This window comes from Lactuca sativa, chromosome 3 (assembly GCF_002870075.4).
Source record: "Lactuca sativa cultivar Salinas chromosome 3, Lsat_Salinas_v11, whole genome shotgun sequence".
NCBI classification, from domain to species: domain Eukaryota; kingdom Viridiplantae; phylum Streptophyta; class Magnoliopsida; order Asterales; family Asteraceae; genus Lactuca; species Lactuca sativa.
Window position 1 is genome coordinate 232,692,292 of NC_056625.2, and position 72,089 is coordinate 232,764,380.

General features: G+C 38.1%; 3 protein-coding genes across 3 annotated transcripts; all 3 read right to left on the bottom strand.

The window, feature by feature from the left end:
* Positions 1–28,818: 28,818 nt before the first annotated feature.
* Positions 28,819–34,047, bottom strand: LOC111908950 (ATP-dependent 6-phosphofructokinase 6). The gene is made up of 13 exons (XM_023904735.3): positions 33,643–34,047; positions 32,938–32,984; positions 32,800–32,839; positions 32,585–32,647; positions 32,357–32,494; positions 31,877–32,035; positions 31,532–31,585; positions 31,318–31,386; positions 30,767–30,896; positions 30,406–30,674; positions 29,592–29,640; positions 29,351–29,505; positions 28,819–29,264 (listed from the first exon to the last, which is right to left on the bottom strand). The coding sequence occupies exons 1-13, from the start codon at positions 33,742–33,744 to the stop codon at positions 29,097–29,099; spliced, it is 1,443 nt and encodes a 480-aa protein (XP_023760503.1). The 5' UTR covers positions 33,745–34,047; the 3' UTR covers positions 28,819–29,096.
* Positions 34,048–56,130: 22,083 nt separating this feature from the next.
* LOC111908942 (berberine bridge enzyme-like 10) lies at positions 56,131–56,836 on the bottom strand. Its single transcript, XM_023904729.1, has 2 exons — positions 56,559–56,836; positions 56,131–56,482 (listed from the first exon to the last, which is right to left on the bottom strand). Exons 1-2 carry the CDS (start codon positions 56,834–56,836, stop codon positions 56,131–56,133), a joined length of 630 nt encoding a protein of 209 aa, XP_023760497.1.
* A 6,751-nt stretch (positions 56,837–63,587) lies between these two features.
* Positions 63,588–65,521, bottom strand: LOC111908949 (berberine bridge enzyme-like 8). Its single transcript, XM_023904734.2, has one exon. It carries the CDS (start codon positions 65,498–65,500, stop codon positions 63,878–63,880), a length of 1,623 nt encoding a protein of 540 aa, XP_023760502.1. The 5' UTR covers positions 65,501–65,521; the 3' UTR covers positions 63,588–63,877.
* Between the last annotated feature and the right edge of the window lie 6,568 nt (positions 65,522–72,089).

Here is a 72,089-nt window from a genome sequence, read left to right on the forward strand (position 1 = left end):
TTGATGGCGACCGAAGCTTTTACGACTTGAGCAATGGGGGCTCAGCAGATAGAGTCTTTCCAATCTTGGTCCGCAGAGTGGCCCGGAATGAGATTCAAGGCAGGACAGCCCTACATCAAATTACAGAAGTAGTCGCCTATGCTAGAATGCATACCCTCTACACCATTCATCTAGAAGATGCACACGAAAGATCAGAGAGAAACCATGAAACCCTGCTGCAAGCACTGGCTGAATCACGAGCCGAAGTCATAGAGCTCCGAGTACGCCAGTTGGTGTGCGAAAGACACCTACTTGACATGGAATGTCAATTGGCTGAACTAAGAGTTCACCAGAGGGATGACCGTCGCCAGTAGTAGACGCTTTACTTTATTTCTTTATTAAAAAGAATCGTATTTTTCTGTCTATGCCTGATGTGGCATTTTCTATGAAATTATCTTGTACCTTAAGTACTTTAGTTAGGTATTTATGCTGTCAGGAACTATCTTCTGTGGATATGATGTGAGACCTTTACAAGGTCATTTTTCCCCGAATCTTTACGTCGTGAATATCAAAGATATTGACAGCCGGCTAACTTCTGTGTCATTCTTCATTCAAGTACTTTTATCTTACTTTCATTAGAGTCTATCTGAAACATGCTTTAGTCAAGTCATTGGACTATAGTGATTCATCTCCGGAGACATTTCCAAGTCTCTTTCAGTGGTTGGACCTTGTTATTCACCAACCCACGATACCTCGGCTTGCACAGCAAACATTTTGAGATCATTCTACGAACTTACCACTACTCATTACTAGGACTGCATCATAGGGATGTAGGTCAAACTTTCGAGAACATCGTCGTACTCTTTACATGAACAATCTAAGTACATCAGGGTCAACCAGAATTGCTCACAAAAATCCTTATCTTTCGTGTTACAGGATCATGTCGTCATCAGGAAACGATCAGCCGAGCAACGAAACCCCCATCCTCCATATCGACACAGCTACCTTTCAAACAACATTTACAGCTGCCGTAGTGGCTACCGTAACCGCGGTTCTTGCGCATCGTAGCGCTAACAGCACAGTCAATGCTACTGATGGGAATGAAGTTTCCAATAATGGTATCCATCCAGGAAGTCGCCAAACAGTAACAGTCACAGGCTCGCAAAGCCAAAAAGCAGAGAACAAGAAACGAAAGCGTCAAGCCCGGAAGGAACGCAAGAGATCCCAAAAGCTGGCTATACAACAGCAGCAAGTGGAAACCCCTGCCGTTCCCATACCGAGCAGGCCATACGAGGGAAAACTCCCGAAGTGTGATAGGTGTAGTTTCCATCATCATGGGGCTTGCCATGAGATGCAGTGTTGCAATTGCCTAAACATAGGGCACCTTGCTCGTAACTGTGGAGCACCGGCGCGACCCATCACTCAAGTCCCTTTCATGGGGACTAACCCTGCACACAAGATTAGTTATAGCACCGAACGATTTAAGAAGCAATTTTCAAAGTGGAGTAACGAGGAAGGCACTCGTGTCCACATAACATTGGCTAAACACCGCAATCCCGTGTCCAAGGCTAGTACTAGCCAGTCATGCCACCAATGCGGTGAGATACGACACTTCAAGAAAGATTGCCCAATAACAAAGAACTCGGGTGCTGATGGGAAGATTCTCAGGATCACAGCTGCAGGAGAGCCTACTCCGGAACCACGTTAATGTAATTAAGGTGTTTCGTTGTAACAGACTTATAAACTATCTAGAACTAGTGCAACTAGAGTCTTACCTTTTGCGAGATCCTTTATGTATAGGGAGTCTCGTGCTGCGTATACTTGTCTTTTGTAGTATATCTTATTCGCAGCAATAGTCTTGTGGTAAATCTAAAGTACTGTAACTCTGTTCATGGTTGCACGGTTGTGTTTTGTCTGTAAACGTTTTATGTTCAAATCTAATGTCTTTAAGATTCAATATGATTCCGACATTATCATACGACTCGATTCAATTTGATCCACACCAAAAACAGCTTCATGCGTACATCTCTTTCTTCTAGATCACTTTTCCAACAAAACCATCATATCAGAACGCCGAAGTACTCATGCCAGGAATACCTCTTAGTTATCTTCTTTCCGAAGAAATCCCCGAAGTACCCCGCGTGCAGTGCGTCAAGTTTAATCCAAGGATTCATGCGATTGATCTATCATGGAGGAATGGTATACATAAGAGTGATATATAATTAAGCTTCTACAGGTTTAGAATTGATGATTCCACTTTAACTTCTCTTTCCCCGATGGGATGTGAGCTTAAAGAAGAATTAGTTATTCGACTACCTTTTCAACCTTAATTATATGCGACTCGTATACCCGAAATTGTGATTTTGAAATCATGTATGAATTCTAATATGAACTTCAGGACGGAGAACTGCTTAAGCCTACGAGTAATCACATTGTCATGAGAACAAACTTAGAACCCAGTACGACTCCTGTAAACAGATCGCCCTATAGTTTAAACACCTACTGAGATACCAGAACAGTGCAAACAACTTAGCGAGCTACACAGAAATAGAATTAGAAGACTAGGTTTCTCACCCTAGAGAACCCCAGTCTTATTCTCCCAGAGATGGATGGATTGCACCGTATGTGCCTCGGATTTCAAGGACTCCGTCAAGATTTTCATCAGAAATCATTATCTCTGACCGTGCATAGGTGAAATGGTTGAGCAAACGCAAGGAAAGAAACTACTTCCAGGAATGGATCTGAAATCCGAATATCACCAGTTCGAGTGTTAGGGAAGGATGTCCGGAAGACTATCTTCTGAACTCGATGCGGACACTTCGAGTCCGTAGTGATACCCTTCGGATAGGACCAATACGCCCATGGTTTTTCATGAGCTAAATGAATAGGGTTACGTCTTTCTTACTTGGATCAATTCGTCATTTCTCCATGTAATGACTTACTTATCCACCCTCGTAGTAAGAAGAAAACCCATGAAAACATTTCCTACAGGGGAACTTTAGCGAAGTTCTCTAGACACGAGTTTTGAAATTGAAGAGTCAAATTTCTATGACACACTGTTAGTAAAGTGAGAAATTTTGAGCACTCTTTCAATTTGTCAAAGCCGTTGAGCATTTATCGACACCGGAGACGCCGACAGTCTTTTGCCAAATTCTAGGTCTTACCGACCTACCGTCTTAGTTCATTCAGAACTCCTCGCAAGCTACAGAAACTCGTATGACTTTGACCCAGAAGGGGGGTGGCCTTTGACTGGGAAGTAAGCAGAAAAAGAAACCTTTGAAATTCCAAGTGAGTGACCAAGTTCTTTAGGATAAATCACTCTGGGAATGGCTTGATATGCTTCGGAAAGCGTGGAAAACTAAATCCAATATACTTAGGACCTCCGAGATTCTCATCAGAATCGGTCCTGTGCCTCGCACAAACTAGACCTACTCTGCGAACTCAGTAACGTACATTCTACCCTTCGCATCTCAATCGTGAAACCATACCTTTCCGTTAGGACTCTTGTAAGTCCATTCATCGAGATCCTCACCTTCATATTAGAACCGTAGTGACCCTCGACCGAGAGGTCAAGCGGACAAAGCAACGCCGTCGCCCGATAGTGAAGGTTCGTTGGGATTCCAACCGAGAACCCGATTTCACTTAAGTGCGCTAGAACCAATCGATTAGGAAGTTTCCTTCTCACTACTCGACCATTCGTGCATACTTCCTTGCCTAAATTCTAATTTCGGGACGAAATTCCCTTCAACAGGGGGATGATGTGACAACCCGAAATTTCCATTCTAATCAAACCATTTCAATCCAATAGAAGTAGAGCAGTTACAGTGAAAATTCAGACTTCAAGTATAAGTTTGGCAGTTTTCAGGGTTTTACACCTAAGGAGATATTAGGAGAGTGGATGCACTAGGATTTTGAGCAACACTGTAATCCCATTACTCTAGGTCATTAGAATCCATTCCGAGAATAGAAATATTTTCTGCCAAAAATCTCAGGACTATAAATACCATCTTCATGTGGAATGCTTGTTCCACGGGATTTAGGAAGACCATAGTTGTCGAACTTTGACATCTACAAAACGGGAGAAAACAAATTCAAGTTAGTTGATTGATTGAGTCCTTAGTAAATCACCCAAATGAAATACTAAGGCTAGGACCCAACACAATATTCTACAACTCGGGAGATGGATGCCGTAACCCAAATTGCAGAACATTTGAAGGTAAGTGAATGACGATTCACTAATTTCCACCATGAAAAACAAAAAAGAAATTTAAGTTTTAAATCTACGAAAACTCCTAGATCCTTTGAGATTCATTGAACATTTCAATGGCATGTTTAAATCTCGATATGCCCCTCTTGTTTGTGACTGGGATGCCGAGGATCACAAAGCGGGTGTGAATAACCATGCAAACTTACATGGTGCCCTCACATGTTACAGTCACCTATTCGATGTGCCGGTAAACCACACACGCTCCACCGAACTATGACAAACATTGATTCACCCTTTGCTACCTTTGCTTAGAACCATTTAGTGTGCCAGTTAACCAAACACGCTCCACTAACGTCTTCGCAAGAGCACAAAGTGTAATTTCATGGAATTACATCAATTCACTTTTGCCTAAGTAACTAAGATTGGGAATTTTATGAAAACATTTAGTTACTTTTATACTTCGTCATACTTATAATGGAAGGTTTCGTCCTATCCTACCCGTTCGGCTAACGACCCTCCACTAGTCAAGAGTGCGGTGGGTAAGAGTGGATACCCATTCAATCGCCATTTTATAGGCAATTTCCTTAAACACCCCTTATAGACCAGCTTCGTGAATGAGGCCTACTAACGGTAAGACTGACTTTTACTCATACATATATATAATGTTAGACTTTTAATGCTATATATAGTATTGGGTGTATTTTACACTTTTAAAATATTAAGTGGTCAAATTTAACAATTATACTTTTAATTCAATTAAATTGTAAACCAAAACTTTTGATGGATTTATTAATCCTCTTTTAATTATACATCTTAATTAATTAATAAAACCATAAGGGTGTGATTTGAACTTTTCAAAACAATACTAGGGTTTTAGAATTTAACATTCCTAATTAAAATTTTAATCAACTTTTAAATTCCAAAACTTGAGGGCAAGTTTTGAAACATTTCAAAACATTAGGGTTTAGAATTTAAATATACATCAAAATTAAACAATTAATCAAAATTTAAATTCCAAAACTTGAGGGCAAGTTTTGAAACCTTTTTCAAAACATTAGGGTTTTAACTATTTAAATTTCTAAACAACAAAACTTTTGGGTTCAAATCTAAACTATAAAACCTAAAGGGGAAAATATGAAACTTTTCATAACAACAAGGATCAAATAACAAATAATCTGAATTAACATTTAATCGCATAATTATCCATATTTGATTTATTTAATGATTTCTTGCCAAACAATTTACCAATTTAATCAAAATAATTAATCAATTATCACATAAGGAAACAATTATCTTATTAATTGATAAATATCTTCAATTAGATCAAGAATATATTCAAATATATCATAAAATCGGATTAATGTTGATCTAATATGATAAGGAAACTATCCTTAAGCAAAAACAACAAGAAATCCCGGTTTTCCCTCCTTCTGACGAGTCGACTCGCCGAGTCAGACATGGACTCGTCGAGTCACCTTGGACTCGGCGAGTTCATCTATGGACTCGGCGAGTCCAGCCTCCAGAACCACAAAAATCGAATTTTTCAATCATATGATGCATCATTACAAGAGAAACCAGTCTAGGCTCTGATACCACTGATGGGTTTTGGTCCTAAGAACATCCTATGTGCTCATACAAACCCTAATGCTTGGATCTAGGTTTCTCTATTGTACATGCAAGTTATCCAAGACTATAAACCCTAATTCTAACATACAAGTAATCATATTAACATAAGAATAGGTTTAAGATGTTACCTTGATTGTTATGTAGCAATAACAATCCCAAATCTCCTTGTATTGACTTTGGAAGGCTTAGAGTCACAAGTGTCATTCCTCTAATGGTTCACAAACACCATAAGCAAGAGGATGAAGAGGAGAGAGGATGGAGGCTGCCCTAAACGTGTTCTAACCCTAGAAGAAGTCATGTCCACGTTTTTGGGTCATAAGGGGTCTATTTATAGTGAGGCTATTAGGATTATCTAACAAGGAAACCCTAATTTGGATGCCTAAGCCCTAAGAAACCCATGGACTCCTTTAATTAAGGCCTTGGATGATTTCCCCATGGGTTTCCCATAGAATTCGTCCACTCCTTAATTTAAGACAATCCATAGCCCATATTGCAATTATCTTATAATTACAATTCCAGTCCCTTAAGTTTAATTAATCTCTTTTAGTCACAAAACTAATTATCAATTAATTCTTGACTAATATTAATTAAACAATATGATTTCTCCTTTAATATATTATTCTCATAATATATTAATAAATCATATTTAATCATTTCTCTCCATAATTCATCCTATCAAGTTGCTTTGGTGAAGGCAACCCAAAAGGACCATGCACCATCGGGTCAAGTACATACCAAAATAGTTACGGACTTAGACACTAATCCAACAAAAACCTATGTAAATTTTGTTAGAGCTTTCGGTCTTTCCGTTAGCCATTTCTACGACGAATGTTTCTTTTAGTGGTTGCGGGGATTGCTTAAGTAAGTGTTTAAAGATTTGGTTCATGAAGCTTCTTTCTGCACCACTATCGAATAAAACATAGGCATAAGAGTTGTTGAGAAGGAACGTACCCATGACTACTGCGGGATCTGCTACTGCTTCGTTGTGGCCAATAGCGAGTAGTCTTCCTGTTCCTCCCGCATTCCCAGCCTTCAGACAGTTTTTCTTGAAATGGCCCGCTTCACCACAGCCATAGCAGGTCTGACTTACTCCCAAACTGGGGACTTGAGAGATAGGTTTGGGTTGGGATCCGAAAAACCGGACAGTATGGCCCTTCCGGCCACAGTTGATGCATTGCAATTCACGGCAGGGGCCATTGTGATGGAATGGGCACTTGGGACACTTGGGCAGGTTCCCAACATAAGTTTTTGCTGGTGCAGGGGTAGCAGGAGTGGTGGCAGCATGGACAGCCACGATTTGTTGGTCTTTGGAGGGGGTTTGAGTTTTCTTGCTCTTCTTCCGATCCCAAAGCTTCCTCTTTTTGTCGTTTGATTTGGGTGGTGTGGTGGCAGTTGTGGTTGCTGTAGCTGGAGTGGAAGGAGTTTCATGATCAATCAACCTGTGGGCCAACTCCTTGGCGCTATCAAAGGTTGCAGGATGGGAGGATAAAACATTTCCTTGATACGGGGACACTAAACCCCAGATGTATCGCTCGATTTTCTTGCTCTCAGAAGGGATCATGTTAGGGCACATCGCTACCAGGTCGCAGAACCTGGCCGTATAAGCCACTATGTCTGTTCCCTTCATTTTGAGGTTCCAGAGTTCCTCTTCAAGCTTCTGTACTTCTCCTCTAGAGAAGTACTCCTTTCTTAGCAGTTCCTTCAGTGTGCCCCAGCCCATGGCATTAGCTGTTACTAGAGAGAGTGAACTGACATGGTCATTCCACCATGTTAGGGCCCTTTCAGTGAAGGTGGCAGCAACGAACTTGATTTTGCTTTCTTCAGGGCATGAGCACATTTCGAAAACAGCTTCGGCTCTTTCGATCCATTGCGTAGTGCATACCAATTACATGTATCCGAAGCAAGATAGTCCTTCGAATAAGCAACCCTAACTTCAGATCCCCAATCAAACAAAAACAGGAAATGAAGCAAAGGTCACATATTCTGAGTCTATAACACCCTAGTCACATGTAACCGTGTTGTATCCACTTAGCAACCATTGTCCTACCAGTAACGACCCTTTAGTTATCATATACATAGTTAGTAGAATGCAGAATAATCATATAGTATTCTTGTTCTAACGTTCTTGTGGTAGTGTTGGTAAGTTTTTAGACTTGTTGCAACACCACAATCACCCTTAGGCACATGTTAGTCACTCCTGGAAAAACATAGTTGATCAGGCTACATCTACCCAGATGCGACTATATGTCTCTAAGCTTAATTGTGCTGTTCAACAATCTTAATACTTTTATTCTGTTCTAGTATGATACTAACCCTTTTTGTAGTGGTGAATGTATATATATATATATATATATATATATATATATATATACTTGATGAAATATTTTAATATTTATAAGTATATATTCTTGTTCAGAGTGTTTTAGTCCCGACGTGTTTATAGTTCGTATATCTTTTATAGGTTGATATACTTGATTCACTATAAACAATGCTCTGATACCAATCTGTCACACCCCAAAACCGATAACGGCGAAATACGTTTTGGGGTGGAGGACGTCATGTACAGTATCATAACAATTGCATAATAGTAAAAACAAGCGACAACAACCATTGCATTTATATAGTAATTTTAATTACAAACGTTGACTGTAAAGTTTAATAGACACCAAAAGTGTAACAAAAATAAAAGATGGGTCTTGTATGTGCTCCATCTTCTCCAAAAGCTACACCTATACCTGTCTATCTTTGACCTGAGGATACAAGTTATTTTGAAAACGAGTATCAGCATAAAACTGGTGAGTTCATAAGAATTTAGTGTCATTGTTGTATAAGAGTATTTAAAATCTTATAGTATAAAAACTGAAATTTATGTTTATAAGTAGTAGAAATCCCTAGAAAATCCTATATTTTCCAGAAAGGTACATTGTAAGTTAAATCCTTTGAGTTGTGTGTAAGTATTATTATTGAAAACCTTCAGTTGTAAAAGTACGGTAATAAATCTCATATGAATAACATAGATAAAGAGAAGTTATGCCTGTTAACAGAAGTAGTGGTGCAGACTTCCATTAGTAATAGATATTTACTTACTTCGGGATGTTAGCTTAGACTTAAGTCTTAGTGTATTAATTTGGATAAAGGTGCGACCCCTCATGTAACCAGACTGAATGATAATAGAGAACCCGATGACCTTCCCAGTCATGCGTAGTGTAGTGATGTAGTGCCACCCCTGGGCCTAGTCGGCTCGGACTGTAGTTAACAGTCGGGATGTAATAGTATCCGCCCCGTATAGATCTATACATGTAGTGTTGCTTTCCTTCCGGAAAGCCCTGGTCACATGGTGTAAGCGCAGTAGAGTGTCTTATAGAGGGATAGTGTGTTATACTCTGGATTAGTGTATTCTCTTGTATTATAGTATAGTAGTCTTTTGTATAGTTCATAGAGTGTTCTCTTATATGTGTACTAACTTGTAATAATAGCAGTTATAGTGAGTATAGTAGTAGTAGAGGTAACGAGCAGTAGTCTTAACTATACCTATTATAGTTAACTAGAGTGTATGATTTCATGCCTTTGAATAGCAAAGGTAGCGGGTAAGATGAAGACTTTCATATCTATCACAAATATATATGATATATAACTAAGAAATCAACGACAGTCGGACGGACAACAGATACCCTAAGACCACATCAAACAAGAACAGGAAATAAGGCGAGCTATCGGTCCTAAGTCCTTCAAGTCTTACTTATATAAATATATTAGTGTAGAGATATATATATATATATATATATATATATATATTAAAATAAAAGGAAAGTAATTTAAACATAGTTTTGAAAATATTTTAACAACAATTTAAATCTTAAAAATGCATTTGATAGTCAACTAAAACAGTTTTATTGGTAAGCAGCTAAAAGTGTAGAAAATCCCTTTTTGATGACAATTGGTAAATCACATATGATTTAATAATAAAAACTTGTAGAATTTTACTTGCATCCCCCCCCCCTAAAACATGTAAAAACATTTAAAAAGGTTCATTAAGCGGTATGAACTCACCTGCAAGGAGTAGATCAGGTGGAAGTGTCGGATGAGCGTTTGGTGTCAAGTAGAGACTTATACACCCTTTATGACCCTAGTAACATATGAATACATATGTTTACAAGTAATTAGTGATTTAGACTCTAATTATACCCATATAGGCATCCTAATGTGATTAAAGGTCTTATGGGTGAGTGCTAGAAGGCTAATGGGTTGTAAGGAAAGAGTACAAGACCTCACCATGGAATTTACTCTTCTAAAACTCACGTTAAGTGACTTTACGGTTGAGATACCAAACCCCCCATGAGTTTACGGCCGTAAACTCATGGGAGGAGTGTAAGTGAATGATTTTAAGCCTCTTGTGGTTTTAGTAATGATTCTAAGGCAATATACAAGGCTATAGGGGTGTTTAAGGTTCCAAAAGTGTACTCCCTTGGAGTTTACGGTCCAAGGACCACTCCTTGGGAGTTTACGGCCGTAAACCCCATGGTTTACGGTAGTAAACTCTTGGACACCTCCACTCTATAACATCCGGATTCCCAGGTATTATTTTTATTCTTTTATTTTTGGGTGTTGTGAGGAGACTCGGCGAGTTGGAGTCTAACGAGCTACGGGACTGGAGGGTCCAACGAGCTACGGGACTGGAGGGTCCCGTTGAGACACATCGACCGGAGGGTCGTATTATAGCCTTCAGTGGCGTATGTGTTTTATGTGGTATTTTGGGGAAATCACTAAGCAATTATGCTTACAGTTGTTGTGTGATGTGTTTCAGGTACAAGTGATGAGCGCGGGAAAGCGCCAGCATGATCCGTATACACTTGTGGAGTTTATGTTTTGGATTCTGGGGAGATATTTTTGTGAAAAATACATTTGATGCAATATGTTTGGTGTTATTTTGTGAGTAAATGAATGTTTTGAAAATGAAAAATTGTTTTGAAATTTTATGTTGTTACACACTCTTTGCTTTCAATGTCCTTGGCTCATTCCTAACAAGTTCTAGTGAGGGTATAAGGCTCTTTAGGGGGATTAAACTCTCATTTGGAATGTTTTAGGGGAGTTTACGGTCTAAGCATATGCTTGGGCCGTAAGCTCTTGTTTACCCCTCAAATGACAAGATTTAGGTGTTCCAAGTCCGAATTAGCAAGTCCCTAAGCCATATCTTAAGCTTAAATGTGATTTGGAAGTGTTTTGGGCTTGATTTGCAAGCTTAGAGGGTGTTTATGGTCTAAGCATGTGCTTGGACCGTAAACCCTCTTTCAAGCCCTAAAAATTGTTGATTCAAATCTTTGCCGAGGCCTCGGCCTCTTTCCCAAAAAAAAATTGTTGATTCAAGGTTCAAACACTTCTAGGTTAAGTCCAAAACTAGTTTCTAAGCTTAAAGGGAAGAAATTTGGCACTTTTGACAACATTTTAGGGGTTTACGGCCTAAGGATGTTCTTAGGCTGTAAACTCCTCTTTTTCAGCCTTCATGAACAATTTTTGAGTTAAAACAACAATAAATGATGTCTAGAACAAGTTAGGGTAAGGGATCTTACGTTTTGGAGGCGGAAACTTGCGGTTTTGAGGCGAAATTGAACTTGAGGAGAGAGAGTAGAGAGAGAAAGTGGGTCTAGTGTGGTAAAAGGTTTCTAAAGAGTGTCCACCCTCCTTTATATAAGGCTTGGGTGTTGTACCCGGTATACGACTACCCGATATTTATGTTCAACGAGGTTTAAACTTTTTACCCGGTTAAATGGTCGTAATAAAAATAAACTTTTTCAGACTAAATGGAAATGTAATTTACTAGCTTTTATTTATTTTATTACGACGGTATTAACATAAAATACAAATAAATATGTGACAACCCGAAATTTCCATTCTAATCAAACCATTTCAATCCAATAGAAGTAGAGCAGTTACAGTGAAAATTCAGACTTCGAGTATAAGTTTGGCAGTTTTCAGGGTTTTACACCTAAGGAGATATTAGGAGAGTGGATGCACTAGGATTTTGTGCAACACTGTAATTCCATTACTCTAGGTCATTAGAATCCATTCCGAGAATAGAAATATTTTCTGCCAAAAATCTCAGGACTATAAATAGAATTCTGAACCAAATTGGTTCATTAGTTGAATTCCAATTAGAGAAAAGCCAAATTCTCTCTCACGGATCTTCGGGTTTTCATCCCAAATCGTGAGTACACTTCTCTAGTTGTGTTATAATGCTTGTTTTATGCTTATTAACATAGATTGTATGTCAAATACATGAGATCCGGGAGTTTACCGCCCAAGAACGTTCTTGGGGAGTAAACTCCAAAATCAAGCTTAAAGGCCATCTAGTCCCATTTCCTTGTTAGGCAACTAGTTAAGGATAATAGATAGGTACATTTGAGACAAGAAATCAACCAAGGAACACCCAAGTTAGGAGTTCACGGCCCAAGAAGAGCTTAGGCCGTAAACTCCCATGTAAGTTGCTCAAATGGTGCTTTTAAGACACCTAAGGCTTGGACTCTATTTTAGACAAATACCCTAATGTGTTTAGAACCTATAAAACATAAGAAAAGCACAAGTGTTGAAGAGTTTACGGCCAAGAGTGGTTCTTGGGCCGTAAACTCCTATTAAGGGGTCAAAGGACACCCTAAACCCTTCCTTAAGCCAAGAGACAATTTGGGCATGTACCTAAATGAGTTATGGACTAGTTAAAACACTTAGAACCCCATGAGTGAGGGAGTTTACGGCCCAAAAGGTTCTAGGGCCGTAAACTCCATAAAAATGGTGCCAAATGTGTCATAAACTCCTCTAAAGACAAGTACCAAAGCCTAGTTTAGTTCCTAGAAATGTTTGAGACTTGAAAACACCATAAAAACCCTCCCAAGGGAGTTTACGGCCGTAAACTCCAAGGGAATATGGTCTATGGGCCGTAAACTCCCCAAAGGAGTCAATATGGTACCCAAAAACTTGTTTAAGCCTTGAAACAATTCCCCACTAGAGTTGTGATAATTCTAAGCTCCATTTAGGCCTTGGTTGAGAGTTTACGGCCAGGAGCTTACTCCCCTGGGCCGTAAACTCCAATGATTAAGGTCATTAGACCTTAAACTTCCATTAGGGGCATTGCACTCCTTTGTTGCAACCCATTAGCCTCCTAGCACTTGACCAAAGGTGTTTTACTCGCGTTTAAATATTTATACTTGTATAATTAGTGATTTAATCTCTAATTATTTATATACATATGTCTTCATATGTAATTAGGATCATTGTGTGTGTCTAAGTCTTCACTTGACACCAAGCACTTGTCCGATCCTTCCGTACGATAACAGTCCGTTCAATTCCAGTCACTTACTACAGGTGAGTTCGTACCCCTTAACTAATGTTTTAAACTACTTTTAAATGTTTTAAAGGGGGGGGGGATACAAGTAGAATCATGCTAGTTATTATATCAATCACATGCGATTAATAAGTAGAATTACGCTAGTTATTATATCAATCACATGTGATTAATATACAACATTCAAAAGATTTGGCTACTCATTAGCCGTTTTACCAAACGGTTTCCTTCAAATGATTTTTATAAACATTTTATAAGTTTTAAACTACTTATTACACTGTACATCTTACTATGTACATTACCTTTCAAACTTATTTACAACTGTGTTTCAAACAAATGTTTCCTTTTACCCAAAACTGTTTTATCATACTTATGCCTTCAAATTGTTTTGTAGATTGACATCAAGTCGATCTTTTCTGAAAATAATATTTATGTTACAAATGTCTTACAAAATTTACTTATGCTTTTATATTATTATAAATTGCATGTCTCTATATGTATAGTTATATAAGAAATGTTTAAAAGACTTAGGAAGGCTATCCACCCTATTTCCTTTTCGCGCTTGAGATGTGGTCTGGTGGGATATCGGGTACTCATCCGAAAGTCGTTTAAATATTAGTTATATATCATGTATATATATAGTCATAAAAGGTCCTTCCAGTTCATCCTATGCCCTTGGGTAGCAAGGGTATACATCCATGTCTATACGTACCACTTAGATTACTAGTAAGCTACCGTATGGGTAGTTTAGGAGGATACTAGAACTATTACTAGAACACGATATCATACAATGAGTCAGTTCATTCATGAGTCAATACTTTCTAGAACATTATAGTACATTATTATACTTGCTAGGTAGAGAGCACGTACATTACAGATAGAACAGTTCGTTACATTACACTTACATTAATACACCAATAATTGTGATCCACTGTATGGAAGCATGCCTTAATTGTCATGCCCTGGGTTGTAGCCAGAGTCTCTTGAAGGGAGAGCGTGAGTTTGCGTATAGATCTATACTGGATTGACTATCCTACACCTTGCTACTAGCTACACCAGGACCGGCAGGTCTGTAGGTGCCAAACGTCATACCTTATTTTCGACTATACGTTGTCGTTGTTACCAGTCTATAGTATGGTGCAATTTATCACATAATGCCTTAATATAAATCCGGTTTAAGGTAGTTAGTACGGCTGTAGTTCTTATAGCACTACACCATAGTACTAGTTCATTTTCCCATTCCATTCACTTCGTGAACATTCACATGAGGCACGGTAATGTAGAGACTATATTTTTGTTAATGATAGTTATACTTGGGAAAATACATACTCTTACACGAGACACACATTCAGACACTAGATGCCTTGGTAGAAGGCTACATTCAGAACAGTTAGGTCTTGGTAGAAGACACCTTCATGTACTAGTAGGAATCATAGGGATTTCTAGGGTTTTTCAAACACTTACAGTTCATATACACTTTCAATACATATACTTACAAATTCTTACATACAAATTAAGACACTAAATACTTATGATCTCACCAGCTTCAAAGCTGATACTCGCTTTCAAAATTACTTGTATCCTCAGGTCATCATAGACAGGTACCGATGCAAGGAGAAAGGAAGATGGAGCTTGTTCAAGACTTATCTTTCATTTTGATTTATGCTTTAGCGTTTATCAAAATTTGACAGAACACATTTGTATAATAATTATATTATTAATGAAATGGATGATGTTGTTGCTTGTTTACTACTTTACATTGTTGTTGATATTATACATGACGTCCTCCGCCCCAGAACGTTTCCGCCGTTCTTGGTTTTGGGGTGTGACAAAATAAAACATTTATTTATTTGTCGACCCCAAATTTAACGTAACTTTTATAAAATAGAATATTCTATTAACGGAAACGGGTTATAACGATGGACTAAATTTTGGGTTGTCACAAAGAAGATGTCTTGAAGGTTCGAAGATCTAACACAATGATGATGGAGTTTGTGTAATAAATCAATGATCTGAGTAGGAGGATGTGAAATAATCATGGGAATGATGAAGATACCTACCAAATGGAGAAGGAAAGCCTTGGAAAATGCCTTGGAGATCTCGAAATTGGGAGAGAAGAGTTGAGAGAAAAGTGTTTGATCTATTGGTGGAAAATGAGAGAATGAATGAAAATGAGGAGAGAGGTTGATTTGTGATGGGTTTTGGTCATAAGAACATCCTATGTGCTCATACAAACCCTAATGCTTGGATCTAGGTTTCTCTATTGTACATGTAAGTCATCCAAGACTATAAACCCTAATTCTAGCATTCAAGTAATCATATTAACATGAGAATGGGTTTAAGATATTACCTTGATTGTTATGTAGCAATAACAATCCCAAATCTCCTTGTATTGACTTTAGAAAGCTTAGAGTCACAAATGTCACTCCTCTAATGGTTCACAAACACCAAGTGCAAGAGGATGAAGAGGAGAGAGAATGGAGGTTGCCCTAAAACGTGTGAAACCCTAGAAGGATGCTTAGCCACATTTTTGGGTCATAAGGGATCTATATATATATATATATATATATATATATATATATATATATATATATATATATATATATATATATATATATATATATATATATATATATATATATATATATATAGGAGGCTATTAGGGTTATATAACAAGGAAACCCTAAATTGGATGCTTAAGCCCTAAGCAACCCATAGATTCCTTTCCTTAAGGCCTTGGACGATTTCCTCATGGACTTTCCCATAGAATTCGTCCACTCCTTAATATAAGGCAATCAATGGCCCAAATTGCAATTATCTTATAATTACAATTCCATTCCCTTAAGTTTAATTAATCTCTTTTAGTCACAAAACTAATTATCAATTAATTATTGACTAATATTAATTAAACAATATGATTTCTCCTTTAATATATTATTCTTATAATTTATTAATAAATCACATTTAATCCTTTCTCTCCATAATTCATCCTATCAAGTTGTTTTGGTGAAGGCAACCCAAAAGGACTATGCATCATCGGGTCAAGTACATACCAAAATAGTTATGGACTTAGACACTAATCCAACAGTATCCCACTTGGATAAGTCTAATAACTATTCTGCGTATGACTTCAGATCCTGATCTGCAATCGTAGCTTTCCAAAGCCGTTGTCAACTCTGATCCTATCAGATACGCGTGTCCTTTAGATAAGGGATCATATATTCCTGCATTCTGGATATCGTATGAGACATGATTTCTAATCGTTCTCTTTGTACTATTTCTCGACTTCCGATTTATTTTGACTGACTAATTGAACAAATCAAATTAGCCCTAGCCCGGTCGAGCATTTACGTTTGTCATCACTAAATCATCGAGGGGCCCAAAGATATCGCTTTTATCCTACTTTGGATAAAAGGAACGGATAAACTTTGATTCAATGCTCGCTTGCAGTCACTCACCGAATCACACATAACAATATGTTTTATAACACCAAGTTACTGGTGCGTTTACATCTTATCAATGTGCAACCGATTTGCAAGATATAACTCACACATCTCGGTTTCAAGAATATAAGATGTTATCGTCTCACCAATCACTCGTGATACAATTCATGGAGTGATCCAAGTGAGCGTGGGTTTAATCCAATGCTCAAATCATATTCATAAGCACTCATGAACATTGCAGCAAACATTTGCTTATGTCTAATACTCCTTAGACAATCCACACACCAATTCACGACAGTCTTTATTCATACCTACTTCCAACATATGAACGACTGTGGCCCGTTCGAATAATTTGACTGTTCTAAACCAATTAAATTATTCAGGAAGTCAAAACATGCAAAGTGAAACATAAGAATAATACTAATCCCATATGGCCTCAAACCTTTGAGCATAAATAAAACACCTTTTATTTATCACCATATCGATTACTCATTATCTGTCGTTTCGGGTAATCAACTTCTTACTTGAATTATTACACTTGTCCCATGCTCCTAGCATGCACACAATGTTTACCTATGGTTCTTACTTTGTGAAATAGATCAAATTGAACACATTTCCAATCATTCTCATTTCACAACTCCTAATCCTTTTTCATAAGTGAAAGAATATCAAATTCTTGCTACTTATAGAATATGTTAGATTCTAACATTTTATGCAATAATCCTTTCGTAATGTCACTGCACCAAAGTCACAAAGACTATTGCCAATGATATTACAAAGTCCTCTATCGGAGATTGTTACAAGACAATTCCTTAGATATGATGTCTCTCACTCAAAGTACATTCCTTTGAACATCCTTTTGCATAAAAGTTTCTAATCTAGTCATAGATTTTTAATATTCAATTCCCAATATGGACACACTTCCATATTTTCCATATGACAACTTATTCTTAATAGAATCTTATCTATTCATAATAATGTCGATATGGTCCATCCAATATGGAAACATTTCCATATTTTCCATATGACCACTTATTCTTAATAGAATCTTTTCTATTCATAATAATGTCAATATGGTCCATTCAATACCACGCTTCCAACTACTCACAAGCAACCAATCCTCGTCGAACTTTGGATTGTCCTTTGATAGTTGTTTAATTATTTTAGTCAAAACCAATTCTAGTCCCTTTTCCCTCTAAATGCGCTAGACATTTGGAAAATTTTAGAATGGTCAAACATTAAAGCATTTGCAATCGATCCTATACCCGAAACGGATGGGACACGACACATAATGTTTTATTTACTATGTTCTCAAAATTCGAATTGTGAAGAGGAATGCCATAATCATAATCGAAATTTTAAGAACACACTATGTACCTTTGACTAAATTTATTAACATTCCACAACCTAAGCCTTTAGATTTGAAATGAAGCATAATATTCTCTCCCTTAATTATAGCAAAACAACTTTACAACCCTTACTACTTTGCAAGGTATAACTCTTGTTTTCTATAATTAATATTGCCAACTTGCAATACATGCCTTAATACTCATACAATCATAACATTTATGCTCCCACTATCATGATGATTATTATAAAACATAACACTTATGCTCCCACTAGCTTTGATATGTATTCATAAACATCTTAACTTTCAGAAAAACAATACCTATTGAATTTCTTAAGTCCATGTTTCTAATACTTAATGCTTTGATAATCTTTTATCAAGGCCTCTTAAACTTATACACCTTTGCCTTAGATAACTCATATGTGTGTCTAAACAATTAAGACTAATTGCCAAACCTCATAATTCAAATCATGGAAAGGGATACCGTAACCATGATTAAATTCGAGAATGCAATTTTACAATCACTATCTTCTTAAAATCTTTCTTAGTGAAAGCATTTCCTCACAATCATTTTCATGAAGGAGGAAATATTATGACACTTAGATTTAAACGGTGTATGTGTTCCTATCCATGTGAATTTGTCAAAACCAAAGTTTACGACAAATTCAAACTCATATGGATCGAACTTTCTTAATCTTGATTTCTTGCCTTATGGTAGCACAGCTGCCCACCACGTCTTCCAAGTAGTTAAGCAGCTCACCCTTTCCTATCAATGTACCTTTCATTGATTAAGGTGTCTTGCCTTTCATGCGTTCAAAATGAGAACTCATAGAACTCACATGCATAATTGACTCAATTGGAATAGCACAGAACCAAAATAATGTCAACACGATAGGTTGTAAATCTCAACTCGTGTGCTAGTGATGATCAATAAGGTTTATTTGATTTGTTCTTGAAACCTTTCAAGACAATTAAGACTCCCACTGACTCCTTGACATATAAGATTCTCTTGTCAATAATCATTTCTTGACAAACAAATATTCAAGAGTTAGTGTAGCTTTTATCAAAACACTTCATCAATTGGTCTTAGTTGGTCTTTGTCTTTTCCAAGACATCACAACCTTCCAAATTTGATGAATGTTATAAACCTTCTTAATACTTGTCACAATCTTAACTCTAAGACTTGTCTTGGAACGAAGTATGATTGACTTCTTGATTTAACCATTTCTTCAATTCTTGATTCCTCTTCTTAGACATACAATTGTACTAAGACTCTCTTAGAGGATCAACTGAGATATGGTCCTTAATCATTAAGACCTAGCATAAAGCATAAAAGGTACTCTCCCTTCTTCTTAGAATGGAGAAAGTTTTATCTTTCTGCCTACTTGATTCTTCTTATTTGTTCTGCTATTGATTTAAACCTTTTTTAATCAATTCATAATTATACTTATAAGTATAATCATATTTACTAAACCTTTAGCAAATCATGACGAATATTTTGTTACTCTTATGGTGGACTTTGATCAACACACAACTTTGTGTACTCGATCTCCTAGTCCTTCACTTGACACTTTGTCAATGAATTAGTCTAATTTCCAAATATGAAATTTCTCATTCATCATGCAACCAAGTTGCATGATTCCAAGTTTCTGTCCAATTGAAACTTGGGCGATGAGAAACTCTCCCTATTTGGTAAATTCTCGACATTTCCACAAACAACATAATTAAGAATCAAATCCATTATTGCTAATATTAGAAACATTCAAACATCAATTTTTCATACACGCCATTGCAAGGATAAATAAATAATATAAAATCAAAATTTATTTTATTGCGGAAAAATTTGTCCTTACAACGCAATTCATTGAAAAACTATGCTAATACATATTTCTTAGAAATCTAATTCTAACTCAAAGTATCAGCTCAAGAATCTAATCTTCAAGTAATGCGATCGAAATCCATTTCTTCATGGTTAGATTCTGCTCACTTCTTCCCTTAAGCTTCCTTTCTTTTCTTCGATCCTACAAAACATCAATTGTAATCTTATCACATTATGTATTAAGAATCTAGAATAGGAGCTTAAAAGAGTTAGTCAATGGATTTTACCTAAAGCAGAGCCATACGGTTTGACTCTCCCATCTCTTAGATCTCTTAGGTAAATAGGGCAACTTCGTCTCCAATGCCCCTTCTCTTGGCAATAAAAGCAAATTGACTCTTTTGGAACAGGACATGGAACTACTTCAGACATTGCCTTTCTCTTATGATCAGACTTTTCGATCATAACATGTCTTTCGTTGCCATTGTCTATATCCATAGAGGTCTTGAAAGCAGATTCACCAATCAACTTTGTTTTTCTATTGCGCCAAACCATTGTTGATTCAGCAACAATAAGCATATAGGTGAGATCTATAAGGGTCACGTCGCGATTCATCATATAGTACTCTCTTACGAACTCACTATAAGAGTTAGGAAGTGACTGAAGAACCCAATCAACAGCCATCTCCTCATAGACAACATATCCCAACATTCTTAACCTATCAATGTGTGACTTCATCCCTAGGACGTGTGCACACACCGACTTTCCTTCTTTATGTTTACTTGCCAAAAGGGCTTGAGTGAGCTTGAACTTTTCAAGCCTTCGAACTTGTGGGTTAGGGAGAATAATTGGAGGAGGTGGAGGAAGTGAAGCATGATCTCTTGTTCCTCGATCGAATCGTGGAATATCATCTTCATGTGGAAAGCTTGTTCCACGGGATTTGGGAAGACCATAGTTGTCGAACTTTGACATCTACAAAACGGGAGAAAACAAATTCAAGTTAGTTGATTGGTTGAGTCCTTAGTAAATCACCCAAATGAGATACTAAGGCTAGGACCCAACACAATACGCTACAACCTAGAAAAGGGATGTCGTAATCTAGTTGCAGAATATTTGAAGGTAAGTGAATGACGATTCACTAATTTCCACCACGAAAAACGAAAAAGAAATTTAAGTTTTAAATATATGAAAACTCCTAGATCCTTTAAGATTCATTGAACATTTCAATGGCATGTTTAAATCTCAATATGCCCCTCTAGTTTGTGACTGGGATGCCGAGGATCACAAAGCGGGTGTGAATTACCATATAAACTTACATGGTGCCCTCACATGTTACAGTCACCTATTCGATGTGCCGGTAAACCACACACGCTCCACCGAACTATGACAAACATTGAGTCACCCTTTGCTACCTTTGCTTAGAACCATTTAGTGTGCCGGTTAACCACACACGCTCCACTAATGTCTTCGCAAGGGCACAAGGTGTAATTTCATGGAATTGCATCAATTCACTTTTGCCTAAGTAGCTAAGATTGGGAATTTGTAAAACATTTACTTACTTTTGTATTTCATTATACTTATAATGGAAGGTTTCGTCATATCCTACCCGTTCGGCTAACGGCCCTCCACTAGTCAAGAGTGCGGTGGGTAAGAGTGGATATCCATTCAATCGCCATTTTATAGGCAATTTCCTTAAACACCCCTTATAGACCAGCTTCGTGAATGAGACCTACTAACGGTAAGACTGACTTTTACTCGTACACATATATATAATGTTAGACTTTTAATGTTATATATAGTACAGGGTGTATTTTACACTTTTAAAATACTATGTGGTCAAATTTAATAATTATACCTTTAATTCAATTAAATTGTAAACCTAAACTTTTATGGATTTATTAAACTTCTTTTAATTATACACCTTAATTAATTAATAAAACCATAAGGGTGTGATTTGAACTTTTCAAAACAATACTAGGGTTTTAGAATTTAACATTCCTAATTAAACCTTTAATCAACTTTTAAATTCCAAAACTTGAGGGCAAGTTTTGAAACATTTCAAAACATTAGGGTTTAGAATTTAAATATACATCAAATTAAACTATTAATTCAAAATTTTAAATTCCAAAACTTGAGGGCAAGTTTTGAAACCTTTTTCAAAACATTAGGGTTTTAACTATTTAAATTTCAAAACAACAAAACTTTTGGGTTCAAATTTAAACTATAAAACCTAAAGGGGAAAATATGAAACTTTTCAAAGCACAAGTATCAAATAACAAATAATCTAAATTAACATTTAATCACATAATTATTCATATTTGATTTATTTAATGATTTCTTGCAAAACAATTTACCAATTTAATCAAAATAATCAATCAATTATCACATAAGGAAACAAATATTTTATTAATTGATGAATATCTTCAATTAGATCAAGAATATAGTCATATATATCATAAAATCGGATTAATATTGATCTAATATGATAAGGCAACTATCCTCAAGCAAAAACAGCATGAAATCCCGGTTTTCCCTCCTTCTGACCAGCCGACTCGTCGAGTCAGGTATGGACTCGTCGAGTTAGCATGAACTCGGCGAGTTCATCTTAAAAACTCAGCGAGTTCAGCCCCCAGAAACACAAAAATCGAATTTTTTCAACATACAAAGCATCAATACAATAGAAACCAATCTAGGCTCTGATACCACTGATGGGTTTTGGTCATAAGAACATCCTATGTGCTCATACAAACCCTAATGCTTGGATCTAGGTTTGTCTATTGTACATGCAAGTTATCCAAGACTATAAACCCTAATTCTAGCATTCAAGTAGTCATATTAACATGAGAATGGGTTTAAGATATTACCTTGATTGTTATGTAGCAATAACAATCCCAAATCTCCTTGTATTGACTTTAGAAAGCTTAGAGTCACAAATGTTACTCCTCTAATGGTTCACAAACACCAAGAGCAAGAGGATGAAGAGGAGAGAGAATGGAGGCTGCCCTAAAACGTGTGAAACCCTAGAAGGATGCTTAGCCACGTTTTTGGGTCATAAGGGATCTATATATATAGGAGGCTATTAGGGTTATCTAACAAGGAAACCCTAAATTGGATGCTTAAGCCCTAAGCAACCCATAGATTCCTTTCCTTAAGGCCTTGGACGATTTCCTCATGGGCTTTCCCATAGAATTCGTCCACTCCTTAATATAAGGCAATCCATGGCCCAAATTGCAATTATCTTATAATTACAATTCCAGTCCCTTAAGTTTAATTAATCTCTTTTAGTCACAAAACTAATTACCAATTAATTATTGACTAATATTAATTAAATAATATGATTTCCCCTTTAATATATTATTCTTATAATATATTAATAAATCACATTTAATCCTTTGTCTCCATAATTCATCCTATCAAGTTGCTTTGGTGAAGGCAACCCAAAAGGACCATGCACCATCGGGTCAAGTACATACCAAAATAGTTATGGACTTAGACATTAATCCAACAATTTGTTCCAGCTCTTAGAATGTGGGAGGGGATGATGATTGATGGAAAGGTACAAGGAGGTGACTAGGGATGGTGGTGAGGAGTGAGGATTAGTCATGGAGTGGGTATGGTGGTTGCTTGTGTCATAATACAAAGAAAGTCAACACTCACCTTTGTACTTCACCCACTCTTCATGGATAAGGTGTTATCCCCAAAACGTGATTAATTAATAAATATGGGGACTTATATGTTAAAATAAAGTTTTGGGTTAAAATCCCACGTTAAAATGATGAAAAACGGGTTTAAAATGAAATCATGGTCGAAAACCGGGAAGAAATGCTCTTTCTGCGAGGCTTCTCGCAAGGGGGCCAAAGGTGGCTAGGTTTGGTCCTTAGAAGGCTGGGACCGAAGGCGCGGGTGAGTCAGGAAGCGAAATGGAGCGAAGCTGATCAGTTCGTTTCGTCCAAGGTTCGGGCCCGAGAGGAAGGGTTCGGTTCGGTCTGCTGAACTTCGGTCCGAGATAGGGTAGTTCGCTTCTAACACCTTCGCTTCTGACAAGTTCGCTTCTGACAAGTTCGCTTCTGACACCTTCGCTTCTAACAAGTTCGGTTCCTAAGAGGGTTCGGCTCCTTAAGAGGGGTTTCGGGTCCTTAAGTCTATTTTATCCGTTTTTATCCCATTTCAAGCGGTTTTTGACCTGGTTAAGGGTCGGGATGGCCCGAAAGACTACAAAAAGTTTAAGGAACTTTTGAGAGAGATTTGGGAGAGATTTCACATACTTGGGGAGATTTCTCATACTTAGAGAGATTTGGGAGAGATTTCACATACTTGGAGAGATTTCTCATACTTAGAGAGATTTAGGAGAGATTTCACATACGTGGAGAGATTTGGGAGAGATTTCACATACTTGGAGAGATTTCTCATACTTAGAGAGATTTGGGAGAGATTTCACATACGTGGAGATATTTCACATACTTGGAGAGATTTCTCATACTTAGAGAGATTTGGGAGAGATTTCACATACGTGGAGAGATTTGGGAGAGATTCTAGATAAAGAAAGATAGAGTGAAAACGATTGAGAGAGGTTTCGTGTGTGACATTTGTGAGTGTTTGGCTCCACAATGCAAGGTCTGTAAGCCCCGTTAAGCCATGTTCAAGGACCTTACACACTCCCAATGAGTATGCAACATTGTTTTATCGGTTTGGTTCGTTACTTACCACAGTTTTAGGTTAAGGGAATCTAGATGTACGGACTTTTCAATTGATGATTTCCCATTAGCATAGCGAGTTGTATAGCAATTACCTAACGTAATCCCTAGTACACGAAGGTTAATTGAGTCGATCGGTTTGACTTGTTGACTTTAGTTGACTTTGACTTAACTGGAATTTGATGGTTGTTACATTAGTTATGAAGTAACTAGCTAGTTATGGATAAAGTAAAATTCAATCAACTCTTGTCTCTTTACACACGATGGCTTGGGATTTCTTTTGCATTGTTTATTACTTCATCCATGCTTGTAAGAAAGGGCTTTTACTTTCACTTTATTGTCTTGACTTTTATACATGATTTGATGTATAAAAGAAAGAATAACTAGCATGAAAGGATTGAGTTTTTCGATCACCTTTTTCTCTTTCTTGGGTAGAAAATTTGTGGGTCCCTCTCTTATATCTCATCCTTTGTCTTGCAATTTGGTGCTAGATTAAAGGCTCTTAGTTGCTTCTCCTTTGAAGGGATATTTGGTATATACTTCTAAGGCTTAAGAACAACTAAAATACAAGTGCATACTAGCATCTTGAAGTGATTTTATTCTTGCTTGGTGGATACATTATAGATAATTTCTATCTTGAAGTTTCATGCCATACTTCATCAACTTTCTATCTCCCATGAGAATCAAAGTCTTCAAATGTTGTATACTTTTCTTTATATGGTTATTTTATCTTTCTAAGTCTTGCAAAAGATCTTTTGAGATGAGAATAAAACTAGTTTTATTTTGTTCAAAATTAAAATCTTCTGTTGCTATTTTTGTGTTTATGAAACCATTTTTGAATAAAAACCCAACATCTATCCTCATTGTGCCAATCAAGGGAGAAACAAAGCTAAAAGGAATCTCTACGAGAGGCGCCTTTATGACTCTTTAGATGTTTCAGGTATACTATTCATGTTAATAATTTTGGAACTTTAAAAGAATTTGGAACTAATGGATACATATGATATGAATACAAGTTTGTAGAAAATGTTATAGACTAAGGCACAAAAAAGAGATGTTTCAAACCAATCAACCAAGTGGCGGCTACTAAACTTATCCTAACATATCTTTTGAGAAGCTATGATAAATTTGTATTAAACTAGAACACAAAAATATGGATAAGTTGCTCTCGGAGCTCCATCAAATGTTGATTACCGTTGATGTAAGTCACATCGACCGAACCATATTATATTAATGTGTCGTTTTATTGCTTTTTTCTTGCGTAACAACCTCACGTGCTCTTTCAAAAAAAAAAAATTAAAAATTAAAAAAAAAAAAAAAAAAAAAAAAAAAAAAAAAAAAAAACTCTCATGTGTTGGTTCTACTGGTCTGAGTATTTATATATGAAATTTATTCTAAAACTTGTAATGAGTAGGGATATGAAAAGATGGGCCACCTTGACGATGAAATATATGAGAGCCGGTAACATGGCAAGAGTTACAACAATAGTAGTATCATAGGGATATGGTTACAAGTAAACAGGACTTCGTATTCAATTCCTACTATGTCTTGTAATATATTCTTTTGGTCCTTTAATTAATAATGATTTTGATTATGTAAGTACTAATGGTATATATGATTTCTATTTACCGAAATACAATTTCTATATGAATGTGATTTCCCATAATAATATTTTTCATCTTAGACTTTCAATATACGGGAGTGAATTACTTGTATACACTATAAATAAATTTAATTAAACCTACCCTATTGTTTTGTCAACTGGGCCATCATAAAGATAAACATTTAAATACTCAAAAAGCTATTAGAGCTAATACACTATTATGTGTCATGCATACCGATGGTTGTGGAATCTTCCGAAACGACCTTTGCCTTAAGTTGTTGAGAATAACAACCAAATTTGAAATATAAATATTATGGAAATCTTGGCTCATTTCATCTTTGTTCAAAATTCATAATAAAATAAAAGTCATGCCCTCTTAAACATGACTAATACATAAAAAGTAAAAGTTCAACTATTCCTAAATAAGATATGTAATAAATCCAAAATAATTATCACATTTCTACTTCGGTCTTCGTCACCAACTCATACTTCTTATTGCAGATGAGACACATCAAAATGATATGTCATGCTAGAAAACCTAATAAGCGAATATAAGGTTAGGAGTTTCGAATAATATTTAAATAAATAAAATCTTAAAACTTTTACTCGTAAAAAAGGTCAATAAGTATATTCTTCAAAACATAAAAAAAAAAAAAAGTGGTGTAATCATAAAAGGTTAAAATGACTTAAATGATAAATATATTTTTCGTTTTGTACATATTCAGTCATTGATTTTTTTAATTTTTTATTATTTGTTTATATATATATATATATATATTTTTCACATTTGTCTATTAACTCAAAAATTATGTTCATCGATAAAACAAACACATATAAACGATTTCTGGGTTTGAGTTTGGGTATGTGTGTTCTTCATCGGAGATCTAAAAATAGAAATTACGACTTTTTTGGTTTGTGTTTTTGTTCTTTATCAAATTTGGGTTTGAGTTCTTTGGTATGTGTGTTCTTCATTAGAAAATAATGAACCCAAACAACTTAAGGATTTATGTTCTTGACTTTATCATATTTGTTTTAGATTTCTGGGTTGGAGACTTGGAGCATCGTGAGTGTGTGTATTTTTTGAACAGACTAAGATGAAGAATTGAAGTATGTGTGTAGGGCTGTTAATCGAGTCAATCAGATCGGGTTAAACGGGTCGGGTTAATTGGGTTTTTCCTTTAAAAAATTCAACCCTAAACCCGACCCTATTAACGTTCGGGTTAGTCGGGTTTCGGGTTAACCAAGTTTGCTTAGTCGGGTTTAAATAGAAATAAAATAATATTTGTTTATTTTAGCAAATAACTTATAAATATAAGGACCTAAAATATAAAGTTTTAAAAAGTAAACTCTTTGTACATATAATGGATTTAAAAACTAAAAAACGTGGGTTCATAAACTTGCTGTAATTTACATATACAGAATTTTTGTTACCTTTTGAACTCTTGTAACTTATATATAAAGAATTTTTATAAGCTTTTTTGAACTCTTGTTAACATAGCATTTATCAAATATGTCATTTTTGGTATTTTAGTAATTTGTAATTAGTTAGTTACTTAGTTTATAAATTGACATGGTAAAAACCTAAATATTAAATAGTTGTTGAAACATTCAATAATAAAATTTACGTCACATCAACAATTTAAAATATTAGCAAACATATATACATATAATAATTTTCTTATTTCAAAGAACATGTGTTCGTACTTTATAGGTGGGGATACAATATGTAAATAAATTATAGTATGCCCCTTATTCGGGTTAATCGGGTTAACCCGCAATCCGATTTTTTTAAAAAATCAACCCTAAACCCGACCCTAAATGCAATTCGGGTATGTCGGGTTAACCCGAATGACCCGATTTAGAATTTTGACCCTATTAAACCCGACCCTAAATACCTTATTTGGGTTCGGGTCTAGTCGGGTTAATCGGGTTCAAGTTTTTTTGACACCCCTATATGTGTGTATGTCGAAACTGTCCAGAAACGTTATAAACTGAATAGACACACATCAACTGGTCATAAAAATTGATTGTGTAAGATAACAAGTTTAATAACAAATACGGAGAAAAAAACAATGGCTAAATATATACAAAACAAAGAAAATCTTATATTTTTAAGTCATTTTTCCTCGTAAAAATGAATCAAAATGAAATGCAAATGTTAGTAAGATTTTCTTTTTATTTACTGTGAACACTAACAACAAATATAAAAAAAATGTACTTCCTCCTTGGTAATTGACCCTACGCATGTGCTATCAAGTATCAAATACAAAAATCTGGCTAAAAGCAACACCTAATTAATCACACTTCCGAAAGATATTTGATGAACTAGATCTCAAATTTCTTATCTCACAAATAAGCTCTAATTGTCTTATTAAAAAACAAAAAAACAAGGTAGCGCCTAAATTCATTTGCAAAAGAAGAGCAATCCTAAACAAAACCAAAATCTAACGTGTTCCCTTAACTATGGATAATTCCATATATAAATAGTTTTTTTTTTTTTTTTTTTTTTTTTTTTTTGCAATTAATAATATGAAAAATAAATGGTTTTGATTTTGGTGTTGATTTCCAAAATTAAAAATCATAAATATCATCATTCCACCTTAATTGACTTGCTTCAATATAAGCAAAGTTCTTCCATGTCGTCTATATCTTCAACAAAATTGATTTTTGGCTCCAAATGCTAAAATTGCTTTGAAACGAGACCAAAACACAAAAATACTCATCTTGAAAGACATTACCAAAAGAACCAAAATGAGAACTTTGGGCAAATTTCAACCAAAACAGGGCAAATCGCCAATTATTTTTAATACCGAAGTGGAAGAGTTGCATGAATTAACAGTTGCCCCTTGAAATAGAGAAAAATTCAGTGACAAGAACAAATAATACCTCAACTAATTACCAATACTCAACTCAAAGTGAAGATTCCTGAGTTTTGAAAATATTTGGGGAATTACATCCACAAAAAGCAAAGCATGTTTGTAGTGTTGTTATTTTTGTGCATAATAATGATATTACTTAAAATCCTCTCCCTCTTTTGTTTCTTGATTTTAGATGTCATTTGGCTTGCTATTTTCTCCTTCAATGGTCTGTGCTTCTACCTGTTTCTGGACTTCAACCTCCTTTGGCCTGAGAAAGCTGGGTTGATTGGTGGATGACAGAAGCCTGGCCCACATTCTATCCGTTATCACAACATTATTCTGCTTCTCAGTGATACGCTACACCACAATATTAAACAAAACAGAAGAGATTAATAGTGAAATTTTCTTTAAAGTAAACAAATGTTTGTTTAAGTTTAACTTACATTGAATGGAATATAAGTCTGTCTACCATTAACAAGCCCGCTCACAAAGCCAGTGTAACCGGCCATGACTCCGTGAACACAACTTTGAGCAAGGAGAGTGCAGTACACGTTGTCAGATGCATTACTTGGAACCGCTCGGATCATGTAAGTAGGATCTGTCCCATAATGACCAAAATACCCCTCTTGTTTATAACTTATATAATAAACAACTTTGAGCAAGGAGAGTGAAGATATTAATTACCTATGTATTTAAGAGTAATGGGCATGGACGTCTGTCGAGCAAAGTGTTTCTGCAAACGAGCAAACATAATATTAATATATTAAGTATTATTTTTTTATATATCTAACAAAATATCAGACTTTGTAGTTAAATAAATAGGTCATGGGGTTAATGATTAACCTATATGCAAAAGCTTTTCTTTTCTTTATTTGCTTTTATCAAAGTGTATTTTAGAGTAAATTACATGAATGGTCCCTATGGTTTAGGGTAATTTACGTGTTTAGTCCCCAACTTATTTTTTTAACTCGGAAGGTCCCTACTGTTTGTTTTTGTTACGCGTTTGGTCCCTGTCTTAGCTAAAAAGACTATTTTGCCCTTGATTTTTTAATTTATGTAGATAAACACACCCCCCTCACCATACCTCACCTACCCCACCATTTTTTTTTCTATTTAAATAATAGTATTTTTAGGTAAGACAGGGACCAAGCGCGTAACAAAAACAAACAGTAGGGACCAAGCGCGTAATAAAAGCAAACAGTAGGGACCTTCCGAGTTAAAAAAATAAGTTAGGGACCAAACATGCAAATTACCCCAAACCTTAGGGACCATTCGTGTAATTTACTCATTTAGGATACTTTACAAGATGGCAACATTTTAGTATAACGAATTATCATGGTTAGAGAAAAGGGTTAAATGAAAGAAACAACAATATACTTTCATTGATTTAATTATCATAGCATCTTACAAAAGCAATAATGTAACTTAGGTAAGATTTTTTCTGCTGTTAAGGAAACAACAAAGCAAAGCATGGCATGAGATGAGAAAATAGCAATACCTTGATTTTATCAGAAATCCATAATCCAACATCTTGAAGAAGTTTATTTCCGGAAGCATCTTGAGCAGTTGCAGAATTTAAGGTTTCAGCTGCAAGAAGTTCTTGACCAGCACCTTCTGCAACAACAATGACCATGTGACCATTGTCCTTGAGACGTTTCTCAACATATTCTAGAAGCCCTCCTTCTCCCTCAAGAAAAAATGGTGATTCAGGAATCAAACACAGATCAACATCTCTACTTGCTAAAGTTGCATACATTGCAATGAACCCTACAAAACCAACAACAATCACATACATAGTTGGTAGGGACATTATCGGAAATTTCAAACTAGAAATTTACAATCATATTTTTTTAGCATACCACTGTAGCGTCCCATGAGTTTGACTACTCCTATGCCATTTTCAGCACTTTCTGCCTCAACATGTGCAGCATTAATGGCACGTTGAGCCTCTTCAACAGCAGTATCAAATCCAAATGATTTATCAATCACCTGTTAATGTTATTGTTATTACAACAAAGGAAATCAAAACTATATCCAGACATGATATTTTTCAAAACAAGTGCACCAGATTACGTGAGTTGTTAAGTGTTTGTCTAACTAACTTAGGCTGTATTATGTTTTTTTTTCCTTCCATAAAATGTTGTTTGGATAAACAATGTTTGAAAAAATTTGAGAAACACAGGCTCTAAACCCCCAAGGAAAACGAAATATGTAATTTGAGGGTATTTTGGTAATTTTACATTCGCTTAGCACTAGCTTTTAACAGTTTTAGTCAGAAGGACCCTCCGTGTTCATTTGAATCGTGAAAAGGTGTAGAAAATTTCTCAAAAGGACCTGCAGTGGTCGTTTTTGCAAACCACAAGGACCAAATACGTAATTTGTGTATAAGTTATAAGAATGGAAATAATACCGGGATATCATTATCGATTGTCTTTGGAATCCCAGCCACTACAGCTTTAAGCCCGCGTTTCCTTATTTCCTGCACAAATAGAATGCGATTACAAACACAATAATAACTTATCTTATCTTTCTAGTTATATTAATTAAACTACAAATCATTCTCTTAAGTTTTTATTAAATCTGAAATTCTCTTGTTTATTCTTTCCATGTTACCATGTAATTACCTGGTAAATAACTGCTGCTCCCTTTTGAGTTCCATCACCTCCAATTATATAAACCTGAAACATAAAAAAAAACCAATCACTTATTCATTACAATAAACTCCTGTTTCTAATCAAACAGCCAAAAACTAATTAGATGCTACAGTTTTATATATATCCATATGGAATAACTGAAACTGTTTCATGGAGGGCATTCATGTCTTTTGCACAAACAAGATATTGAGAGTGAGTTGACATCTTTTGAGGTGGGACAATATATACAATTTGACTGTGTAATTTGAATGCATGTCAAACGTAGTACACACAGTGTAACATAAGGGTATTTATGTCATATTTAATTTTACACACCTGATTGATACCACGATCCTGAATACTGTCAACTATCTTTGGTTTATCGTGGCCCCCACGAGAGGTGCCAATAATTGTGCCACCTCGTTTATGGATGTCATCCACAACCTTTGGTGTTAAAGTAATCGTATTCTTTGAGTAGAAACCTCTGTATCCTCCCTACAAAAAACAAATAAGAGGTGAGATATTGATGATGATGATGATGATGATGCATGGAATTGGAAGTTAGATGATAACTACACCTTGGTGTTTTTGGTTTTCACTTTTCACAACAATACTCAAAGTAATTACAATGAATCACAACATAGAATAATGATAAATGTTTTAGTCATCTGTCATGTATAATTATATCAAAATAACTTTTTATTGCAGATAAATCAAAGTACTATTTCTTGCATTTAACCTTTTTTTTTCTGAAAATATATTTCGAACATCATTAATCCAGATGGGAAAAAAAAAGAGAGAGAAACAGGGCCTTACATCTATCCCAAGAACTTTGGTGACACCATACATGTGATACAATGCACAGACAATTTCCCTAATCACTGTATTTAGCCCAGGGCACAAACCACCACAGGTTACAATAGCAGCATGCACCTCATCTGGTGTGAAATAAACCTGCACAAATGAAGATTGAAGGGTATGGGTATCCCTTAGAAAAAAAAAATGTTAGGTTCCAAAGAGATTCTATAAAAGTTACTATTGTACCCTTTGGCGAGGTCCAGCACGCCTAAAATGTATCCCTCGTGGGCCATCCTTGTGGACAACAACCTACAACAACAAAGTTGTCACATTTACAATTGGATTACTTTTAGTGGGAAAAGAATTGCAATTTTTGTCCCATTGACATCAGTCTGAATCCCAGTCTAATGCATGTCAAACATAGTATAAGGCCATTATGTTGTGTAACAAATGGGGCCTACCTTTTGGGGCACAGTATCATCCGCATCAACAAAGTATTGTCTGAGACAGAAAATTTGGGGATTAACATCACAAATAGGTTTAAACAGATTATAAACATGTGATTCCTTGAAGAAATGAGTATGCAAAAGGTAACTTACTTCACAACCGAATATGCAGGATTGGATCGCAATGGATTGGGATAGGTCTGTAACAGGTAGTTTACATGAAATTAGAATATGTTCATTGAATATTGTTCACTAGAACATTGAAGAGAGAAATATGTTCACATAAAGCATAGTTAAAGTATGCTTATTCATCTATAGGCTTATAAACACCTCTTTTATTGCTTTTAAAGACATCCTTCTCATGGATCACTTTGAAAATTGGTCAAACACCTATTTGTAATACCTTTAGGTTGCGTTATCAAGCTTTCTAGGCCTATTTCGGATGATGATGATGAGAAAGGGCATTTATGTCTTATGCATAAACATGAGATCAGAGCAAGTTATGTCCATCCAAATGCAAAGCAAAGGAAGAACAAGCTGTCACGTCATTACACAAAAGGTCCAAATATTTCAACATTTATAGGAAGATCGAAGACTTATAGTTTGACATCCAAAATCTTGGTGCATCATGCGCTAAACAACAATTTCATCACAAAGATTCACATTATTATGCAACAGATCTAAAAACCCCATTAAGATACTTCTAGGGCATACTTCTACAGATAGAAAAAAAAAACAACTCAAAAGTCAAAGTAAGAACAGCAATTTTTTTTTCTTATAAACAATCAAGTACACATCGAATCATATAAACATAGATCACAGGTAGATAAGCAGAGAGAGTAGTTGAAGGCAACTTACAGGGAGATTAGGGATGTAATCACTCAAGTGAGGCACATCTTCAAGCACATAACCTGCATCCCCGGTTTCAACTTTCATCTGAACACTGATATTATTATCCATAGATACCCTTCTTAGAAACACTAATCAGCAGATATGTTTACTTAATTCGATCTACTTGTATGGAGTTTTTATGTATCAAAGGCGAATGGCGTGATTGATGCTGTCATATATGTATGAGAAAAGTTTGACGACACGGGCTTTAAAAAGTGCAACAGTGGAAGTTTCAAAATCGTGGAGATCTCACAAATGAGATGGGTCGATTGATTATTAAAGATTGAAAATTGATAGGATACTCTTCTAGATTCCTGAAACAGGTGGCGTAAGTTTGCAGAACCAAACTAGTGAAATACGAACCCCACGCTTTTATTTTTGCCGGTTTTTAGCAGTCATAGGTTTTAAAAACCAGAAATGGTTTTATTCTTTTCCTTTCTCGGTTCCTTGCGAAGTCAAACCTCACTCAACTCCTCTCAAAGATCAAGGTAGTCTTATAAAAATTGAATTAAATCGAGACATTCTACCGACTTATTAGTATCATTCAAATTGTTGAAATTGTTTGAATATTATCATTGCGAAGATGTTACGAGGTAATATGTAAATAATTTTAATTAGTTAGATGATATATAATACACAAAAAACAATGATTACATATGAAAAAAATCTAGGGGTGACAATTGATGACACAGCACGACAAAATACACGACGGAAAATGAAATTTGGACGAAATTGAAATTTGAATTAGTGTTCGTATCATGTGTGAAAAAACATGACACGGTGTCGTGTCGTAATCGTGTTCAAAATTCAACATGAAATTAACACAATTTAACATTTGTTTTTCGTGTTATTTATGATTAACTATTAATTAAATAAACTAATTTTATTTTATGTTATCTTTGTCGTGTTTTTCGTTTTTTAATCAATTCGTTTCCATGTTAGTTAAAAAAACACAATATGATGTCGTGTTATGTCAGACAAAAACATAATACGATTGTTCCATTTGCCACCTCTAACAAATCTGAAGTTCTTTTGAGAACCACTATTTTTGTAAGATTTTTTTCTAACCAAGTTTTCAAAATCAATGTCACCACTGTTATATCGTCTAAGTTTATCTCACCTATAAGAACCTTATTTGGTTCGTTTTTGTTAAATAATAATAATAATAATAATAATAATAATAATAATAAAACTTATTTCATGTTTATTAAGAAAATGGATTTTTTCCAAAATTAATTTAACATTTCAAGTATTTAAAAAAAAAAAAAAAATTCAATATTATTATCATGCGACATACTTAAATGATGGCCTTAGGGGTATGGTGTTGATCCCAATTATAAGGTGTAAATGGTTAACCCTCAAAATTGGACTGCTATCAACCCAACTTCTAGAAAAAACTTATTTCATGTTTATTAAGAAAATGGATTTTTCCAAAAATAATTTACCATTTCAAATATATTAAGAATTGTTAGAAAAATAAAATAAAAAGACATTTTTCATTATTATTATCATGCGACGTACTTAAATGAAGGGCACTGATATATCCACGAATTTTTTTTATGCTTCCACAGATTTTGAAGGAAATTGACAATTACGCCCCTCCTTAAATTAAAACATACGCACACAGTATGCTTTCATTTATCACCTGAGATATGATAGTAACAAAACCAGTAAACCCACTTCAAAAATCAGACGAGAAAATTAGTCGATGTGTCCAACTCAGAGTCATGATAGCGGGTTCTCCTCATGTCCTCATCTCCCGCATACTGGGGCACCAGCAATGCCCTCTCCCGGAACTTGGCGGTGATCTCCGTCACAGTCTCTGTAGTCTGTCTCATGTCTAAAAACTCTCTGGCTAGCTGGTGAAGCTCGACAGCCGGCGCAAACTCTGCCCTGAACCTGGTCACAAAGTCCGACCAGGTCATAGCCTCAACAGCCGAGGCTCCCAATGAGTCACCGTCGGACTCCCACCAATCTCTAGCTCGGTCTCGTAAACATCCTGCTGCATATCTCACCTTCGACCCCTCGAGGCAGAAGCTGGTCAGCTGTGCGGACTCAATGTCCGCAATCCATCGTCTGGCAGCAATGGGGTCCTTCGCCCCATGGAAATCCAGCGCACCACTTCCCCTGAAGTCCTTAAAGGACAGTGTGCGAGATCCTGACTGGCCAGATGCCATGTCACTCCTGAACGCCCTGAGGCGGTCCTCCATCGGCTCAACTATCCCTTCCTTGATCGACCCGAAAATGATGGGGGTCGACTCAAGGATGCCTCTGGTGATCTCTGACGCGATGAACTCACGTAGCCTCTCATCTACTGGCTCGGAACCTGATCCCGAACCCGATCCCTCTCCAGAATTGCCACCAGCTGGCCTCTGGCGTAGTACCACCATTCTGCAATACACATAGGCAACCATTAGTGATATTGATACCTCTAAAGGGATCACGTCTATTTCAAGTTCCCTGGTCTTGTCTCAACCTTCCTTAGTTCGGATACAGATCCTCTGCTTTCAGTAGTACGGGCCCATACTACCTTCCGCATCTATCCGTACCTTCTTCAAGGACTGCCTCGACTCCACCAGATCCCTTTCTCTACTGCTAATCACTACTATACTCGTCCTATGTTTGCCCTAGGGAATCTCTGACTCCACCCTGCCCGGTCCTCAGCTGCTGAAGGCCTCCTTGTAATTTCAATTAGCCATTACCTGAATACCATCACGTGCGATGAGGCTCAAATAATCCTTCGAGCAACAGACTCGTCCCTACAACGGTTAGACTCAAACGAGAGCTGCGCAATAGGGCCAAATCCAGCACTCTAAGTTTATCCAACCTTGTTCACATGTAATGTGACGTATTCACCTAATGTCTAACTCTCCTCACTCAGAGTCCCACAGAGCACATATCAAGTAGCATTCGGATGCAGGAGAACTACTCAAGCAAGTCTGTCCTCATAATGAGAAGCTGAACTAGCATACAATGCTAAGCTCATACTACCAGGCATAACCTAAACAGGCTATCCTACTACTGTCTACTCAATACTAGCATGCAACTCTCATAAGCTGAAGCACATAAAGCAGGCACATAAGGCATCACTCCTAGATCCTTAGTCCTATTCTAGCATGTTGTTCTACTGAAACTGATAAACGAAACATAAACTTGTATGGGTACTTTGGGGAATACTTACTTGAGCTCGGCCAGTCGCGCACATCACACACTTCGTTCTTTCTAAAAACTCTTTCTTAACTTTTAGAAAACATTTCGTTTTTCAAAATATTTTAATCCCTCGATTTGAGTTCAGACGCCCTCGAGGGTGTGTCTGAATCCCTCAAACCAGGGCTCTGACACCAACTTGTAACAACCCAAATTTCACGTCCAATTTTTTTTTAAATCAATACTTTAGAACACGATTGTAATTAAAACACTGTCTGGTCAAACCATTTCATAACATACATCGTGTTTGAAAACCGTAACATGAAAACAATCAACTATCAGAGTACAAAATCCCAAAATGGCTCATTGTGCAGAAAACAAGGTGCGTGTATGATGTGTCGCTACCACGCCAGCTCCTTCCCCCTTGAAGAACAGGTACCTAAAAACAAAAGTGTAAACCGTAAGCACGAAGCTTAGTGAGTTCCCCCATAATACCTCACACCGTACAAACATACAATGAACAACTAGGAGATACGGGCCTCGCCCACACTCATGAAGATACGAGCCTCGCCCACACTCTGCTAGCTGGGAGATACAGGCCTCGCCCACACTCCGCTATCTGGGAGATACAGTCCTCGCCCACACTCCCTTATCTGAGAGATACGGGCCTCACCCACACTCTGCTATCTGAGAGATACGAGCCTCGCCCACACTCCACTATCAGAGAGATATGGGCCTCGCCCACACTCAACTGCTAAACCATAACACACAAGTATCACACAGACAACGAGTATAAACAATTCTATCATACTGGCATATATCATAATCAAACTCAACCACGAGATACGGGCTCTGCCCACACTCTGACACTAACATATCGTCTATACGGGCCAGCCTTGGTGCCTTAGACCCGTTACTACTAGAAGGAAACTCACCTCGAAAAGTAGCTACCGAAAGTCTGACTGCTAGACGTCTGGCTGCTGCACCGGTAATCCTCCAGCTACAAATCCATAAATATAGATTAGCCACTCATAAATACCCTTAGGTCAATTGACTGACCCACCCCTGGTCCAAGGTCAACTCCTTGGTCAAAGTCAACTTCCAGTTGACTGGACTCGCCGAGTCGTGGCACAGACTCGCCGAGTCCTTCTCCTACTAACCCGGTCCTACTCACCAAGTCCCTCTTCCCACTCACTGAGTCACCCTTAACTCACTACTCGGGACTATAGAACCGACTCGTGATCCGACTCACCGAGTTCAAGAACAACTGGCCGAGTCCCCACGAGCAGATCTCCTACTCGCTTCCAAATCCTCACCAGAGCATCCCTTAAGAGGATTTAGGGTTCAGAGACTATTGCTACACGTTAAATTGCTAATTCTGCGTGCAGATACGAAGGGTTGGACCTTCAACACTTAAACCCCTCTTACTCAGTGAAAGTTCATATGACTCACCGAGTTTGAAGAACATCTCGTCAAGTTCCAGGCAATCTTCATAGGACTCGACGAGTTGTTCATCCAACTCGTCGAGTCTAAGACCATCTTCATAGAACTCGTCGAGTCCTTTCGACCCACCTCCCAAACAGACCAAATCTGAGACATGCAACACTTCTAAACCATAGATCTATGCTCTTAGGGCATGCTTATCACGTAAAGTTGCAAACTTTACGTGTATGCATGGCCTTATAAGGTCAAGAAGGCAAATCCAAGCTCTTTAAGAGGTCATACACTCAATAGGGACCTCAATAACTCCAACCACAGAGACTTTACACTTCTAAGATGTCCATAAGGTCCCAATCTGAAGTCCTTTCAGAACATAGAGCATAAATACATGGAGTTTGAGGTTTTAGGGTTTGAAAACCACTAATATGGGACAAAAGGGGGATCTAATGAACTAGTGATCAAGGTAAGAACTTTTCTACCTGAATGGAAGCTTCTCACAGTGTAGATTCTGGATCTACCTCCCCTCCTTGCACACTTCAACCTCTTCCTTCTTTTTTTAAGCTCCAAACCTTCTTCACAAAGCCAAAATCACTCTCAAGAACAATATGGGGGCTAGGGTTTCTTTCTACAGCTCTCTGGAAGTGTTAGGGACAAAGGAGGCCAAGTTAGAGTGTTTAAATAGGGTGTAAACACTCGTATTAGGGTTTTTGCCCAAGCAGGGTATACTCGCCGAGTCCAAAATTCAAACCCCGCGTCTTATCCCGCTCCTACTCGGCGAGTTGGTCCTTCAACTCGGTGAGTCAAAGGCAAAAATGCACTTTATTAAAATATTAATCACAAGGAGTACGTACCAGGAACCAGGTGCTACATCCGGTGTGAACCATCCTTTTTCTTCACAAAAGGATCGGCTCTCCCCAAGGGGAACTACTTGGTTTAATAAAACCCTTCCCCAGTAGCTCCTGAAGCTGCGATGATAACTCCTGCATCTTTGGCGGCGCAAGGCGATAAGGTGCTGCCCCCGAAACCAAATCGATGTGGAACTCTACCTGCCTCTCGGGAGGAACATCCGACAACTCGTTAGGAAAAACATCCGGAAACTCGCGCACTATCGGAACATCATCCATCGAACTTGGCCTCCCAGCGGCCACTCGTGTATCCATCACATAGGCTACGAACCCGCTGCATCCCTGCTGTAAAATCTGCCTCGACTTGGCAGCCGAACAGAATGCTGACCCACATCGGGTACCCTTGTTGTACACCGTAAGTACTCCCCCACTAGGGTCTCGTATCATCACCAACTGTCGCTCGCAGTCTATAGCAACCCCAAATCGGCTCAACCAATCCATGCCTACTATGACACACATGTCCCCCATTGCAATCGGGAACAGATCTATCGGGAACTCAACACCGAAGATCTCGAGTAGACATCCTCGAATCACATCTGTAGCACACACCGCTTGCTCGTCAGCTAAAGAAACTCGCAGAGGTCGACTCAACGCCTCTTGTCGGATACTGATGTGTAGACTAAACGCTAAGGAAACTAATGACCAACTCGCACCCGAGTCAAATAACACCAAAGCAGGTACAAAATTCACAAGAAAAGTACCTACGCATATCATAATATAAGCACACATCCTCAAACTCAGCATAAATAAATAAAAGAATACATACTAGCCACGACATCGGGCGCTGCGCGGACCTCCTTCGCTGTCAACTGGAAGGCTTTCCTACGAGCCTTCGGTGCCTCGGCCTTCACTGGCCAAACCTCAACAGCTCGCACGACGGCATGGGTAGATCCCTACGGTGCTCCCTGTGCTATCCCCCGCAGCTGCGGACACTCAGCCTTTCGATGACCCGTCTGGTTGCAATGAAAGAAAACCATGAACCCCTTGGGGAAATCCTTGGCTATATGCCCCTCCTTGCCACATTTGTAGAAAGCACCCGATCGACAAGCCCCGTCATGTCCCTTGCCGCACTTCCCACAAGTGCGGCCCTTTTGGCCTCCAGATCTCGAATCGGCGGGCTTTGCCCGCTTGGCTGACGGCTGAGGCAGTGTCGGCCGCCAATCCATCCCATGAGACTCGGCCTCCTCCCTGGCCTGAGTCTCCAACTCAATCTCCCTCTTCCGGGCATTTTCCTAGAGCTTAGTAAATGTCCGGTAAGTCGAGTTCGACACGAACTCCCGAAAATCCCTCCTCAAAATGCCCAAATACCGGCTCATGCGTTCCTGCTCGGTAGACACCTGCTCAAGGCAGAACATCGCCCTCTCATGAAACTTCCTGGTAACCATAGTAACAGAATTAGTGCCCTGCTTGAGGGAGAAGAACTCCTGAGCCGACCGTTCCCTCTCCACCGGGGGAACATACTCGTCTCTGAACATGGTGGTGAACCTCTTCCAGGCCACCTCTGAAATCTCTGCAAGAGTGAAGCTCGCCATCACGAATTTCCACCAGTCATTCGCTCCCAAGAGAAGCTGGTTCAGCGCGAACTGTACCCTCAGATAAGAACATGCTTTGAATCCAAGACTTCTAATGACTATTTAGGAATAAGAACAATGTTAAAACAGATCTAGAATCATACCTTTGAATTCCTTGTTGATCTTGTTGTCTTGGAGCTTCTAGAGTCACAATTGTCACTCCTCTAATGTCTTACAAACACCAAATAGCAAGGAGGATGATTTGGGAGAGAGGAGAGGGGAGGAATTCAGCCAGGGCTTCTCTACTTTAGGTGAAGTGCCGATTTCCTTATGCCATAGGGTCTATTTATACTTGTAGACTCCTTAAGGGTTACAACCTAAACCCTAATTGGATAATCTTCTCTTAAAGCTATCCAAATCCATTCCTTAGATAACCCCTTGGACGATTTGAAGCTATCCCTAGCTTCTAGAATCTGTCCAATGAATATCAATATGGATTTACAGTCTAAAGTTTAACTATCAAACAATTGACAATTTATACCCTTTTATTTAATTAATCTCTTTAAGTCACCAAATTAATTCCAATTAATTCTATGACTTATATTAATCAAATAGCAATATTATTATTCTTTATATTATTCTCATAATATATTAATAATATTTACTCTCTCTTAATAAATCATCCTATCAAGTTGCTATGGTGAAGGCAACCCAAAAGGACCATGCACAACCGGGTCAAATACTTGCCTAATATAGTTGCAGCCTTAGACACTATTCCAATAGTCTCCCACTTGGATAAGTCTAGTAACTATATGCACAAGTACAATTCGGTTTGCAATCATAACTCTCAAAGACGCTGTCAAACTCTAATCTAATCAATCTTGTCCTTTAGATAAGGGATCGTATAGTCCTCTGTTAGATATCATGCTGACAATCCTATGGAATGGTTAGTCAAGCATTTAGGTTTCTCGGTCTCTGATTTATTTGACATAGAACATAATCGAACACATCAATTCAGTTCTGACTGGGCCCGACACATAAGTCAAATCAAATCATCGAGCGGCCGAGATATCGCTTTTACATTCTTAGATAAAAGTTACAGATAAACTTCGACTTATATGCATTTACTTATTCATTAACCAACTACACACAACAATGCGTTTTATAACACCGAGTTACTGATGCGTTTTCGCATTATCAATGTACAATCAATTAACAAATAACAAACCATATATCTAGGTTTTATGACTATATGATATTATCGTCTTGCGATCACCCTTTTATATCATATTCCATAAGGTAATTCCAGCAAGCGCGGGTTTGTCCCAATGCTCAAAACTAGTTCATAAGCACTCATGAACGTTGCAGTAACCCTTTGCTATGTCTAACACCATTTAGACAATCTACACACCAATTCATGACAATCTTCATTCATATCTACTTCCAACATATGAACGATTGTGGACAATTTGAATAATTCGATTATTCCTAATAAACTCAATTATTCTGGAAGTCAAAACATGCAAAGTGAAACAATAGTTAAACAATTAACATAAGATAGTAACATTACTCATAAATAAAACACCTTTATTCAATCATCAAATGTTAATTACATTTATCTATTACACGTTTCTAACACTATCTAATCTATGCTAATATCATCCTTCAGCCCAATACTCCTAGCATGCTGCAAGTGCTTAACCCTACTTAGTCCCTTCGTAAGCGGATCTGCTGGGTTATCTTCTGATGATATCTTCTTCACTACGAGTTGTCCTTCTTCTACACGATGTCTAATGAAGTGATATTTTCTGTCGATATGTCTTGATCTACCATGATCCCTCGGTTCCTTGGTCAAGGCAACCGCTCCTTCGTTATCACAGAAAATCTCCATGGGCTCCTTTATGGCAAGTACAACTCCAAGATCACCGATGAAGTTCTTCAGCCATATTTCCTCCTTCGACGCTTCGCTCGCTGCAATGTACTCTGATTCGCACGTTGAATCAGCTACGATTTCCTGCTTGGAACTCTTCCATGTCACTGCTCCTCCATTCAGGGTAAAGACCCAGCCCGACTGCGAACGGTAGTTGTCCCTATCTGTCTGAAAACTGGCGTCACTATACCCTTGCACCTTCAAGTCATCACTCCCTCCGAGGACTAAGAACCATTCCTTCGTCCTCCAAAGGTACTTAAGGATATTCTTCACCGCAATCCAATGTGCTCTGCCAGGATTCCCTTGATATCTGCTAACCATGCTCAAAGCGAAGGCTACATCAGGGCGAGTACAAGTCATAGCGTACATGATTGAGCCAACTGCGGAAGCGTATGGTACTCGGCTCATTTCTGCTATCTCAGCTTCGGTACTCGGACTTTGAGTCTTACTCAACTTGGCATTACTTTGTATCGGTAATTCTCCCTTCTTCGAGTTTTCCATACTAAAACGTTTTAGTACCTTCTCTAAGTAAGTATTCTGACTAAGTCCAATTAGTCTCTTACTTCTTTCTCTTACTATCCTTATTCCCAAAATGTAAGAAGCCTCTCCGAGGTCCTTCATAGCGAAGCACTTCCCGAGCCAGGACTTAACCTCCTGCAGAGTCGGGATGTCGTTTCATATGAGTAATATGTCATCAACATATAGAACGAGGAAGCTTACTATACTCCCACTGGCTTTGACATATACACATGATTCGTCTTCGCGTCGCACAAATCCAAACTCTTTGACTTTCTCATCGAAACAAAGATTCCATTTGCGAGACGCTTGCTTAAGTCCATAAATGGACTTCTCAAGCTTACACACTTTATTCGGATGCTTCGGATCCAAAAACCCCTCTGGCTGAGCCATGTAAACATCCTCAGCCAACTTTCCGTTAAGGAAAGCGGTCTTGATATCCATTTGCCAAATCTCATAATCATGAAATGTGGCAGTAGCTAGCATCACTCTAATAGATTTAATCTTAGCAACTGGTGAGAAGGTCTCATCATAGTCAACTCCGGGAGTTTGAGTAAAGCCCTTCGCAACCAATCGCGCTTTATATGTGTGTACGTTTCCATCCACGTCGGTCTTCTTCTTGAAGATCCTATTGCACCCAACGGTCTTACGTCCGGGCACATAATCAACCAAATTCCAAACTTGGTTATCATATATGGATTGGATCTCGCTATCCATTGCCTCTTTCCATTTTTCAGACTCCGGGCCTGCCATGGCTTCCTTATAGCTATTAGGTTCATCAAGATTTATTAGTGTACCATCACTAATATACGTGTCCCCTTCGGTAGTAATATGAAAACCATAAAAATAGGGATGAACTCTAACTCTATCGGAAAGTCTAAGAGGTAAGGACTCGTTAATCGGTTCAACCGGAGTTTCCTCCTCGGGTTAAGTGCCAGCGGTAGAAGTTCCTTCATCTATCGACTCTTGAATCTCTTCAAGCTCGATTTGCCTCCCACTGTCTCCTTGGCCTATGAGTTCTCGCTCTCGGAAAACTCCTCTCCTCGCAACAAAGACAACATTGTCCTGCGGTCTATAGAAGAGATATCCAAAGGATGTTTGCGGGTAGCCGATGAAAATACATCGCTCACTTCGAGGTTCGAGCTTGTTGTGAGTATCTCGTCTTACGAAAGCCTCGCAACCCCAAACCTTGATATGTGCCAACGAGGGAGCTTTCCCTGTCCACATCTTGTGAGGTGTTTTGGCAACCTTCTTAGTAGGGACTCGGTTAAGGATATGGGCGACAGTATCTAAGGCATCCCCCAAAAAGAGATAGGTAGTGAAGCACGACTCATCATAGAGCGAACCATATCCAATAAGGTTCGATTACGCCTTTCTGCCACACCATTCAACTGCGGTGTCCTAGGAGGCGTCAATTGCGAAACTATTCCACACTCCTTGAGATAATTGTGGAATTCAAGACTTAGGTACTCTCCTCCTCGATCGGATCGAAGCATCTTGATTTTCCTACCCAATTGATTCTCCACTTCATTCTTGAACTCTTTGAACTTTTCAAAGGTTTCTGACTTTTGCTTGATTAAATAGATATACCCATATCTACTATAATCATCGGTAAAAGTCACGTAGAAGCGGTTCCCATCCTTCGTGGTTGATCTAAACGGTCCACATACATCGGTATGTATTAAGTCCAATAGACCCTCACCCCTTTCACACGTACTCGTGAAGGGTGACTTGGTCATCTTTCCAAGTAAACAAGACTCACATGTGTCATCTTCCCTAAGGTTGAATGACTCCAACACTCCATCCTTTTGGAGTTGGGCTATGCGTTTCTTGTTGACATGTCCAAGACGACAATGCCACAAGGATGCTTTATCCATACTAGTGGAAGAATCTATGTTCAAAACATCATTTCCTAAGTTATCAACAATCATAACAGTTTCATAAATTCCATTACATGGTATAGCTTCAAAGTAAAAGACACCATTTAGATAAGCCAAAATAGAACCATTCTCATTATTAAAAGAAAATCTAAAACCTTGTCTATATAAACCATGAAATGAAATGATGTTTCTAGCCATTTCTGGCGAATAGCAACAATTGTTCAAATCTAAACATAAATTATTCCTAAGAACTAAAGAATACACTCCAATCTTGGTCACAGGCGACGATCTTCTGTTCCCCATGATTAGATTGATCCTTCCTTGCTCCACATCCCTACTTCTTCTTAGTCCCTGCACATTAGAACAAATGTGGTAACCACAACCGGTATCAAGAACCCAAGAAATAGCATGATTAGAATCGTTAGATTTAATTGTGTATATACCTGCGAAAGATGGCTTGATCTTTCCTTCCTTGATGGCTTGCAGGTACTTTGGGCAGCTTCTCTTCCAATGTCCTATCTTGTGGCAGTGGTGGCACTCTGCCTCCTTAGGGTTAGGGCAGGGTTTAGCGGGATCAACTTTAGTCCCACTAGAAGAGGCACCATCTCGGGCTTTAACCTTGCGATAGTTCTTAGACGAAGCCTTCCTCTTCTTTCCCTTTCCTTGACCAATAGCCAAGACAGGAGCAGCGGGTGGATTGGGAGTTGGTGCAACAGACTTGTCTTTGAAGTTGCTCTCAGCGACCCTCAAGAGACCTTGGAGTTTACTTAGGGTGACCTCCTCTTTGTTCATGTGGTAGGTCTTCCTAAATTGATTGTACATTGGAGGTAAAGAGTAAAGCACCATGTCGATCGCCAAGTCTTCTCCAAAGTCAACATTTAACTTGCGAAGGCGGTCGACATACCTTTGCATCCTTTGCAGGTGCACGGTAAGAGATTCTCCATAACCCATCTTAGCGGAAATCATGTTAGTGAAAATCTCATAACGCTCTTGTCTCACGTTCTGGTGGTATCTCTCCAATAAGTCTTGATGCATCTCGTACGGGTACATGTCCTCATAGGACTTTTGGAATTCGGAGTTCATGGTGGCTATCATGATGCAATGTACCTTCGTTGCATCTCGCTCATGAGTTTCAAAAGCGGTAATTTCAGCCGGAGTAGCGATTTCAGGGTTGATCTTCTCGAGCTTCTCATCGAGGACATACTCCTTATCCTCATAGTGAGCAATGGTGCGAATGTATCTTATCCATTCGCTAAAGTTCGTTCCATCGAAGGTGACCTTTTGGCAAAGGCTCATCAACGTGAAAGAACTAGCAGCAGCGTTGTTTGCGTTCGACATCTACAAAAAGAAAAAAAGGACAAAGATAGATTAGAATAAGAATCCCTAATTATCACCCAATAAGAAAAATTAGGGCTAGGATCCAACAACAACATTTACATATTAGAAGAGGGATGCCGTAATCTAACATGCAAATAAATTGAAGGTAAGTGAATGATGATTCACTAATTCTCCATCATAAAAACTAACTATAAGTCCTAAATGTATTGAGAATTCCTAGGTTCGGATGAGATTCATTGAAACTATTCAATGACATGTTTAAATCTCGATATGCCCCTCTTGTTTGTGACTGGGATACTGAGGATCACAAAGCGGGTGTGAATTACCATGCAAATTCACATGGTGCCTTCATTTTAACGATCACCTATTCGATGTGCCGGTAAACCACACATGCTCCATCGAACTATGATAAACAATGAATCACCCTTTGCCACCTTTTCTTAGAACCAATTAGTGTGCCGATAAACCACACACGATCCACTAACTTCTTAGCAAGGGTGCAAAGTATAATTTCATGGGATTGCATCAATTCACTTTTCCTAAAGTAACTAAGATTGGGAAATTTTAAAAATGTGTAGTTACTTTGTATTACTTATTATACTTTTAATGAGAGGATGAGGTTGCCCTATCCTACCCGTTCGGCTAACGACCCTCCACCGATCAAGCAAGCGGTGGGTGTGAGTGTACACCCATTAAGCGCCATTTTATAGGCCGCAACCTTATACCCACCTTATAGATCGGCTTCGTGAATGAGGCCTACTAACGGTAAGACTAGCATTTTAGTTATATATATATATATACATATATATATATATATGTATATATATATATATATATATATATATATATATATATATATATAGATATATATTATTCTTGTAATATTATATTAGTATAGGGTTGTATTTTAAACCTTTTAAAATCTAGGGTTTGAAATTTAAGTTGTCTAAATTAAAACTTTTAATCACAAAATATAAATTTCAAAACTTGAGGAAAAGTTTTAAACATTTAAAACATGGAGGATCAAATAACAAATAATTTCAATTAAAAATTAATTTCCTAATTATCTATATTTGATTTATTCAAGATTTCTTTCAAGATAATTACCAAAATAATCAAAATAATTAATTAATTATCATATAAGGAAATTAAATATTTTATTAGTCGATAAATATCTTTAATTAGATCAAGATAATAGTCATATATATCAAAAAATCGGATTAGGGTTGATCTAATATGATTAAGGTAAGTTTCCATAAGATAATCATGGAGAAATCCCGAATCTGGCCATTCCTGACGCTTGGACTCGCCGAGTGCACTAATGGACTCGCCGAGTCAGGCCAACTCGCCGAGTCCATGACTCAGAAACACAAAAATCGAATTTTGCAGTTTAGTTTCAGACAATTAAGCAACAATTTAATGAAAACCAAGCTAGGCTCTGATACCACTGATGGGTTTTAGCCATAAGAACTTTCCTATGTGCGCATGCAAAACCCTAATGCTTGGATCTAGGCTTTCTAATTAAACATGATTTGAATCCAAGACTTCTAATGACTATTTAGGAATAAGAACAATGTTAAAACAGATCTAGAATCATACCTTTGAATTCCTTGTTGATCTTGTTGTCTTGGAGCTTCTAGAGTCACAATTGTCACTCCTTTAATGGCTTACAAACACCAAATAGCAAGGAGGATGATTTGGGAGAGAGGAGAGGGGAGGAAATCGGCCAGGGATTCTCTACTTTAGGTGAATTGCCGATTTTCTTATGCCATAGGGTCTATTTATACTTGTAGACTCCTTAAGGGTTACAACCTAAACCCTAATTGGATAATCTTCTCTTAAAGCTATCCAAATCCATTCCTTAGATAACCCCTTGGACGATTTGAAGTTATCCCTAGCTTCTAGAATCCGTCCAATGCATATCAATATGGATTTACTGTCTAAAGTTTAACTATCAAACAATTGACAGTTTATACCCTTTTATTTAATTAATCTCTTTAAGTCACCAAATTAATTCCAATTAATTCTTTGACTTATATTAATCAAATAACAATATTATTATTCTTTATATTATTCTCATAATATATTAATAATATTTACTCTCTCTTAATAAATCATCCTATCAAGTTGCTATGGTGAAGGCAACCCAAAAGGACCATGCACAACCGGGTCAAATACTTGCCTAATATAGTTGCAGCCTTAGACATTATTCCAACAGAACACGTGTAGAAGCATCCCTCAATATCAGAAATCCATCTCATCGCAACGATCAGATCCTGCGTCCCATCAAACTCTGGTGGCTTTGTGTTGCTGAACTCTCAAAACAACAACGAGTCACCTCCCCGAGGCCTGGCAGCAGCCACAGCTGCAGTAGCTGCAGCAGCCGCAACCTCAGTCACCGCTGTGTACCGCTCATCAAAAGTTTCAAGCAATGTGGTCTTGATAAACCCAAACATCTCCGGAATCTCGGCTCGGATCGCCGCTGCCACATCATTGTGGATCATCTGACGAAGCTCCTCGTCACTCACGCCGCTCGTCTCAGGTCTGTGGTGTGTCCCAACCATGATGTCTCTGAAATACAACATAATAATATCATAGACTTGCTCGAGCATACTCGCACTCGATAACTCTACCCTACTTTTTCCCTAGTACCCTAAGGATTCTTACTTAGAGTGCACACTGCTTTGGCGTCTTCAGTAGTACGGGCCCTATACTACCATCCACACTGCATCAGTATTCACACTAAGTCCTCCTCCTTGGATCCCAGATCGCAAGTGCTCTACATCTCGCTGGCATATGCTACCCCTCGGTAAACCTCTCATAGCTCCTCATTGCTATCTACTCGCTCTCAAGCATCTCATAGCAGTAGAAATCTTCCTAGGCTAAGGCATCACAAATCAAGCCACTCTAGTCCTAATATGAATACCTAGCCTACTCTAGCATGCATAGCATAACACATAATATCTCATAACACATAATGTAAGGGTATTTTGGGAAATCACCGTTCAGGCGTTGGCTGATCGTACACACTGCTCCATTATGCCTTTCTCAAAATCCTTTACTCTCTTAGAAAAATTGTTTATTTTATGAAAAATTTTCTCAAATCCTCAGTTTGAGTTCAGATACACCCGAAGATGCACCCGAATCCCTCAAACCAAGGCTCTGATACCAACTTGTAACAAGGTAAATTTTCAAAACAAATTTTCATTTTTAAATCATATTTTCAATAATAAAAAACAATATGAAACAAACTGTATCCAATGTCATCATAACAAAAAAATCCCAGAATCTCAAAACATAATCTCTATGAGTGTGTACGAATCATGTCGACACCTTCCCGTGATCCTCACTAGTACCTGAAATACATAACATAGCAACTGTAAGCATAAATGCTTAGTGAGTTCCCCAAAATACCAAATACAACACATACGCCTTTCCAGGCCGTAACTCTGTGGGACCTTCCGGTCCAAGTATCTCATGGGACTTCCGTCCCGAATCCCGGTAGACCTTCCGGTCCTACCCATATCGACCTTCCGGTCCGTAACCTCCTGACCTTCCGGTCTATATCATCTTGACCTTCAAGTCCTTACCATACATAACCTACATAGCACATACATATAACATAACCACATATAGTATATACATCTCATAGCATACAAGACCTTCCGGTCACACATAGGTACCCTTCCAGGTACAATATAGTGAGAAGACTCACCTCAATGAAGTCGGATAAACTCTCGTGCTCAACGTCCTGACCTAGCCTCCTCCTATCATTCAAATAACATCCCGGATCAATACTCTCTCATAGTCTCATCTCTAAAGATTGGGTAGAAGGCCACTCTACCCCTCCTGAGTCTCACTTGAATCAGTCTTGACCAGAACCCTAAGGTCAACGAAAGTCAACGGTCAAACTTTGACCCGACTCGTCGAGTGCAAATGGGCGACTCGGCGAGTCCATGCGGGTCCTCTGAATCCTTCTAGCCTCTCATGGCACGTCGAGTTATCCTTCCACTCGACGGGTTCCTCCTTTCACGAATCCCGGGGCAACCTCGATTCGACTCGTCGAGTCCATTTATGAACTCGACGAGTCGCTCCCATGTTCATACTCAAATGACCATCTAAGGTCAGATTGCTTCTCTAATCTATAGATCTGACCTTCTCAAGCATGATAATCACGTAAAGGTCGAATCTTGGCACACATGCAACACACCCTAAGCTTTTTTTTTGGTGAAATAGCCTCTAAAATGGCCTCCTAGGCTCATAACTCAAAAGTTATGGCATAAAGCAGAGTGGTAAGGACTCTCTGTACCTCTTAAGGTCCAGATCTATGAACCATTTCGCCTTGGGACCTCACATACTCCAGATTCAAGTAAAAGAGGCATAAAGAAAACCCTAGATTCCACTAGAATCATTATAAACATGAGAATGGCACATATTGTTACCTCCAACAGCTTCCTCTGATCAAATAGAAGTGGATCTAAGATCCTCAACCCGCTTAACTTGTTATACCTCCTTCCTTCTTGCTAAAACACACAAGAAACGGTGAATTAGCCTTCCTCTTGCACCACAAACGATCTCTCTGCTCTCTAGGGTTTCTCAGGGGTGAAGTGGCCGCAAATAGAGGCCATAAAGGCCTTTAAATAGGGCACATACCCCAAGAATTAGGGTTTCAATCCACAGCACGGACTCGTCGAGTCCACCCTTTCTGACTCATCGAGTCTGTTCATTAATCCAGTCAGCACACGTGTTCATTAATCCAGTCAGCACACACGATCCTATTTGACGAATCTATGCCTCAACTCGTCGAGTCCCTCTCTTTTATTCAAAAGAATAAATGATCAAACATAATACCTAGAAATCTGGATGTTACAAATAGTGGCAGATGACTTTAATCCATCACACACCCTACCGATTTCTGAAGTTGAAATTGCATCTGGATTAATCCAACACTTCTTTGGGACCTCCAAAATGAATTCATTTCGACCTGATAAATGCTACACAAGAAGATGCACAAAAAATAAGATAAGGTCAAAAAAAATTCCCCAATTCACTAAGTTCTTGACTGGCAAAAGAATGAATTACCCAAAGGAGAAGCTCTAAGTACTGGAGAATTCAACGGTGATTATGTAACGTCTGGTATTTATAAGGTATATTATATATATATATATATATATATATATATATATAATGGGTTAATGAATTAATTTGGCTTGGGCCTGGACTATTGGGCCTTATGTTGGGCTTATGAGTGCGCTGCATACTCACACGTGATGGATGTGGATACCATGCGCGTACGCACTGCGTTCCATAAGGAACGCGCAACGTATGCATGCTATCCCCAAAACCCTAAATTTCAGGGTTAAACCATATATAATTAACATTATGCCCTAAGTTTAGCCACCCTCTCACCCTTAAGAAGATCCCACGAAACCGTAAACCCTTATTTATGTGTTTTGAGCTTAAAAGACCCTTTTAGAGTGCATTTTGGTGTTTTGAAGAAAGGTGGCCATTGTTGAAGCATCATCAAAGGAGAAAAGGCTTATAGATCTAGAACCTTGTCAACATTTGGCCTTCATATAAGGCATAAAGCTTTGAACTTGATGCTTATTTTATTAGATCTATTGAAGTCTGGGTTTATGGACCTTTTTGGTCCCAATGGTGGAGTCCCTTGAGTCCATGTCGTTTTTGGAACTTAGAGTTGCTACTCTTAGTGTTACTTTGGACCTAGAACCAGAAGGTTGCCATATGTGGGGACGAAATCCACCCATGCATGAGTTAAGTTCATTTTCATGAAAGTCTATTTCTATTTCCAGAGATTGGAACTTTTGGGGGGCATGCAAAGTCACAAAGTCTGTGACTTTATAGTTCTAGAGGTCCTAACTGGCTTGGATCTACGTTTTGGGTGGTATGGCTTAAGCATTAAGTGCTTAATGGAGTCCTTTTGGACTATGGCCGCAAACACATTGCGTAAGGTCCAGGAACGCCCCGCGTTCTGACTAGAACCCACGATTTGTACCAATGAGGAACACCCAACGTTCCACAATGGAACGCCTTGCGTTCGATCCGACAGTGGGCCTCTTTGGGCCATTTTCTTAGACTTTACTACTATGGGCCTTAGTGGAACATCATTTTGGGCTTTATTGGATTATGTCTTATTTTGGGTCTAGGGTAAGGCCTATTAGAAGGGTTGGGCCCAATTTAGAAAACTGGGCTAATGGTGGGCCATTAGTGGGCTTGGGAAGTCTACCTAGTATTGGGCCTTTCATGTTATGGTTTTGGGATTTAGGCATGGACCAAATTAGATCACGGGTAAAATGGTCATTTTACCCTAAGAAGGATTATTGGGTTTTTACCAAGTGTTATTTTGTACTGATAGCTCGGGGAGTCGTCGGAGCAGCCGTTAGAGATTTCGTACTGTTAGATTCAACATTCAGGTGAGTTACCTTCATGTATGAGTGGGTCGAAGGCACCAATTCTGGCTCATTAGTAGTTGTTTATAGTAGAGATGATTGTCTTTGTGATAATTGTTTGGTATGCCACTATCTGTTATATTTTATGTGTTTATTTGTTACAATATTATGTGGTAGTGGTAGGGGTGAAATAAACCCAGTATCCGGTTGAAATAGACCGAAGGGGAGGCCAGCACCCAGAAATGCTCGGCAGTATCCGGTTGAAATAGACCGAAGGGGGAGGCTAGCACCTAGATATGCTCGACAATATCCGGTTGAAATAGACCGAAGGGGAGGCCAACACCCGGATATGCTCGACAGTATCTGGTTGAAATAGACCGAAGGGGAGGCCGCCACCTAGATATGCTTGGCAATGTATTTGTTGTATGGTATATGGTATGATGGGGGAACTCACTACGCTTTGTGCTTACGGTTTTCAATTTTGGTTTCAGGTACTTCTTCTTCAAAAGGAAAGGACCCGACATGATTAAAGCGTATCAAACCATGATTTCCGCATATGAGATCTTTGGGAGTTATACTTTGATGTTATTTTATTATGACATGTTTTGACTATTGATATATTGGTTTTTGATATGGGTTGACACTATGGATGTTTTCAGACTTTTGGTTTTATAATTAGTTAATTAAAAATGAAATTTTTGGCCTTAAATTTTGGGATGTTACAAATTATTTTGCCGATTTCAAGGTGAAGGGTCATGTAGATGCTCTGCTGCAATGATTGATTTTAAACTAGATATAGTAAGAAATTAGAACACATCAAAGGATTAGGGGGGGGGGGTCAATTTCATTCATTGCCAAAAACCTAAGAGTTCTGAGAGAAATTATGAGAGGTGAACCATTGGTCTGGTTTTTAGGGTAACAAATAAGGATGTAGGTTGTTGGTGGCGACGGGGGAGGAGAAGATAGTTTCGACGAAGGTCACAAATATGGAGCAAGGAAGAAGGATAGGGTAAGAAGACATCATCGTGAATGACCAGTGGCTGTGTCTAGGGTTATAGAGAATGAGGAGGGAGAAAATGGATCTATGCGATTTTATGAAAGATAAGGGAGATCTAGAGGAGAGAGTGCATAAGCTGGGTACTTGAAAATTTTAGAATTTTAGAGGATTTCTTTTTCCCCTTTAAAAAGGCGCGTTTGAGTTAAAAATTATAAAGCGACATTTCTAGATGACACATATTTAAGGTAAGAGCCCTCTGTGTTTGTAACTTTTTTTATTTGACACTAATTTTAGGGCACACACAAATGTGTGTCCTCTATTCTACAAATTTTGGAAATATGACATTATTTTGAGGACACCCACAAAATGCGGATCGTAAATCAGTGTGTGTCACTGTTCGCGTGTCATTGAAGGGCCGTTTTCTTGTAGTGTGAATTCAAATCGATAGGTCTTAATTTTTTTCATTGATACTCAATATATAGGTCTAGATTGTTTATCACATCTATCTTGTTCTTATTTTCTTGTTCTTGTTTCTTAAGCTCCGTTGCATTCTTATAATCAAAAAATTCAAAAAGAAGTTAAGCCTTCATACACGAATCAATGTCACCTTTATCGCTGCACCTCCATATCAAAAAAATCACTATTTTCTTGATTTATTCATATGGGAAGCAACATTCATGAATAAGGGAAGAATGGAAAAAAAGAGTGTTGAAAAATGTAGATGTTACAAGCTTATAAGTAGTGATTGATAAAAGTGAAATGACCAAGTTGCCATGGCCTAGGATGCATGTGATTTCACTTAACGACTCAAATGTACATGGTGAGCCAGAATGACAATCAATAAAAAGTTTTCAAACCGTTAGGACTATCCTTGAAGACAAAAATAATTACAGACGAAACTTGATATTTTGGGATACCACTAGGACCATTTATGAAATTTGTCCGAATTCAACTTTTCTACAGTTAAGAAACCAAAATATATGCATAGTGATTGTATTGCTCAAACCTTGTCTCCAATAACAAATAATTTGATCAATATGTACAAAGAATATCGAATCCTAAATGATTTTGATGTAAAAGTTCATGTACCGCATCAATTCCCAAATTAAAAGCTATAGCTCTGAGATAATATAATGTCTTCTCAAACCCATGCCTTCGGTAATGGCGTAGATATCTAAGTATCTTTGTATTCGTATTCAACTTCTAATTGATATTAAAAATATATTTAACAAACCTAATTTTTATTTTTTATAAAACATGAATTTAATTACTAGTATACAACTATGCTTATAATTAATGTTTTTTTTTCCTGAGTTTTTAGTAACTTGGTATTAAAGGAGATCTTCCAGCAAAGGCCTATTAGAGGTTTCATACGACCACAATGCTTAGAGCATCTCCTACTCACTCTTATTTTCTATTTTTCCCCATTCCTCTCCAACCCTATGCCATTTATTCCCTCATTTTGGGAGAAATCAATACTATAACACAAAATATGGTGTTATACTATCAAATTTTCCTAAAATGGGGATGAACTTTGAGTTGTCGGTTTTTATCCCTCTTTTTATATATTTATATATTTCTAGTTTACTTTTATGTACTAATTATAATTTAAATTTAATATTTACTAATTTTAATATTTTGTAATATATTAAATTATATTAACTAATTATAAATATAAAGTTTGTTTTTTGTTTATCAAAATCATATAAAAATTTAAATTTATATTAAAAATTTAAAACATGATAATGTATTTTACAAAAGCTTATGATTAAGTGTCATAAATATAATCTTATTTATTTTGTATTATTATAATGAAAAAAATATAGATTATATATTTGTTAAAATTAACTTAATAGAAAGAGTTGTTTGACAATCTATATAAGTTGGGATAAATGAATATACCATGAATATATTTTTTTTCCCAGTAAAAATGGGTAAAAAATAGTGTAGGGTTGGAGATGAAACACTATTTACCTTATTTTTTTACTCTATTTCTTGGGGGGGGGGGGGGGGGGGGGGAATAGAAGCGAGTTGGAGATGGTCTTACACACTTGGCTGCTAGTGAACCCGGCATATAAATAAGTTTTAAAATAGTAAATTGCATCGAATGAATAGTTATCTTGATTAAACACATGCTATTACATACTTATAAAAAACCCAACAACTCATCAATTTATTCATTGTTCACAATGTTCAAGATCTGTAATGCTTAAAAATATCAACATCAATGTTCGTGTTTTTTTCGAAGATGGAAAAATTGAAATTTAGAAGACTATAATATAAGTTTGTAAAAATACAAGTCAAAATTACATCAATATCATATGAATCTCGATACCATGACCTTGAAAAAGTCATACTTTTATTCATTTTCACAAGTGAATTTACTTCCATGAAGATGACAAAGTTGGGATACTTTGCTCATTCCTAAAGAAATTGCTAGGATCAACCGTCGTCTTCACCATCGTTAGCCTCTTATAATTCATCTCTTTGAAATACTTGTGCCCATAAACCATTCCTTCAGCGTAAGCATTCTTGCCATGGCTATTGACACCAATGTCTAAATCCATGTAGTTCAGAAATGCTTCGCTGGGGTTCTTAGAAACAAACGGAGTCATATAATCATACATCACCCTTGTGAAGCTCAAGTACCGACTGACTGCTTCAACGCCAAGTTCATCCCAGTTTACTTCGTTTTGGATATTCGCTATATTCCCTGATCGATGGTGGAAAAGGCTTTGCAAATTCGGAAATTTCACTCATTCTTCCACCATAAGGGTTGAAAGCCAACATTTGGTTTTCGAGTTCTTACATTTTTTTTACGTAATCAGATTTGCTCTTGAATGGGTTAAGTCTTTGAGGTGTACGGCTTAGAAGAGCAGTGGTCGGAGTACCAATGAGGAAGTTTGTGTAGAAAAGCGCAGACTCGATCCAACTCATTTCAATATAGTCTGAAATTTCTACACCTAATTCTATGAAATCCTTGTTCAGGAGGGTAACAAGAGCTATAGAGTTTTCGAGGTACATTGTTGGAAACAAATCACGTATCGTCTTTTCGCCATTTGTGTTGTTTATCACGTTGAAGGTCATTCTAGGAAGGATGACTTATATGCCTACGATATGTGTATGAGAATTGCATGCTAGTTTAGCGCTAAGGATCTAGGAAGATGCCTTATATGCTTGGTGTATGTGCTTATTGAACTGCATGATAGTATTGATTAGTCAGCGAAATGATGATCTGATTAGGATATGCTTGGTCCTGGTTACTCAATGCTCGAATGCTGCTTACTTTGTTTTTTTAGGAGTTCTAGTTATCTTTAACTAACTAGCAAATGAATACGCTAAGTTACATATTATGAGGACTACATAATTTCAGAAGGTTAGGTTTAGCCCTATTTCACAGCTTTTGTTTGAGTCTAACCGTTGTAGGGAGAGAACTCTTATTCGAAGAATTATCTGGTCTTAGTAATATGTAATGGTATTCGCAAGCTAGTTAGGGAGAGATAGTAGGGACTTCTTGTTGGATAAGGTGTCCAAGTCCATAACAATAATCGATATGTACTTGACCCGAAAATAGCATGATCCATTTGGGTTGCATTTCACCGGAACAATTTGATAGTATGGACTTTTGAAAAGAAGTTATTTATGATTTATTAATATATTATAAGTTGTAATATATGAATGTGAAATTATATTATTTAATTAGTATTGGTCAGGAATTAATTTTGAATTAATTCAGTGATCAAAAGAGACTAGTTAAATATACGGGAACTGATTTGGCAAATCAATGATTCTTATAGTGTCGGCCAATGGTTATTTAGGATGGGCTATAAGTCCATGGAGGTTTAACCCATGGATCCTAAGTAATATGAAAGGTCATGTCCATTAGGGTTTACATGGACGTAACCCTAGACTTTACCACACCATAAAAGAAGCCCCTTAGCTCCTAAAATCGACACTAGTTGTTCTAGGAGATCATAAGAGCCGATTTTGTTGCAAGTCACTCTCTCTTAAGTCCTCCATTGTTGGTGGTATTTTTTAAATCATTTGAGGCAACACACTTGGGGTGGTAGACTCTTAAAGGTCCAAGTTAACAAGCTACAAGAAGAGGTAAGTCATCTAACTAGTTTTTTGTTATTCAAGTACCCATTCTTTGTATGCTAGTTAGGATAATGCTTTGGAAAATCAAATTGCATGTATAATTAGAGAAAACATAGATCCAAAGCATTTAGGGTTGCATGTGCACCATAAGGTTGTTAGAGTGCTCAAAATCCATCACTTCTTATGTAGCTGATGGCGGAGAGTGGGTCATAGATTACCCTAGGGCGAGCCTAGGATGAGATTACTGTGGAGAGCAGTAATAGTGAAAGGGACTTGGTCAAGTCAAGGCATTCCTGGAGGAAGGTATGGATAGATTTGGATGGTAGTATGGGCCCGTGCTACTAAAAGCAGAGGATCCATACTCGAGTCAAGGAGAACTGAGATTAAATCGGGGAACTTGTAGTGTGCGTGAGGTCTCTCGATGTTATGTATGACCCTGACGATTGTGTGTTTTGTTTCAGAATGGTGGTGACATGTCACGGAGTAGGTGGTTCAGGGCCTGGGTCAGGTTCGGGTACGGGTTCCAAGCCAATTGATGATGGATTGTGAGAGTTCATTGCATCCGAGATTACGAGAGGCATCCTTAAGGTGACCTCGGTGATTTTCGGGTCGATCAAGGTAGGTATCATTGAGCTGATGGAGGATCGTCTTAGGGCATTCATGAGTGACATGGCACCTGTCCAGTCAGGGACTAGCACACTCTCCTTCAAGGATTTCAGCGGATACGGTGCACCATATTTCTACATGTTGAAAGACCGGATTGTGGCGAGACGTTGGATCGCATATATTGAGTCTACACAGATGACGAGCTTCTCCCTAAAGGGTCGAAGGTCAGATTTGCTGCTAGTTATTTGACGGAGCGAGCAAGGGACTGGTGGGAGGCGGTTAGTGATACATTGGGAGCCCCAACCATTGAGACCATGATTTGGATCGATTTTGTGTCCAGGTTTCGGGCGGAGTTTGCGCCAGCCGTGGGGATTCAACAGCTAGGTAGAGAGTTTTTGGATATGAGACAGACTATTGAGATGGTGGTAGAGATTACCGCCAAGTTCCGGAATAGGGCCTTGTTGGTTCCTTAGTACGCTGGTGATGAGGAGATGAAGAAAACCCGGTACCATGATATGCTGAGAGCTGATATTCAGAAATATGTCAGTTATTCGTCGTGCACGACTTTGGATGATATGATAGCCAGGGCATGGGAGAAGGAGATTGATATAGAGCACATTAGGAAGAGGAAGGCAGAGGCTGGGCATACGACTGGGGTTTCGGTAAAGAAATCCAAGGGATTCGACTCAAGGTCGAAGGCCCAGTAGGGCCGGGGCCGCTGTAGGAAATGCGGTAAGTCGCATGAGGGAGGTTGCAGGGTAGGGGGATCAGACAACTATAGGTGCGGCAAGACTGGGCACTTCAGCAAGGATTGTACTGCTCCTACCCCCACTATTCAGACATCAGACATGATTTTTTTTTCACTGCAACCAGCAAGGCCATATAATGGCCAACTGCTCGAGATTGGTATTAGGAGCGTCATTGGCAGAGCCAACTCCAATGGCCCTACATATCATAGATGGCCGACAGGGCAAGCCATATGCTCATGTGGTGAGGAGCCGAGCCTTCCAGCTGACCGCCGAGGAGGCACGTGTCGCACCGGATGTGGTGATAGGTATGTTTTTTCTCCTTATCTTTTATTATATTTCAGTTTTGATATTTATGTTTCATGTATTCTGTTTTAGGATCGTTTCATGTGAAAGGTATCCCAATGTTGGTGTTATTTGACTCGGGAGCTACCCGATCTTTCGTTTCTCTTGCACTCATCAACAGGTTTGCCGAGTCTACGAGCATGTTGGATTGTCCTTGGGAGGTCGAGATTGCGGACGATCGATCCATATGGGTTTCAGAGGTTATAGAGATTGTGTCCTGAAGATGTTTGATGGGCGTTAGCTCGTGGATTTGATTCCCATTCCTTTTCTTGGGAACAAGGTCATCATAGGCATGGATTGTTTGAGCCCTAATGGGGCGGTGATCGACTGTGAGCAGCAGTTGGTTCGGTTCAGGACCCCAAGTGGGGGAGAGCTGGTGATTCAAGGAGAGAGACCACCGTGTGGACTGGTCATGTTTTCAACCGTGAAAGCCAGACGCTACCTTCATTAGGGTTGTACATGTTTTGTCGCCTATGTTATGGATACCCGGGATGAGGGTAAGGCGACCGTGAGCGATGTGCTAGTTGTGCGGCAGTACCTGGATGTATTCCCGGAGGATTTGCCTAGGATACCTCCAGAGAGACAAGTGGAGTTTAGGATTGACCTCGTTCTGGGTGCAGCTCCGATAGCCAATGCACCGTATCGGTTGGCTGCTCCTGAGATGCAGGAGTTATCTACACAATTGCAGGAGCTGTTAAACATGAGATATATCAGGCCGAGCAGTTCACCTTGAGGAGCCCCGATTCTGTTTGTGAAGAAGAAGGACGGGTCTAATCAGATATTTATAGACTACTGGGAGTTGAATAAGGTAACAGTGAAGAGCTATTACCCATTCCCGAGGATTGGCGATCTCTTCAACCAGCTTCACGGAGCATCTTGGTTTTCTAAGATCGATATGCGTTCGGGCTATTATTAGATGAGATTCAGAGAGGAGGATGTACAAAAGACTACTTTTTGAACTCGCTATGGCCATTATGAGTTCGTGGTGATGCCATTTGGGCTCACTGATGCTCCTGCCGCATTCATGGATCTCATGAACCGTGTATACAGACCGATGCTGGATCAGTCTGTGATAGTCTTTATTGATGATATCTTGGTTTATTCCAAGACACAAGAGCAACACGAGGAGTACTTGAGGGAGGTGTTGGAGACACTGAGGAGGGTGAGAAACTTTTTGCAAAGTTCTCCAAATGCGGGTTTTGGTTGCGCGAGTTTCTGGGGAACCTTGTCAACCAGAATGGTATACTGGTCGATCCGGCCAAGGTGGAGGCCGTGATGAGATGGGAGGTTCTGAGGTCTCCATTCGAGATTCAGAGCTTCCTCGGTTTAGAAGGCTATTTTCGGAGATTCATTCAGGACGTTGAGGATTTCGTAGTGTATTGTGACATGTCTATCTCGGGTTTGGGCGTAGTGTTGATGTAGAAAGGGCACGTTATCGCTTATGCCTCTAGGCAGTTGAAGCCTCACGAGACGAATTACCCGACGCACAACCTGGAGTTGGGGGCGGTTGTTTTTGCCATCAATATTTGGCGATACTACCTCTATTGGTCTGTTGTACCATTTACATGGATCACATGAGTTCTATGTACTTGATGGACCAACCAAATCTGAACACCAGACAATGACGGTGGTTGGACGTGGTGAAGGATTATGATTACGAGATCATATACCACCTAGAGAAGGCCAATGTTGTGGCTGATGCTCTTAGTCGCAAGGCATTCACGGCCCCGATCAGAGACATCTACCTGAGGATAATAGTAGTGACTCCGCTTTTAGAGAGGATTTGGGAGGCTCAACAGAAGACTATGAAGGAGGACCATTGGAAGCGTGAGCGTATTGTGGGTCAGATTTCCTCCTTCGACTATGATAGCCGCAGGATATTGACACTCCATCGTAGAGTGTGGGTTCCATACTCGGGCGGTGTGTGTCAATTCCTGATGGAGGAGGCGCATAAATCTAGATTTTCCATCCATCCTAGGGCGATGAAGATGTATAGAGATCTTCGTCCTGATTACTGGCGGCCCTGTATGAAGCGGGATGTAGCATGGTACGTCGAGATATGCTTGACCCTTAGGAAGGTTAAGGCCGAACACCAAAGAACTCATGGTAAGACGCAGTCGTTGGATATCCCTGTGTGGAAATGGGAGGATATTAACATGAACTTCATTACGAAGTTGCCTCGAACGGCGCGTGGATTTGACGCGATATGGGTCATCGTGGATCAATTGACCAAGAGCGCCCATTTCATACCGATTCAGGAGAGTATTTCGGCCGAGAAGCTAGCAGACATTTACATCAAGGAGGAAGTAGCTCAGCATGGGGTGTCGGTTTCGGTGATTTTAGACAAAGATGTGCGGTTCACTTCCAAATTCTGGAAGAAATTTCATGACGAATTGGGTACTCGTCTGCACTTCAACACGACCTTTCACCCGCAGACAGATGGTCAGAGCGAGTGGACCATCCAGACCTTGGAAGATATGTTGCCGGTGCGCGTTCTAGACTTTGGTGGTAGTTGGGATACCTACCTTCCCTTGGCAGAGTTTTCCTATAATAATAGCTACCATGCCAGCATCGACCGTCCTCCCTTCGAGATGCTATACGGGAGGAAGTGTAGGAGCTCGATATGTTAAGGTGAGGTTGATTAGAGGGTCATGGGGAGTACCAAAGTGGTACTCAAGATGACAGAGAAGATCCAGCAGGTCCGGAGTAGACTCCAAATGAACCAGAGTCGAGACAAGAGCTACGTCGATAGGACCTTGAGTTTCAGGTCGGGGATATGGTCCTTCTGAAGGTGTCACCTTGGAAAGGTGTCATCCGCTTTAGAAAACGGGGCAAGTTGGACCCTAGGTATATCGAACCTTTCAGGGTGATGGCTCGGCTAGGCAAAGTAGCATATCGGCTGGACCTCTCGGAGGAGCTTATACATATCGACAACACTTTTCATGTTTCGCAGCTGCGGAAGTGCATAGCTGACGATACCATTTATTCCTCCATTTTGGTAGAAATGAATAGTAAAACATCAAATACGATGTTATAATATTCATTTCTCCCAAAATGGGGATGAACTTTGAGTTATCGGTTTTAATCCCTCTTTTTTATATAATTATAATTATAATTATAATTATAATTATAATTATAATTTAAATGAATAATTATAATTTAAATGTAATATTTAGTACTATAATATTTTGTTATATTTAATTAATTATAAATATAAATTTTGTTTTTTGTGTATCAAATTCATATTAAACTTTAAATATATATTGAAATTTTAAAACACGATAACATAGTTTATAAAAGATTATAATTAAGTGTTATAAATATAATCTTATTTATTTTATATTATTGTAATGATAAAATATAAATTATATATTGTTAAAACCAAATTAATAGAAAGAGTGTGTTTGACAATCTATATAAGTTGAAGAATGAAATATACTATATATATATATATATATATATATATATATATATATATATATATATATATATATATATATATATATAGAGAGAGAGAGAGAGAGAGAGAGAGAGAGATAGAGAGAGAGAGAGAGAGAGAAAGAGAGAGAGAGAGAGAGTTAGGTTCAAATGTTTTCACTATCTATTGTGTGCATGTATGATTGATTCTGGACCAATCATTTTAGTTATTTTAAAAAAGTAATTAATACATATTAAATACTGAATATATAATTAATATCAATTATATCTTCAACATGTAATATGTATTAATTACTTTTTTAAAATAACTAAAATGATTGGTTCAGAATCAATTATACATGCACACAATAGATAGTGAAAACAAAATTATATATATATATATATATATATATATATATATATATATATATATATATATATATATATATATATATATATATTTATATATATATGGAGGTAAAAATAAAGTAAAAGTTAGATTAAGATTGGAAATGAAAGATTGTTTACCCTATCTTTTTACTCCATTTTTGGGGAGAGAATGAAAATGGGTTGAAGATGGCCTAATACACTTGGGGCGACATATAAATAAGGTTTATAATAATAAATTGCATCGAATGATCGGTTATCTTGATTAAACACATGCTATTACATACTTATAAAAAAAACCCAAGGAAGTCCTCGGTTTATTCATTGTTCACAATGTTCAAGATCTATAATTCTTAAAAATATCAACATCAATGTTCGTATATTTTTTCAAAGATGGAAAATCTAAATTCAGAGAAATATAATATAATTTTGTTTGTATAAATACAAGTCAAAATTATATCAATATCATCTGAATCTGGATACCATGACCTTGAAAAAGCCATACTTTTATTCAATTTCACAAGTGAATTTACTTCCATGAAGATGACAAAGTTGGGATACTTTGCTCATTCCTAAAGAAATTGCTAGGATCAACCCTCGTCTTCACCATCGTTAGCCTCTTATAATTCGTCTCTTTGAAATACTTGTGCCCATAAACCATTCCTTCAACGTAAGCATTCTTGCCATGACTGTTGACACCAATATCTAAATCCCTGTAGTTCAGAAATGCTTCCCTGGGGTTCTTAGAAACAAACGGAGTCATATAATCATACATCACCCTTGTGAAGTTCAAGTACCGATTGGCTGCTTCAACGCCAAGTTCATCCCAGTTTACTTCGTATTGGATCTTCGCTATATTCCCTGATCGATGGGGAAAAGGCTTTGCAAATTCGGAAATTTCGCTCATTCTTCCACCATAAGGGTTGAAAGCTAGCATTTGGTTTTCGAGTTCTTTCATCTTTTCAAATATGGATTCGAATCCCTGTTTGGAAATAGTTTTTTTTACGTAATCAGATTTGATCTTGAATGGGTTTAGTCTTTGAGGTGTACGGCTTAGAAGAGCAGTGGTCGGAGTACCAATGGGGAAGTTTGTGTAGAAAAGAACAGACTCGATCCAACTCATTTCAATACAGTCTGAAATTTCTACACCTAATTCTGGGAAATCCTTGTTCAGGAGGGTAACAAGAGCGGTAGAGTTTCCGAGGTACAGTGTTGGAAACAAACCACGTATCGTCTTTTCGCCATTTGTGTTGTTTATCACGTTAAAGGTCATTCGAAGGAAAAGGTCATTATCGAGCTTATCCGCAACTTGTATCCATCGGTGAGCTATGGTGCTTAGGTTCTGCTCGGATGTTCTTTGTACGTTAAAAACGGTCACAGTGGTAGGAACACGAACCAGTTTGATCTTGTACGCTACAACCACACCAAAGCTGACACCACCACCACCTGTGATGGCCCAAAAAAGATCTTCACCCATGGATTTCCGATTCAGAAGTTTACCATTAACATCGATTAACTGAGCATCAACAATATTGTCAACAGAAAGGCCATATTTTCTCATCAAGTTACCATAACCACCACCACTAAAATGGCCACCAACTCCAACAGTAGGGCAAACGCCAGCCGGAAAAGCAAGGCTGTTGCTTTTCTCTGCTATTCGGTAGTAGACTTCACCAAGAGTCGCACCAGCTTGGACCCATGCAGTTTCATCTTCAATACTCACGTTTATGGAGCGTAAGTTGAAGATATCAACAACGAAAAAGGGTTGGTTCGAATTCGTCACATAGGAAAGCCCCTCATAGTCATGGCCTCCGCTTCTGGTTTTCATTAGCAGGCGGTGTGTTTTGGCGCACACAACAGCTGCTTGAATGTGTGAAGGGTGTAAGGCGGTGATGATTAAGATGGGTTTGGGAGTCGTGGATTCATTGAATCGAAGGTTGCGGATGTAAGCTTGCAAGACGGATGGAAAGGAGGAGTTATCGGGAGTGTAAAGTTGTCCATTGAGCGGGAAAGAAGGGTCAGCTCGGTTGTTTAGACATTGGGTGAAGCGATCTGTAATGGAAGTTGAAGTTGCTGATGAATGGGTAGAGAGCAAGACAAGGAGGAGAGGAAAAATATAAGATTTGAAGTTGAAAGAATAGGTAATTGCCATTTTTGTGATATGGAATGCATGGTGTGAGACATGCAATTTATAAACAAACCAATGTAAACCTTCTAATCTGGCGTACTTAATTAAACTCCCGCCAATGTTTAATAGTCGATGTAGAAAAACTATTCTTTACCTTTGAATAATTCTTTTTGCATACCTATACACGCATAAGAAATCTTAATACCAACTCCAGAAGTTTTTGAAAATTAGAGGCGATCTTGTGATGCCACGTTGAAATTATTAAATTAAAGAGTCCGGCTTCCGTCAAGGAAATCTAAATGTGGATAACTCAATAAAAATATAGTTTGAACACTTGTCATTCATTCGTCCAGCAAAGAAAGTCACACGGAATTACGGAAAAGGTTAAATTGTTACCGGATTACATGAAACTATATATGGAACCATATTATTGAATCTTCAGCAATGAAAGTCAAAGAGAATTACAAAGTTGAATTGTGTATCTAATTACATGAAACTATAAATGGAGCCATAGGAATTACAAAGTTGAATTGTTACCGAATTACACAAAGACTTCAATAAATGGCGGGTTGAAAAACTCAACCCAAACCGATTTATTTCGTATCGTGTCGCGGGGTGTGTTCAGAATTACCAGTCTTATAAAACGATATGAATTAGAGAAAGAACTAAATTGTTACCTGAGTCACATCCAACCATTTTATTGAATATTTAAAATGAAAATTTTCATACATTTATGTATTGATTATGTTGTTTTTTTATCCACTAACTTTGAGACAAAACTCTTAGTATTTCGTAAACCAATTTTAAATGATTGTGATCAAGATTGTATAGAAAAACTTTGTTAATGTCATTGTATATTGGTGATCGACTAAGCACATTTTAGGCTCAAAACATTAGAACACCCGTTAAACTATAATAATTTTATATTTATGACATTAAATTAATAATGAATGGACTTATTTAGCTTATAGGCAAAAATTCTCATCTTAATGAATAAAAGATAACATATTATATACACAAATGGTCCCTATGATTTCGGTTATTTGCACATTTAGTCTTTAATTTTTTTTGTTAACTTGGACGGTTACTTTTATACATTTTTGTTATGTATTTAGTCCTTAAACAAATTAAAATGACTATATAACCCTTATTAAACTTTTTCTTTTATTTTTCTTTACGATTTTTGTATTTATTTATTTATTTTATTAATAAAATATTAGCAATGTACAATATTCTTATGTTAAACTACAACACTCCTTTTCTACCATAAATAAGACCTGCACATAATTGATAATCTAGTTGTCCATGGTATCATTCTCCTATGAAACAAAATTAGCGGACTACTCTACCTCTCTTTACTCTCTTCTCTCTTCTCTGGTGACACTATATTACATCGTCGGAGACATTGCCTCCACGTCGTTGACAAGCCTCTTTGGTCTATGTCGATGTCCAAAGGTACGATTTCTCACTAGAAAGCTTGTTTCCCCTCTCTTTCCTCCGTTTCCCTATAAAGAAGTATTGGTATCGTCCATCATCATTGTTGATGTTGGGCCATGCTGACAACCTCTCCCTTAAGCTTTTGGCATGTACCGTCCCTAAATTTAGAGTAAAATTTTTATTTTTAACATGATAAAAACCATTCATTCTATTCCATAAAAACAAGGTAATTAGAGTAAAAGTTATAGTATCAAAACATCATAGTAAACAAAAGATCAAATTAGATAGTGTCAAACTATGTAACGAATGTGATGCAATCAAGTCTGGCTCTTCCCCTTGCTATTCAAAGTACCTGAAATATTCAAACTTAAAACTGTAAGCACAAAGTTTAGTGAGTTTCCCAGAATACCACATACCATAAATATCAGTGGGCCCAACCCTAAGGGTATATTTCAACAAATTTGAATGGTATGATCCAACCATAGTCTTATAATCACTTCCGTTGCTACAACTCAGTTGCAGTCTTTCCTGTCAAGATCTAACCATGGTCTTCCTATGCTATAACTCAGTTGTAGTCTTTCCTGCAATGATCTAACAATGGTCTTCCATGCAAGTCACAAAGGTAAACAAGTGTTATGATCCATTCCTAGTCTTTCATACAAGTGTTGTGATCTAACCATTGTCTTTCATACATGTGTCGTGATCCAACCATAGTCACAAAGACAATATAGGAACCTACATAGTATAGTGAGAAGACTCACCTGATTCTAGCAAGTAGGCTCCTACCAGTACTACTGTCGTGAGCTAGGTGGACTTTTTCGTCTCCAAACCTACGTCACATACCAGTAACTCTATTTAGACCATTTCTTGATAGTGCGTATCTAGTACTTTATTTATACTTTTAAACCTTTATACAAGTATTAAGGTATGTGTGTTTCCAGACATAATCTTAGTTTTATACACATATTTTACAAAAAACACACACAAAACCCTAAACCGGGGTTTACCACTTTCTTTAAACACTCACATCAAACTAAGCTTATAACTCATGATATGGGTTATATTTTTTACAATAAAACTTTAGCTAAAACTCAAATTTCTAGGATTAAAAATGTTCCACGGTATAGCTTTAGTTTGTGAATTTCGGGATAAGAGTCATGAAAAAGTTTTTAGATTCTTCGTTCTGGAGACCAACATAAGATCCAATGAATTAAGGGTGTTAAGAGCTATTCCTAACAACCTTACACTAGGTGCAAAAACAGATTTGTAACTCAAAAGAAAGAACCGAACCCCTACGATAACGAAATCTAGAAACACGAGTTCACAACGAGATTTTGAAGCAATCCGAGGCCATAATTTTTTTCATCAGAAGTACGACCTTGCTCACGGACCTCAAAGGGACCTAGGAGTGACTTCAAACTACGCTAGAGCTCATCAAAGGACACATAAAACATTTTTGAAGTAAAATCCCTAAATATGAGTGTATATGAAGTTTTGTATGCATTTTGAAGCTATAAATTTGTTCTAGCTGCCATTACATGATCTTACAAACAAAAGGGACTAAAATACCACTTAAACAACAGGCACAAAAGCTCAACACTCATCCAAATCTTCTGGAAGAAGTTGTTGAACGGAAATTCTCGCTGTTAAGCATTTTTCGGCGAGTGTGGGTACACTGAAGGTTGTTCCTATTGGAGTAGGTGTCTAAGCCTATTACTATAATTTGTAAATACTTGAAATGATGGTATCACAATACTTTTGGGTTACCCTCAAACCTAGTAATGAAATATGATAACTTTTAATGAGAGAGTGAGTGAGAGAGAGAAAGAGATTGATTTATTAATTTATTATATGATTAATAAATTAATTAGAAATCAAAATAAATGACTTGTTAATATATTATGTGTCACACCCCCAAACCGGAACAGTGGAAACGTTTGGGGGTGGAGGACGTCATATGTAGTATCACAACAATTGCATGATAGTAATCAAAGTAAACACAACCATTACATTGAATATATATATATATATATATATATATATATATATATATATATATATATATATATATATAAAGGTATTTACATCTGTTTGATTCATATTTATATACATCAAAAGTAGCAAAATAAAGACGAGACTCTATATGCTCCGTCTTCTCAAAAGTCTGCCGAGGTACCTATCTACTGATTTCCTGAGAATACAAGCGATTTTGAAAGAGTATCAGCATTAAGCTGGTGAGTTCATAAGTGTTTGTTTTAGAAAACTGTTATGTGTACTTTCGAAAAGTGTGTTGTGTTTCTCTAGAAAACCTTATATTTTCTTATGTAATAAATGTTAAGTAAAAACAAATGATTCTTACTAGTTCCTCCTGCGAGTACTTAGTGTATACAAATCATATATAATTCAGATCGGACAAACAATCGATTGTGTGGTTCTGCCTCAAGCCCACAACCAAACAAGGAATAGGAAAATAGGCGGAGTAGTCACACATCCCACTGCAAGTCGGATTTTCAAGTATATAACCCTGAAGTATTCACTAGATACTTACAGATTCTAACTGTATTGGTCCTTTGATAACTATTTGTAACAGCCCGGATTTCCAGGTATTTTATTGTTTTAATATTTTGAGTTTTGAGAAGGGACTCGGCGAGTTGGAGCTCAGACTCGCCGAGTAGGGTCGCGATTCTGGACGCGGGATTCGTCCGGACTCGGCGAGTCCAGGATATGGAATCGGCGAGTCCACGCTGTTTAATGAAACCCTAATTTCTCGGGTTTGGGACCTATTTAAATGGCCTTATGGCCGTCATTTGCATCCATCAGTCCATAGAGAGAAACCCTAAAAGTGCTTTAGCGATTTGAGAGAGAAAGGAGGCATTTCTTGACATTTGTGTGTTGTTTAGCAAAGAAAAGGGAGGCTCTAGCCAAGAGGAGGCAAAGGAGACTGCTATTCGGTGGATTTGAAGCTTGACCCTTCAATCTAAAGGTATGATTTCGACTCATCTCCTGTTTTGTGAAGTATAATCGATTTTAGGGTTTCTTGTGGCCTTGTTGAGTTGATTTGATGGCCAAATAGTCCCATGCTAGAGATGAGACTTCGGATCTGGATCCATAGAGGTCCAGAGAGCCTCATTCTTCAAGCTTTATAGAGAACAATGGAGGTCATGACCTTGTGTAGTGAGATTTGTTGATGATTCTTCATAATTGGTCATATAGAGGTTGTTAATGCATCAAGACTAGGACTTTACGTGATGAATCAGTCTAGGAGGGCCAGATCTATGAATTGTTGGAGTAGATCTGACCTTAGAAGCAAGTTTGAGTGATTGCATGGAATGGACTCGCCGAGTCCGATGAGCAGACTCGGCGAGTAGCTTGAAGATTGCCTTGGACCGGCCAGTGAATGGTCCAGTCGAGTCAGGAGTTGACCCAGTGAGTCAGGGCGAGTTAGAGAGGGTTGTCAAGTGGTCTGAGTTGAGCTGGGACTCGCCGAGTCGTTCTTGAGACTCGGCGAGTTGAGTCGGGGTGGTCCCGCGATTCTTCCAGGTGGAACTCGTCGAGTCAGGGGGAGTACTCGACGTGTAGAAAGGGAATCCTAGAGAGTTGGTGAGAACGTCTAGACTCGCCGAGTTGCCGTGTGCACTCGCCGAGTCCGGTCAAAGTTGACCGTTGACCGTTGACCGTTGACCTGTGTTGACTTCTTGGGGATAGTCAACCTTAGAGATAAAAAGTGTTAATTAGAGTCTTGTGATATTATAGGAGGATTAGAGCTCGGAGGATCGAGCACGAGGGATTTCCAGGGATCGTGAGATACCGAGACACGCGAGGTGAGTCTTCTCACTATGCCTTACCTTGAGTAGGTAATCAGAGTTATGTGATCAAGTATGTGTATGTTATATGTATGCTATGTGTTGTACTGCATGATGTCTATATGATTTATGTTGTGCATGCTTATAGAGTTGGAACCGGAAGGTTCCCAGAGTTAGAACCTGAGGGTTCATAGAGTTTGGGTGCACGGACCCACAGAGTTATAGCCTTGAGTGGCTAATATGTGTTATATGTGGTATTTTGGGGAACTCACTAAGCTTCGTGCTTACAGTGTTAGTGTTGTTGTTTCAGGTACCAGTGATGACCGTGGGAAGGCGCCGGCTTGATCTGTACACACGTAGGGGAATTCGATATATTTATGTGATCTTGGGATTTGTATGATACATATTGGAATTTGAAACTTAATGTTTTATGAAATTAAACGAGAAATGTTTTTATAAATTGTGAAAAATAAATTTTAAAATTTTTGGTGTTACAAGTTGGTATCAGAGCCTTGGTTTGAGGGATTCGAGTACACCTTCGGGCGTATTTGAACTCAAACTGAGGATTTGAGACGTATTTTCAAAAAGAGTAAAAGATATTTGAAAAACGCAGAGCAAGAGATGTGTGTACGATCAGTCAGCGCCCGAACGGTGATTTCCCAAAATACCTTTATATATTATGTGATATTGATATTGATATGATGTATCCGCATGCTAGAGTAGGCTAGGTATTGCTATTAGGACTAGAGTGGCCTGATGTGTGATGCCTTAGCCTAGGGAGAGGTGAGCTGCTATGAGATGCTTGAGAGTGAGTAGGTAGCAGCAAGGGACTTATGAGAGATCTATTAGAGAGTAGTCTATGCATGATAAAGTACTTGAGACCTGGGATCCAAAGAGAAGGACTTGGAGTGTATTCTGGTGCGGTGCGGACAGTAGTATTGGGCCCGTACTACTGGAAGCACCGGAGCGGTGTGCAGCCCAAGTCAGAATCTTTGGAATGCCAAGAATCAAGGAGAAAAGAGTTGTCGAGTGTGAGCATACTCGTGTGGATTCTAATTTATCGTATGTTGTATTTCAGAGGTAGATCATGGTGAGGACACGTTTGATGCCCGAGAGCAGTGGTACCAGTGAGGAGGAGATCCGCCGGATCATTCAGGAGGAGGTGGCTGCGGCCATCAGGGCAGAGATACCGGAGATGTTTGGGTCTATAAAGACCACATTGATTGAGACGTTTGATGAGCGTTCTGCCGCTCTTTCTGAGGCTGCTGCTGCAGCGGCTACCGCAGCGATTGCTGCTGCGAGGCCACAGGGTGGGGATGCGTTGCTGTTCCGTGAGTTCAGCAACACAAAACCACCAGAGTTTGATGGTACTC

Coding starts and splice junctions, on each gene's coding strand:
- LOC111908950 (XM_023904735.3), bottom strand. CDS start 33,744: ATGGATAATAATATCAGTGTTCAGATGAAAGTTGAAACCGGGGATGCA. Junction 32,985..33,642: donor ATTACATCCCTAATCTCCCT/GTAAGTTGCCTT, acceptor TACCTGTTACAG/ACCTATCCCAATCCATTGCG. Junction 31,387..31,531: donor GAGCAGCAGTTATTTACCAG/GTAATTACATGG, acceptor CTATTTGTGCAG/GAAATAAGGAAACGCGGGCT.
- LOC111908942 (XM_023904729.1), bottom strand. CDS start 56,836: ATGACCTTCAACGTGATAAACAACACAAATGGCGAAAAGACGATACGT. Junction 56,483..56,558: donor TCTGATTACGTAAAAAAAAT/GTAAGAACTCGA, acceptor GAATTTGCAAAG/CCTTTTCCACCATCGATCAG.
- LOC111908949 (XM_023904734.2), bottom strand. CDS start 65,500: ATGGCAATTACCTATTCTTTCAACTTCAAATCTTATATTTTTCCTCTC.